Source organism: Gossypium hirsutum, chromosome A02, assembly GCF_007990345.1.
Source record: "Gossypium hirsutum isolate 1008001.06 chromosome A02, Gossypium_hirsutum_v2.1, whole genome shotgun sequence".
Classification (NCBI taxonomy): domain Eukaryota; kingdom Viridiplantae; phylum Streptophyta; class Magnoliopsida; order Malvales; family Malvaceae; genus Gossypium; species Gossypium hirsutum.
In genome coordinates, this window is record NC_053425.1 from 85,559,909 (window position 1) to 85,631,997 (window position 72,089).

The window sequence follows — 72,089 nt, forward strand, 5'->3', positions numbered from 1 at the left end:
GTAATAGACAAAACTAAGGGATTTCCATTCGGAGTTGGAAAGCACTTACGAAACTGAAAAAATCCTTATAAGATGATTTTGCAGAAACCAATGAATAGCCATTTATTGGGGGACTTGAATGGCTATTCAGCAATTTTTGCTGCATTAGCCTGTAATGAGTGTTCAACTGAATAAGCTTTACAGTAAACAAAACAATAGAATGGGTTCCAATGCTTTGAATAAGGCATGAATGGCTATAATGGCTATGGCATAGTCATTCTTGTGAACCAACCATAGCAGGTGACGAGCTTCTATATGACTTTCACGTGCATGCTCAAGACAGTATGGAAGGGTAGGAATGATGTTATTTTTAACAAGTCAACACCAAACCCGTAAGGTGCCTTTAAGTAGGTTCAACTATTGGTACGCCGTAATCATGGCTTCCTTTAATAACAAAGGAAACATGAGATTTCTTGAAGAAGAAATCAGGGAAGATACAAGAGCCAACTACAGTCCATTCAAGTGCCTGAAGAAGATATTGGTTGGAACCTCTATATGTACGTGGTTAAAGGGAATGGATCTGAATCTTTGGAGGAGCAACGATAGTTAAAAACTGGGGTGGAAATTTCTTTATCACTTGCAGACACCTAATGATTCTTTTGGAGGCTTCAACACTCCTTGAGGAACAATAGATCAAACTTTACAGATTGATAAACAAAGAAAAGGGCTGGACCAAAATCATTCTTGGCAAATTACAAGTGAATTAGGAATTTTTTTCTGACACACTACTGACAAACAAAGTCAAACTAATTCAAGGTAATAACGAAATTCTGGAACGGAGAAAAGAGACCAATGTGCTTCGAATATTGTACTCTTTTGATAGTAGTCCAAATATGCTTATTTATTTCAATGCTCCTTATACAACAACAGTACCCCCCCCCAAAAAAAAAAAATCGTCACCATTTTCTAGGTACTTAATGGCGGGGCGGTCATATGGATTCAGGATGCAATCGGAGATGGAAAGCATCTAGGAAAATGACTAATGCGACAGACTTATCAGTGTTTATTAAAATGCGATGAAGAAAATATCAGCATTTTCTAAAACATGACAGATTGAATTCAACTCGATGTATAAAGAAACCGTTGGGTAATTTAACCTTCTCAACATTTATTCACCTTTCCCTTAATCGTATTTACAATCAATACATGTATGCTAAATTGATGTTCTAGGATTGATGAATTTGAAATCTTAATTTACTAATATTGTTTCATTAACTCTCGGCTCGGTTGTTTTAACTAAGCTAGCATCATCATTCTCGCCCAGTTTCATGTTGTTTTCCTTCTCATTTCTAGACACAAAAATGGGATCACCATTTAAGTTGAGCTTGTTGATGCTGTTTACATTGTTCTTTAACCAACATGTCAAGACCTGCCAATGAACACTTTTTCTTTAAGGCAGAAAATGGTAGCCTAAAAATAAGGAAAAAGTTCAGTTCTGAGTGTACAGATTCAAACCCAAACTTGCTGAAAAGGTGACTGCTTAAATTAACCGAGTTACAATATAAATGTAAACCAGATAAAGCAAATAACATTTATTGATTTTTTCTATCCCTTTGCATTTAACACAGCATTTCTAGTGGAGCTGGTGACAAAAAGACTAGACGTACAACTCTACAAGTCCATTACAAGATGTTCGTTAAAAAAAATTATAGAAAAAGAGTACTTTGAAAACTTAAACATGTAACCGCAACTGCACAACATTTCCCAATTTTCTTTCATCTCAAATACAAAACAGGCCTAAAAGTAGCCTATTCTTTTTAAGGATGCCCCCCACCCCACCCCACCTCAAGTTATATTACATGCAATGAAACGGTAATGATGCATGTAACATCACAGCTCCATTATTTCAAAAGAATATTTACCATCATTGAAGTGCCCTTGAGATTCTACGACAGGCCCATTCAAGCACAATAACCTTACACCGTCCTCTTTGGATCACGAGCAGCTGCAAGATGGTCCTGCCAGATTGAAACCAGATACAAGATTATTGTAGGTGTAATCCACAAACAATCCTATTGGCCCGGCATATCTATTAAATGATATTCCAGGCAGGACCTCATAAATTTTGATAAGTAATGGAACTATTACTTCAAGAATATAACTCATCATGTGTAAAAGAAATTGGTACAAGACTATCTAAAAGTAATATATGCTAGAACTTAAACTCACCGAAATGAAGTCAAATGCTCTGGTATCCTCTTTCTTTGAACTGTTCATCATTGAACTAGGTGTTTGACTTGGAAAATTTGTCTGGAATATGTCTGGGAGAGGTGACCCTCCATTAGATCCATTGGAAACATTATTGAAGCCAGCATTTTGTGCATTAAGATTCCCAAAATGTTGTAAGTTGGACATTGTTGCAAGCAATTGCTGCTGAGCAAAGAAACTTCCCATAGAACCATAATTCATTGGCTGAGATAAGGCTGGGTTCAACATTAATCCAGGAGGGATGGCAAATGGCATGTTCCCTAAAGGAAACGTTGTGTTTGAATTCATCCCAGTGGCTTGGGAACCAAGAAGACCACCCAAAGCATCATTAGAAGCTTGATAGCTAGAATGAGTGTTGACATCGGCAAATATATCTTCAGGGTGTGCCTCAGAAAAGATTCCTTTCTGCTTCAAACTAGGTGGATTCTCATTCATAGACAAGCCAGCCATCAAATCATTAATATCAGTTTTTTTATTTGCGGGCTCAATTGGAGCTGCAGGATTGGTCCCAAAGATATCGATTAGTTCAGATTTTTCATTTGCAGTCACACAATTATCACTCATAGCTGACTTGTCATCTACACTCATCCCAGAGAAGAGATCATCCACATTTTCTCTTCCCTCAGTAGTGTGAAAAGAGACATCTGCAAAGGGATCATCATCATTTTTCAGTTCACTGGTGCTGAGATTAGTACCAATACCATCTCCAAGTAAGTCATCAATAAGGGGTGTTGCTGTCCGTACTGCAGTATTTTGATCATTTTGATCTTTTGTGGAACTATCTAGTCCATTGTAATCATCCGGATCACCAGTGTCGATCAGGTCAGGCATTTGAACAGGTGTGGTCTCAGCTTTCAAAAACTTTTCTGAAGTACTTGCCAAACCACCAGGTTGTTCCCCATTCAAAAGGACTAATACCTGTTTAATAAGCAAATATATATATGTCAACTGTGGCATCTATTTCATTAAATCAGTAAATCGTATCCTACCAGCTTTAAATTAGTATTCAGTGTAAATAATAACTTTTTAAAGTCATAGAGCACTATAGCATAATGTGACATAATGTGACATCAATTGAGAGCCATCTTAAAATATCTCAATCTGTAGGTTCAAGGAAAAGGTAGAGATGAAACTGTCCTCAAATAATAATGGAGAGGAAACAAAAGACTAATCAATATTTCTCTGAACTGATGTTTAAGGGGAAAAAATGAAGCAGCAACCAAAATTTAATTAATACATAATAGAAGTTTCCTAGATTTTTTAATTAATATTATTTAAAAGAAGCACCAACAAACAACACATTAGATTTGCATAAATATGCCATCAATAAATGCAATACCTTAATGAACTCAAACAGGATGGAAATTCAATTGGCCTTCCTACACTTATCATGAAACCAAAATACAAATGACATTTCAAGTGAACCTCAAAAAAAAAAAAAAAATTCCATATCGCTAAAAGCAAGTTGTTAAGCATAAGTTAGTTCAATTTTCCTTTATTTCCCATGACATTAGTTTACAGAATGAGAACTTACTGTAGTTGCTACATAAATCAAAGGGGTAAAGGAGAAAGAACCTACAAGCATGCCATCAAAAACAATGCTCTGGGCTGGCATTAAAGCATAACAAAAATGATATTTTCGTCTTTCTGATTAAAAGTAAAACAGAGGGTTGACTGAGATATTTACCTTGTTAGCCTTTTCTCTGAGGGAAGCTTGGGGAGACTCAGAACATCTCAAAACAACTTCTTTGCTCTCGGTAAAGTAAGAAGCCACAACTAAGAAATGCTCATCTTCCTTTTTCCTCAAAATGGACTCAAGCACACATACAGCTTTCATGCGAACCTGGTCACCGGTAGTTCTGGTCAAGGTTAAAAGATACCTAAAAACACAAAAATTCCAATCCATTCTCTTTTTTTTTTTTTTGGGAAAGAAGTCAATATAGAATTATCACCGATACATGGGCATGTAATAAGTACGGTGTGCCTCCATGTACAGCAAAGTGATTAAGGTGAAACTGACTTGGGTAGATAGTTTAGGTTCAAGCCAAGTTCCCCACCCCACCCCTATGGTTTCCGATAGATAGGTGCAGAGAGTTACCTGCCACATTGGAGATAGAAGCTTTGTTTCAAGGGCATGACTTAAAGCCAAAGCATCAAGCTTTGCAGCCTCCACAAGGAAAGCCTGAATGGCATCTCGAGTAGGTTGGAGACGAACGCCACCAGATGTCACAATGGTTTCCAACAATCTCTCTTCACGAGTTTTACTCTCTTTATTTGAGTTGGATTCCCCATTTGTTGTTTCAGTCTGTAATACTATTGAATCCTGGCCCCAAGGTCCACTAGCAGAATTACCGGAAACCCTTTTAGTGTCAGTATGCAATGTAACAGGTTCATACCTATCAGAATGGTCAATTTCTTTAGTCAAAGACCTTTGAAGTGTAGGGCTTTTGTAGTTCCCATTATCATTCTTTCTAAGTGAATGGCCCTGAGTGAAACTACTGATTCCCTGCTTGAGGGAAGCACTTCCAATGCCAACCACCTCACTTAGAAATGATTTCTTATCATCAGATGGCATTTCAAAGTTTGAGTTCCCAAATCCTTGTATTCGTTTGTTAAGGTCGTCTGCAGGAGGAGGCTTACTAGCATTTTTCTCCTCTGCAAATATAGCAGAAATAGCCTCATGAGCTGTGTCCCGAACAGCCTTATTGAGTGCATCCCCCTTCAAAGGATTCGGTTGCCCTCTGTAATGGAATAACTCACGCACCACTGCAGAGTTCCGCTGCATTTCTCTCCTAAACTCCACACCAGACTTTCCCACAGCATATTTTATTAGCCGCAAAGCCTGTAAAAGTCCCACTACAAATTGAGTATCAACATGTTTTGATATTTCATAATAATAGAAACACATGGTAACTTAGACTCTTTACATGTAAAAACTTCTTCGCCTTCGGAGAATATTAGGCTCCTCTCCTTGTTTTGTTAATAGCCTTTTGCTTTAGTTGCATTTATATACAAACACAAGTCATGCTTTGATACAGATATTTAACTACAAAAAAACTCAGTTAAAGTTCTCCGATCGTTACTTCACTGCTTACTTCACTGCTTGATTGCATGACTAAATTGAGTTCAAAACTTTAACTTTGTAACTTTCCCAGGAAAATTTCCCCAGAGAAACGACAACTTGATTACAATTGACTAGATTTAACCAAATTGAAACAAAATTGAGAGCAAATTGAAACGGAATTACCTTTTGTTTGACGATGGGGCTTTTATGATCGAGTCGTTTCAGTATAAATTCAGAGACCTCTTTAACGATACTAACATGAGACGATCTCAAGAGCTCGCAGATCTCTTCTAGCTTATAAACGGGAGTTACTTTGTCTTCATCCGAGGTTGCTCCATCAATCATCCGCGATCTCCAGTACGACTCCACCGCTCGCCTGCTTGAATCCATTACAAAAAATTGAAGGGGAAAAAGGGGTAAAACCCTCAAATTCTTTGATTGAATCGAGAGGTTTAAGGTGGATCTATTTGGTATTGGTTGGATGAAGAAAGGGGCGTTGAAAAGAAGGGAAATCGTTGAATTTCGATGAATAGGGATTGAATTAGGGCAAAGACAGATTTTGGATTTGTGAACGAAGGCTTACACCGTGGTGCTAGGCTCACAGACCCGTCAGGTTGTTAAATTTGTCTGTCCCTTGCGCATGGTTGCCAGAACAGGTGTTAAATGTTTGGGACCGTGGTCAAGGTAACGCTGTCAATTCCGGCTGTTTTGTTGATAAATTTACAAAATTTATTATACTAAAAAGTCGCATTTAAAAATTTTTTTTTGCATTTTCCACTTAAAAATAATTAATTAATTCCCTTACCTTAAAAAAAAATCCACCTATTAAAAAATTCACCATTAAACAATCACATAAAATATTCAAAGTAAAATTAATTTTTATTTGGAAAAAAAATATAAAATCTATCATGTTAAAAGTATCATAGAGGTTCTCGTACTAAGAGTTAGATTACATTTTGCTCCATTTAAAAAAAAAGTAAATTAATCATTTTACATTAGATCAAAGAGCAAAATGACCATTTTATTAAATTTTTTACCTATTTCTAACGTTAAGTGATGAAGTGGCTAACAAAGCAACCAAACAGCAACTCATGATCTATCACGTATACCTCATGCTGATGTGCATTTTACTATATTAAAAAATAATTTTAAAAAATATAAAATTCCTAAAACTAAATAAATTTCTAAAACTTAATAGAAAGTTATTAAGAATTTAATTCTTAAAAATTCCAAGAAAATTTTTTATAATTATTTAAGAAATCACTCTAGAATGAATATGGACAAACTCTTGTCCAAATTCATTTGGGTCTAAACCACTATGTGTCCAAGTCATTCCAGTTGTTTTTAATAATTTTTAATTTTTTAAATATTTTTATAACTTATTATAATTCTTAATAATTTTTAAAATTTTTAAATTTTGGAAATTTTTATAATTATTTGGAAAACCATGTCAATAATTCATCTTCAAAGGTGTTTTTTTAAATAATTATAAAAAATTTATTTATCTTTTAAGATTTTTAAATTTTGTTTAAATATTTCCACGTCCACATGAGGTTTATGTGACACACCACGTTTGCAATTAATAGTAGAAATAGATGAAATTGTTAACAAAATGAATAGTTTGTTATTTGATCTAAGGCTAAGAGATTAGAAAAGATAGAAAATCTACAAGAGAGTCATGACAATAATGAGATCTATAAGAACGCAGTTAAAATTCTTAAGACTTACTGTTTGGAGGAGGATGAAGAGACACTACCTCCTGGTGATGGTATTCAGCAAAATTTCCAATTTGGAGGGAATGGGATTAAGGTTCCATATGGAGGATTTAGCTTTAATTGAAGGTTTGTATCTTTTTCCAAATTTATTCACTTTTTCATTGAAGTTAACTATTTAACTTTATCGATCTAGTTTACTGAAATTGCAAGTCTTCATAGCTTGGTTAAATAAATCAAGCAGTTGTTAACTGGGGTGTTATGATTGTTGTTTGGGTTGAAGTTTTTGGTTGGGGCACCTCATGTTTGAGGAAACCACCATTTCTTATCTTATTGAAACTTTCTATCTTCCATTTTCTCTCTAAAGAATCAATGAAGCCCTTATTGAAAAGTGAGAGATTGAGGGTGGAAATTGTTGGAGTATGCCAAAATACCAATCATATAATGATTGTAATAACATATATTTACTTAGTTTATTAATAAAGACATTGTCATTATTGTTTTTAGTCTTTATTTTTGTGTTAAATAAACTATATAATGATAAAGTCCTAAGAATGATCATTTATAAATGTCTTTAGTCAAATATTATTGTGGGCTTGGACAATAATAATACATTGAGACTAATATGTGATTGATTGATAGCAAGTGTTGTTATGGATATGCAATATCAAGTCAACAAATAAGTATATGTAAGAGAATAATATACTGGAATAACCCACCAGGAGAATGCTTCTTGGATTGTTATGTAGTAATCACGACACTTCTCATGGTGATAATTGTATGTATGATCCTTAAGACTTGAAATCATCATTGTTTCAACATCATGAGTTGTATGCTTTCAGACAATCAAACTCTGAGATCATCATCATTAAACCACCTAATCCTAGTTAAACTAAGAGATTTTTTTCTATTGAAATAGACTTCTACAATTAAAAAAGGTTTCACCTCCTCTCCCTATAAATGATGGCATTGGTAAGGCTAAAAACAAAACTTTGAGATATTGATTCTACTCGAAAATAGTGAGAATTTATTTTCTAAAATAAATTTTACCTTTCAGAATAACAATTCAACCAATCTCTATTGAGAGAGAATTTTTCTTTCCCACTGAAAGTAAAGTAAATAATTTTTGGTTTTGTGTTTTATTCAAATACGTTTGAGCCCACAGTTGAAGCAGTTTATAGTACGAAAATAACGAAGAAGGCCATTCAGTTGAAAGCAGAGAACAATAATGATCCATCTAGTAAAAAACACAGGTGTGTTTTCAATAAAAGGGTTTATTGTTATAAATATCACATACCAGCTATATTACACCCCTCACTCATTCTAGTTTCCAGACTCGAGCTATAAGATGCTACAACAATTAACAGAACAATTCGCATGTAATCACTAAAACAACAAAACAATTGATAATCTATGTTTACCATGATTAACAACCAAATTCGAGTCTTAATCAAACTTACAAAAGCTCTTAAGTTGACCCAAGTTCAAATAAGGACTAAATTGCAAACTTTTAAACATCAAGGAAAATTTCACAAAACATGGTCACATAGTCGTGTGCATGGGTCATGTTACAAACTAAAATTGTGTAAAATTGGAGTCTCACAGTCGTGTATCCAGGCTGTGTAATTCACTAAAGCCGTGTGGACCTAAATGCAAAAACTTACAAACATTCACACGATCGTGTAGTTGGGTCGTGTGAGAGATTAAAATCGTGTGGAAAATAAAATGACCATATCTATAGTACCATTTGAGTTCGTGACCAGCCCGTATAACAAACTGAAATCGTGTTTACTAAAACCTTTCAATTTATAAAGAGCACATGACCGTGTCACTTGCTCAAGTCTGAGACACGACCTTGTGTTGGCCTGTGTATGCAATATATGCCTTACTACGCAAACTATCAAACCGAAGCTTTTCCTAAGTCATGAATATGCATATAACCATTCTTTAAACCTGCCTAAAATACACAATAACCATGCCAAAACATAATATTTCATATTTCTAACCAATATGCCTTAAGGCACCATTACAAACATGAATCAATACCAAAGTACATCCCATTTTCATGCCAAATTAGAACATAACCATGCATATGTCTAATATGAAATCTGTGACAGCCCAAAATTGACCCTAGTCGGGAAGTGGTTTCGGGACCACAAAACCGAGTCATAAAATAATTGATTTCCATATTCTATGCTTATTATGTGTGTACATGAGTATGTGGAAGTTTCATTCTCCAATTTTGCAAATTGCATGAGAAATTATTAAATAGGGATTGATATGAGACATGGTGAAAATATGATAGGCTAATTTAAAATGGTCTATTAATGCATGTTGTGAAAATGATGGGTTTGCATGTCAAATTACCCAAAATTTGGGCTAGTGGTTGGCCATGCTATGGGTGGAAACATGTTGGGAACATGTTGGCCTAGTGAGGTATGTAGGAAAAAAATAAAATAAGGGGCATGGGCATAAAATAATGAAAAGGAGTATGATGAATACAAAAAAAAATGTGTGTAGTTGTTCCCCCCCATTGCCGTGAGCTAAAGAAAAGAAAGGAGAAAATTTTTTGTTCATCCTTTCTCATCTTCATTTAGCCGAAACTAGAAAGAAAAAACAAAGAAAAAAAATGCTCATCCTTTGGTTCATCCTTGGCCAAAAATTTAAGGAGGAAGGAAGAAGAAAGGTTGAAGAGGTTCGGCCATGCATGTAGCTAGGCTAAGGTATGTTTGATGATGTTCCATGAGATGCATGCATGTTTTAGTTGTTAGCTTGAGTTCTACCTAGCCCATGGTCTAAATCTTGCTATGTGATGGAAATGACACTCGGCCATGGATGCATCATTCTTGGTTGATGTTTGATGTTGTGGTGATGAGGCATGAGGATGAGTTAAGATTCGGCCTAGGTGGAGTTTGTGTTAATGCCATTGCATGCTAAATATGAAGCTTGTTAATGATGCATGTGATGGTGGCTTGATGATTCTTGAACCTCCTTTTTAGCATTTTTGAGTGAGCACATATGTGCATTGGTTGCTAAATGGAGAAGAATCGGCTAGCAAGTTGTGTGCTAAGGCCGAATATAACTTTTGCATGTTAATGAGCAATGCATGTGTTAAATTGATGGAAAGGGAGAGGATGCTTTACTAGTGTGTATATGTGTGTATTAGCCAAGTTTTGAACTTGAAACAAAAGGGTGTTTAGTCAATACAAGTGACCATACTTGTAGAATGTATTAAGTGTTGAAATCGGCCCCAAAATAGACATGCATATTCGGCCAAGGGGGAAAAAATTAGCTAAAATGTTGAGTTTGATTCATGATTCCGTACATATGTGACTTTAATGTCTAATGTATAAATATGGGCTAAGTGCCTTGTGTTCCTCTTTTCGATGCTCAAATGATTAAATCAATTTATTTGTTTAATTAAGCTCAAGAGCAAAGGGGAACTAAATCCGATAAAGGGAAGGAAAAGTGGTCGAATAGCTATCGGAATCGTTCGACAACACCCGAGGTAAGTTCTTGAGTAAGAGAGCTTAAATTATGATGTGATTAGATCATGTTTTAAGCAAATTAAAATCATGCTCTTTGTGTGGCTATTGAGCCGAATTTGCAAGAATGATAAATGTCTTGTGTTTGAGTTTTGCTAACGAAAATGAAATACGAATGGGCCATGATTTATTGTTAAATGTGCATGGTTATTTGAATGATGTCCGGGCTAAGTCCCGAAGGCTTGTGCTAAGTGACAATATCCGGACTAAGATCCGAAGGCATTTGTGCGAGATACTAATTCCGGGCTAAGCCCGAAGGCATTTGTGCGAGATACTAATTCCGGGCTAAGCCCGAAGGCATTTGTGCGAGATACTAATTCCGGGCTAAGCCCGAAGGCATTTGTGCGAGTTACTAAATCCGGGTTAAGTCCCGAAGGCATTTGTGTGAATTACTATAACCGGGCTATGTCCCGAAGGCATTTGAACGAGGAGCTATATCCGGTTAAATTCCGAAGGTACGTGATTTGGGAATGAATGAACTTGCTGTAAAATTCCAGTTAATACTCTCGAAACATCCCAACATTGAGGTATGTTTCGTATGTGCTTGAATTTAGTTGAGCCCTTACAAATAAGTATTCGCTCAGTTGATAAACGAGCTACCGGCCTTTGGCTGAGTTGATCTTTTGTGTATGTACATAAGGGTTGATAATGTGAAGCAAGTACGATATCGTAAATTTGTGCATATGAAATTATCCGTTTAGCTATATGAATGCTATACTTTTGTTGTGCTGGAATTCCTTGCTCAAAACTTACTAAGCATAAATTGCTTACTCCGTTTCATTGCTCCTCTGTTTTATAGATTTGGTTCTCCAACTATCGGACTCGGGATCTTGAGGTCAATGTCGCCCACACTATCAAAGCCCCCTTTTGGTACAATTTTGGTTGAACTTCGAAATGGCATGTATAGGACTACCCGTTTGTTGTGGGTCGTGGACCCTTTGGACATGTATAAATTTTGGATAGCCATGCGAAAATGGCTTATATGTGTTTGAGTATATTGTTATAATCATTTGGTGTGGATATGCTTGACAAGGATTGGCCATGGGAATGGTTAATCACTTTCATAAATTGTGCTATTTATGCAAAAAGGGCTAGTTGAATCATGGAAACCATGAAATAGGTAAAGTCTACCTTAAAGGCAGATGCTGACAGCAGCAGTGAGGTAGATTTGGAAAATCACTAAAAATAGCAGGAATGGAATTAAATAGTGAATAAATTATGTAAACAAACCTTGATGAATCTATTTTCATAGGAAAGTAACGAAACAATCATACGGACAGTATGTTAAGAGATATTCAGGTTCTCGTGAGACAGGGCCAGAACGGTTTCTGGATTTCCTGTTCCGACTTTGGAAATTCATTATAAATTAACCAGAGATAATTAGGAGTCGTACCATATATGGATAGATTCCTCTCTGAGTCTAGTCTCTATAGAAACAAACGACATCAGTATTGAAGTCCTGTACAGGGAGATATCCAAGTCGTAATGCGCAAAGGTCAGGGTAGTCGATCCCTGTAACATGGGAGACTTTGACTAATAAACTGTACTAATTGGCCCGACCAAAAATTCTAGAAAAAAATATGTAGATGGGCATATGAGTCTAGTTTCAGGGAAAATCACGAAACTGATTTTTGAGTTGTGAAACTCAATATATGATTTTTAAAGGGACTAGTATGCAGATTGGCAGTGTCTGAGAAATATTTTTATAAGGGGTTTAAAGTCTGTTAACACCTCGTGTTCGACTCCGGTGTCGGTCTCGGGTTCGGGGTGTTACAAAATCAAAATACCAGTTTCTATCATCTTAAATTTGACCATATCATTTAACAACAAGCATAAACCCACATATCATACTTATAACGTCCAATCCAATCATCAAAATGTTATACCATAGCCACCAACAAAATCTCACATTTTCAATCATTTCATATCATCATCAAACCAACCAAAACTTCATAATAATATATCACCTTTCACGTACTTAACAATTACATTCAAAATTACAAATAAGATGTCATATACACATGTCAACAAGCATACATAATTTATATAATACCATTAAACACTTAGCTTTCAATCCAAAATACATAGATACAATTCAACTCCTATTTATATGCCACATAACTGAATTAAAAAATTAAAAATCTACAAAGATGGGGGCTGGATAGTGTGATCTTTGGGATGATCCAATTATCGAATTTTGCAAAATGTCAACTATAGAAAATAGAAAACGAAACGGAGTAAGCTTTAAATAAGCTTAGCAAGTTCATAGGTTTGAAACATTATAACTTACCTTAATTCCCACAAATACAAAATAACACAATTAATTGTATTTTTTTCTGTTACACAAGTTTTCACATCCGGTTCTCATTAAAGAACCGAAATTAAAGAAGAGACAAGGGGAAATTAAATAAAAACAGAAGTTGGCGGGCTCTACGAGGAAATTTTGGAAATTTTGTGGCTATTGGAAAATTAGTTGAGTTTCCAATCTAGTTTGGTTAAGATGGAACCAACTAGTTCCATAGTGGGACACACAATAATTGTTGATGGATGACTATTTGAGCTATGAAGACCGTGTAAGAGGACTTATAAATTTAGGTGAGAAATGATATTCCTGCTAAAGGAATTCTTCTCAAATCTGTTTACAAAATTTCTTCTCATTTGCATTGTTTTCATTGATTGTTCTAAAGAAGTGGAAAACATAGGAGGAGAGCTCTGCATGAAGTAGTAGTCGTGAGATTTGAAGTCTTGAAGTAGAGAATCTGAGAAACTGGTAAGCTTTCTTATATTTATGTACTCGTGGATTTGAAGAAGGGTGAGAGTAAGGATTCCTAATAAGTTTATGTAAAAAGGGTTATCGGTTTTAAGGTTTGGATGCCTTTGATTTAATTGATATATAGTTCTCATGCTTAATTGCCAGGATGATGGAGGCTATAGCATTGGGAAAAGCTAATCTGATGAGGATGAAGGAGTTTAGGTTGGTTTCTATGCTCTCCCCCTAAGTGATCGTTGATAATGCACTGTTTGAATAGTCTGTGTTTGAGTTTGTTCTAAGTTTGTCTGAAACTGTTGTTATGTATAAAAATGTTAAACAAGCATGTTAAGCATGAATAGTGTCGTGTAAGTGAGTACATTAGATGTTAAATGCATATGAATTCACTAAGAACTCAATGGCATACTATATGATAAAGTAATAAGTTTAATGACTTGAATGATATACATGTTTATCGTATGTAGAGAAAGGAGGGAATTACATTGGTGAGTTAGTTTAAGATAGGAAAGATTGGTGTGATGGAGGAATGGGTGGACTGAAATGGGGATTCAAAGGAGTATAACAGCATCATGGAATGATATCTACTAGGTCACTAGAGCGACATCGTGACGACAATCTATCGACTATATAGAGCGATATCGTGAGGGTAGTTATTGACAGATCTTCTGAACAACACCGTGAAAACAATATATAGGTCATTTGGGGCAACACCCCGAAAGAGGTTTATTGATTCTTAAGAATCAAAAGACCGTGGTTAAGCCATGGCATGATCCAATGGCGAATAGGCACAACTCATGTTAATAACAGAATCCAGCAGGATAGAGAATAAAAAGCCTATTAAGGCATAAAAAGGAGATATTTGTTTAACTCGTGCGATGAGTAGGTTGATAGAATAATCAGGGTGTATTGAAAGTGTAAATAAGCGTGTTAAACAGAAGAGTTCATCAAATAGCGAAAGTGGTGGAATTTGATAAAGACGTTTTAAACGCCAAATATGGTGAAAGAAGGGGTATTTCCCCCGAAGATACTTGGGAACCAGTATCCACTAGAGAAGTTGTGGAATAATTGGCTAAGGATCCCTTTGAGGCGGTGATTGCCCAAACAGTCTGATCGACAAAGTCTGTCAAAGATCTCTAGAAAAAAGGATGTTTGGATTAGGACTATGTAGCGTAGGAAAGTCTACATAGACTATCAAAGGAGGAAGTCCGCTGAGAACTACCTTAGGTGGAAAGCCGTCGGGAAAAAGTGGAAGAGATAAAAGTCCATTAGGCTATATAGCACGGGGGAAGACCATGTGGGACTACTAAATGTGGAAACCGCTAAGGGATACTTAGATAGGAGATAGTCTGTTAGGAACTATCTATTAATTGGGGTATCTTAAAAGATTGGACTAAGGAGAATAAGTCATTTGGGGTTATATTGTAGGTATGAGTCCGCTAGGAAAAAGGGGTGTTTATTCAATCAACCAAGTATCACATTCAATGTTGGAAACGTTTTGAAAATGGTTTTCTTGCACAGTGGAAAATTAAAATTTTGAAAATTGGCCCAATTTGTGAAATTTATAATAATAAACCTTAACCGAATTCGTACATGTATGTTTGGATAAGTGAATCATTGTTTTTCTGGCTTTCAACCAAATAATCTTCCCCACTATTCTCGTACCACGAACTTCTTCGAGTGTGGGCTCAAATCAATTGAATCAAAACACAGAACTAGAAAAAGTTTTCCTTTTGAGGTGAAAATGAAAATTATCTCTTTTTTAATAGAAACCAGTAAAATTGTTATTCTGAAAAATATGTTTATAAGTTGAGAATAAATCCTCTCTATTTTTTTGGCAAAATAACAATCTCTCAAAAGTTGTCTTAATAGCTCTATCGATGCCATGTATTTATATGAAAAGAAGGTAGAACCCTTGTATAGTTGCAGAGGTTTATTTTAAATAAAAAAAAACAATATCCTACTTAGAGTAGTAGAGAGGTGAACAACTCACCCTTGCATTTCTACTATGGTTGTTGCCCTTTCATGTTATATGAGGGTTTTAGGCCTCTATTACACCGGGTCTAATTACGAGTATTTCTTGGGCCTTTTTGACCAGTACTCTGTAATGTGATCTAACTCGATTCTTTTTTTCTATTTCCCAAAATAAACTTTAATATTTGCATATTAAATAATTTTCTCACCCCAGTTTTACCCTAGTAAAATTTTGATAATTTTACTCCCGGTAAAATTTTGATGATTTTACCCCTAGTAAAATTTTGAGAAAATTTGTTTAATATGTCACAACTCAACATGTTCACTATGACCAAATGATTTATTTTCATTTTCGGACTTCAAAATAGTCCAGAAACATAAACTCACTCTTCCATAATTTTTTTAAGTAATCCTATATAGGATTGCAAATTCCCATTTTTGGAAACATACATTCATTTCCAAATGATTCCATTTCTCCATTTCGGAGAAAACCATAATCATTCCTGAACGTTTCTCATTTCTCTTTTTCTATTCAATCCGTTCATTTCTATTCAAACACGCAATTAATTTTTAGTTTTAACAAGCTAGCGGAGGGATCGATTAGACATATGTAGTTGAGGTTCAAATGATTTATAATTAAGTTTCAGCTTTTTACCTATTAATTATAAACTCATTTAGTCACGAATTCATTCCAATATAGTATCGTGACTGAGCTCTCCTCAATGACATACTATTACGAAAGCAACTATTTAGTGCTTATCCAATGACCTTATCATAAGTGTGTTACCCTCAAAGGATATCCTTGATCTTTTTAGGATAATATATGTTCTCCCAATATGATCGTATTTTATCTTATGCTAACCATTACATCTTCCTTCATGAAAGTCAATCACTATCAAATAGTGATCAAATCATCCATCACAAAGACAGACGACTCGTGGCCACGTTTACTTTTCATCAACCATGTAATGTCAAAAAGAGGATATCATTTACCAATGTTTTGGGCTATAAATTCCACTATTGTGAATAACACTACATACTACAAAAGTCATACACCCAATGCACCAACTTTTGTTTCCTTATCTATTTGAGCTTAGGCTTTTACTTATATCAAAATGTATGAGTCACACATACATAGTCTTCTATCCACTCATGATTTGGGTATGTCACGCTATGAATGTCACAAGTGAAAAAAAGTCCATAAACGGATTCAAGATCTATTCTACTTGGGTCTTGTTTAATGTACTGTCATTTTAGTTAGTCATATCCATGTCTCTATCATTTGGGACTCATCCTTTCTGACGCTCAAGACAAGGCATCTCCCTATTTGGACTTGATATACAACATATTAGTTTTTTTAATCAATTTGCTCATTTTTTATTAGACTAATGATATGTTTAGGTTCATCTACTAAAGCAAGCTGTCTTTTTGCACTATGATCGGACCACGTAATACCGCTTAGTATTAGTTAAACATTTACACAACCAATAGGCAACATTTGCTTCTATTTTTCTTTGTGTCCAAAAACCATTTTAGGATAATAATACAAAGTAATTTAATTCGTGAATAAATTTATTCATCAACCTGTTCAAAAAAATTACAAGTGTACTAAGACGAGAATGCTACACTTAGAGCACCAGATCCAACAGTCTCACACTTGCCCTAGTGAAGTAGATGAGTCATGTTTCTCATTCCTATGCCCTTCTAAATTTTTCCCAAAGAGCTCTTTAGCTAGAAGAGTCTTGGCAAAATAAATCCCCAAGGTTTGTCCTCAAATGCGATCTTTGACTACATCCACTATTCTGTCAAACACTACCGTCTCCCTTAATGTGTTTTATCCTTATGTGGTTTCTTTTAGGTTTAGCAATGTTTGCACTGTTATAGTGCCATAGATTTTCCATACCTCATATTTAATCCTCCATAGCGAATTTAGCAGTGTAAGCTTGCTTGGCACTTATTCACACTATGGACCTATCATTTAGGACAAAAGCACATTATGATGTTGATTTCCTCGAATTTTGACATGTTTGGAAGTCAAAATCAGTATATCATATAGAAGTAAGTGATAACATGTGGAAAGAGTTATATTCATGCCTTTAGACCTAGCTAATTTCTTGTACTTAGGTACATTTCGTTGCATTTTAGGATATTTCATTCGTATTTTCATCATTTTATTAGGAGCTTGGATTGTGTTTAAATATTAGGTACCTTTAATTGCTTGTGGTAAGGTTGTGTCTGGTGGTTTGGCAGGTGCAGGTTGAAGAACGAGAAATAAAGAAGTGAAGGTTTGCTGGGACAAAAGGTCAGACATTTTGTTAGCACGAATGATGTAGCAATTCCCAAAAGACCGAGTCAACACTCAACGCATACCAGTTTTAGCCCAACTGTACTTGTACTAGAAAAATCTACCTAAAAAAGAGGAGAAAATAATCTTGGGATTTTGGTTTTTATCTTAGAAAAGAGAGAATTTAAAAAGAGGAGAAGATAATCTTAGGTTTTTGAAAAAAGAACTTAAAAAGAGGAGAAGATAAACATAGGTTGTTGGATTTACCCTAGGAAAAAGCTATAAAAGCCAAATGAGGAAACCACAAACGAAGAAAAAGAGTGGAGATCCATAAGCAAAACTAGAGGGTAGTGGTTGAGTAGAGATTGAAAGAGGAAGACGAAGGCAGTCTCTCTTAGCCACCACAAGACACTATGCCGCTTGACTGTGAATTGGGCACGCGAAAGTTGTTTTCCCGTTGTTCTTTTATTATTTCTTAACTATTTCTCCGTGAATTGATTTGATGAAAATAATGTTGAATGATATTTTGGTTTTGAATTTTATTTGCCAACCCATGAGCTAAATCTCATAGGGTTAGGATTACATGATGAACCCTTTATTTTCTTTAATGGTTGAAGCATATATCTGAATTAATTTACTATTTCATTCAATTTTTTTTTATTTCTAAATTGTATGCCTGTAATCCCTAGACATAGACGACTATGCAGCATGCCCATAAACTAATTTAATTCTTAAAAGGTTGGATTAGTTGGACCAAAATTGAATAATATGAGTAAGTACTCGACATATACTTGTAGTAGACTCTAGACATAGAGCAACGTTCATATAGAAGGAAACAGTGCAGGGTACCATATTAAGGGTCTATAGACATGGGTAAGGTAACTTAAGGTTTTTGCTCTTGAAAGAAGTAGATCACTTTAAAACTCTTTTGAGCAATAGATTTATTACTATTTTGTTGAGGCATTTTTTTCAAGAAGGGAAGATTCTTAGTAATTCCAACCTTCCATATCAACATCGTATATCCCTTATCCCTTGTCATAGTATCTTTCCCATCTCATTCTTAGTTGTTTATTTGTTCAGTTACATATTATTCATATAATCATTTTCGTAATTGCCATTGCAGTTTTATTCTTGCATTGCCATAGCATTTCCAAGTATTCATTAATTCCACATATTGCATACATCATTTTTCCTTTTAATTGCCACTGAATACTTACCAGAGCATTACCATAGCATTAATTGCGTTTTATTATAATAACTTGACCATTTTTGTACCTCAATCCGATCCTTGTGGGAACAATACTCACTTATCACCTATTACTTGATTCGATGTGTATACTTGCACCAATCACATATCATTTCACACGTGAAAAGTTTTTGGCGTTATTGTCAAGGATCGACAATTTGGTATAATTTGGTTTGGTTATTTTTCTTAATTCCATTAATTTTATTATCTTAGTTTAATTTAGCTTCTACTTGTTTGCCAACAGTGTATGGGAAGAGGCATTCCTACTAACAAAGAGTATCCTTTTGACCCAGAGACCAAAAGAACTTTGTGAAGAAGGCGAAAAGAACTGAGAAAAATGGCTAGAAACAAGAATAATCCCGGTCTCAATGATAACCCAAATGGTCCTGGTCTTAATAATAATCTAAATGGTCAGGATGTTAATCCTCCTATTCATCAAGTAATAGATGACTGAGACAGACCTATTTGAGAGCATGTTGTTCCAATTTTGGATGATTTTAATCTAGGGATAGTGAGACTACAAACACAAGCTAAGTAATTTAAGTTAAATCTAGTAATGTTTCAGTTGTTGCAAACAGTAGGACAATTTGGTGGACTACCCACTAAAGATCCAAGATTGCATTTATGACTTTTTTAGATGTTTGTGACTCGTTTAGGGAACAGGGTGTGCCTGAAGATGCCATGAGACTTAAACTATTTCTATATTCTTTAAGAGATTGTATGAGAGCATGACTGAATGCTTTACCATTGGGGATAGTGATATCATGGAATGATCTTTGCCAGAGGTTTTTGGTATGGTATAATCTGCCAAATATAAATATCAAGCTTAGAAATGACATCACATCCTTTCAAAAATTGGAGGATGATATGAAGCTTGGGAACGATTTAAAGATTTAATTCAAAAATGTCTGATGTATGGATTTCATCATTTGCCTCAAATGGAAATATTCTATAATGGGTTGAATGCACATACAAGGATGGTAGTTGATGCATCTACCAATGGTACATTGTTAGATAAATCTTACAACGAAGCATATGATATTTCAGAAAAGATTGCCAACAATGACTATCAGTACCCTACCACAAGAGTTGAAATGTACATAAGAGCTAATGGTACCTTGGAGCTCGACGCAATTACTTTGTTGACAACTCAAGAATCTTCTTTAGCTAATATGATCAAAACAATGAAGAAGCTCATTGTAACTTAGGATATGAACTCAACCAAACTATTATGCGTTTTTTGTGGCGAAAATCATGTGTTTGATGAATGCCGATCAAACCCAGCATCTATGTACTACATGAGAAATTTTAACCGAAATAATAACCCCTATTCCAACACTTAAAATCCAAAGTGGAACCAGCATTCAAATTTTAGTTGGAATAATTAAGGTACGAGTTCACACAATGTTCCAAGACAAAAATATCCAAATGCATCGCCCAGTTATAATCATCCTATGTCGATGCAAAATGCTCAACAAGGTCAGATATCATCTTCTAATTCTATTGAATCTTTATTGGAGGAGTATATGGCCAAAAATGATGTTGTGATTCAGAGTTAGGCTGCGTTGCTCTGAGCTCTTGAAAATTAACTGGGGTAAATAGCGAACGCTCTAAATTCAAGGCCACAAGGAGCATTTCCAAGTGATACTAAAAATTTGAGAACCAATGCAAGGAGTAGTGCAAGGCCATCACTCTTAGAATTGGGACACAGTTGGATGAAGTTGTTCAAGATGCCACAGTAGAGGAAGACAAATCCAACCGCAATCAGGAAAAGATGTAACACCCCTAACCCATATCCGATGTTGGAATAGGGTTACAGAGTATTACCGGACTTAAACAATCATAGATTTCAAAATCAATTATCATTCAAATCAAAAACCATTCAAATACTTTCATACAGTCCCTAATACGAGCCCTCGAGGCCCCAAATGAACATTAAAAGTGGTCCAAGACTAAACTGAGTACTCAATAAAATTTTTAGAAAAATACTGAAATTTTGAGGCTTTATGATCGGTATTGCTCTATCTTTTTTTTTTTGCATTCTATTCTATTATGTTTGGTAAAAAAATTCAACGGTAAAATCCATATAATGCTAGTATTCTGTTTCTACTGGTTGTTGCTCTGCTTTATATATATGAACATTATATTGCTTCTATCACAATTTATTCCAAGACGTATGAGCTGTGTTTTTCTTTTGGATTTTCTCTAGGATATCATCAAGATCTTTATCATTAAATATGAGTTGTTGCATTATTAGAAATCCAGTATAGCTTCACATCTTGGATTTCATTATCTCGATTTTCTTATCATTCTTATTGTTTTTATCAAACATGGCTCATCTGTAAAAGATATTTATTGGCTAGAGATAATTATATCTATTACGGTTATAATTTCTAGTTTGATCACATGAGCATGGTGATATTGATCTCAGGTTTTTCTAGTTTTCGTGAAAGGGTTGACATCAACTAAAGTATAGACGGTAGAAGATCAAGCTCAAATTTGTATAATGGTTTTCTTTTCTTAGGTAAGCTTGATTAAGGTCAATGAGTTAAATCGATATGTTATGTTTTGTTTGAGCTAATGTAGTTTGTAAAGATCTTTGGCTAGCATGTTGAGGAAATTATGAAAGATTGTATGTTTGAGTTGTTCTAGCAACAAGAAGTGATTACTTTGAAATGTTATTATTTGATAGTTAAGATCAGGTTATTCAGTTGAAAAATAAATTGAGTTATATTCATTTAAGTTTACCCTCAAGTTTGGAAATAAATTTTGTGCATTCACGGGTAAATAGATGGACAGACTGAATGAAGAATTCATATTCTAGAAAACATGATACAGAAATATATCTATTAGATTAGTTCTAGTCGAAAGACGTTATTATGAGTTAAAGTTATTCTGATTGACAAAGTTATCACACTTGTAAAGTTTGAATGGTCTGATACATGTTAATAAAGTTATAAACAATTGAAATCATTGTTAATTGAAGCACTAGTTCTGGTTCAACCTAAATCGGGTAAAGAATTCATGATTTTCAATAATGCTCATTAAACGGATTGGGATGTGTTTTAGTACAAGAATGGAAATTGATAATTTATGATTGTAGACAGTTAAAACCACATTAAAAGAATTATCTAAAATGCGACTTTGATTTGGCCACTATTGTGTTTACATTGAAAATTTAGTGACACCATTGTTCAATAAAAAATGTCATGTATTTACTGATCACAAGAGTTTAAAGTATCTGATGCCACTGGTAGATCTGAATTTGAGACTACGTAGATGGCTCGAGCTATTGAAAGATTATGAGTTAGTTATTGATTAACATTTTTAAAAAGCAAATATAGTTGCGGATGCTTGAGTAGAAAATCTTTGTTTACTTTGCTAGCGATGGTTACACGATTGACCTTATCTGATGATAGTTTGATCTTAGCTGAGTTAAAAGATAAACCGATGTTTCTTCAGCAAATCTGCAAGGCTCAGAAATGTGATAATGAATTGCAAGCTAAATGAGTACAATGTGAGTCGACTTCTGATTCAGAATTCCAGGTCAGATTTGATGACTATTTATTATTTCGAGGTAGAGTTTGTGTACTGAAGAATCCAAAGCTTAAATAGAAAATTTTGCACAAAGCTCACAATGATAGCTTGTCTATTCATCCGGAGATTGATAAGTACAGTTATTTGAGATAGATGTATGTGTAACACCCCTTACCTATACCCGAGGCCGGGATAGGGTATGAGGCATTACCGGACATACATTCAAATGTTCATGCAAAATCGGGCTATACAATTTCTTTCAATTTAAAAGTAGTTGAAACATATGCAAAATGTCCTTTGTATAGACCTACGAGGTCCAAAATATACATTGGAAATAGTTTGGGACCAACCTGAAAACTTTAGAAAAACTTGGGAAATTTTCTTTAATACGGAGTCACACGCTCGTGTAAAAAGGGGACCCGCCCGTGTGCGCTTGACATGCCCGTGTCCTCAGGCTGTGTAACTCTCTGACTATGATGTCATCACCAAAATAAGGTCACATTGCCGTGTCACACACCTGTGTGGCCAGGCCGTGTGGCCAAATAAAATTAAATGACTTTTCATAAAATAATGCAGACTTCACACGGCCAGAGTACACGACCATGTGGTTAGGCCGTGTCTCTCACACGGCCAAGACACATGCCCGTGTCTTAGCTTGTAACACCCCCTAACCCTAAACCGTTGCTGGAACAGGGTTATGAGGCATTACCGAATAATTGGATAATTTACGATTAATATTTAAATAATTATCGGACATATTATAATATAATCATAAGTTCATATAAAACTTTTGCTAATTGACTCTCTCTTTTTCTTTTTTCTTTTTTTAGAAAAATTCAATATAACCCCTTTATAAATATTTAACCTTCCCTGCAAATTCAAATCGCAACCAATTCAAAACCAATATCACAATCCATACAATTTCATACTTAAATACACCTAAACATAGCTTAACATCAACTCAGTAATTTACTAAGTAAACATTCACATATATTGTTTAATTAAATAAACTTCATTCATTCTATTTCAACTTGTTCCCATCTATACCAAATATGTTATGATAATTCTATTTCCATTTCATTAAACCAAGTATCAAAAGATCATGTTAGTATTAATTATACCAAATTTATCATATAAATTTTCATACCATTTCATTGTTTAAACACCAAAATATCAAATATCATTCTTTACAACAAAATCATATAGCATTTTAAAATATTTAAAATAACACCTATGTACATGCCACTTTTACTAAAAGAAGAATACATCACCGAGTTTATGCTAGAGTCGGGATCGTCTGGATGCTGAACCGAGACTCTGAATACCTATTAACCTGCATACAGAAGCAACCGTACGCTGAATATTTCATACTCAGTGGTATTACCATAATTCAAATTATAAACATAATAATCATATAAATTAATTCATATAACTTTAATATTTACTAAACCAATTTAAACATAAATTTGTCATTCTTAATATATTCATACAATTTAATTTAGCTATTCGTCAATTAAAATCATATACATTCATGTTGAGCCATTATCAAATTCATGAACCATTGGTTCATACTTTTCATTCTTATACTCACATTCAAATCACATTTTCAATTCATGTTCTACTTTTACATTTCTTTCAGTGGCTCAACCAATTCATTTTATTCCACTTAACTATTCTTTTAATTACCCCTATTAACAGACTCGGACTTTGACGGATACACGGATCCAACCAAACACACCAATTTGGCACCCAGTGCCTTATCGGATAGTTCGAAGCAAAGTTGACATCCAGTGTCTCATCGGCCTAGCCGAAGTAAAGTGGCACCTAGTACCTCATCAAATCTATCCGAAGTAACAGTATGACAGCCAGTGTCTCATCGACTTGAAGTCGAAGTATCCCTGAACACTTCCAATCCTATGGCATGCCAACTATATCCGACTCAGCCCGACTGGTTAATAGGGTTTCTGATCACATATAAATCTCAATTCAATTCAGTTGCAATTTTTCACATTTTCAATTCAATCATTTTCCACTTTTCAATCAAATTTTCAATTCACATATTCATAGTTCAATACACTTTCTCAATTTAATATGCATTTCAATTATTCACGTATAATCACAATTTAATTTAATTTCATACATTTTAATTCTAATGCTTACCATGCATATTAACTTAAAATTCAACAATTAATAATAATTAAATTCGAATTATAGTAATACTAACACGTATTTCTCATTCAATTCAATTTTCTAAATTCAATTCAATAAAATTACTTACCTCAATATTTACTTACTATAAAATAAATAAATTTAAAATTAGTACTTAATAATAAATAACTTGAATTATAGTAATACAAACCTGGATTTCGCGATTACTCCTCGATAACTTTCTCCTTTCCTTTTCGTGCCAATTCTTCGGGTTCTTTGTTAGCTACGAAAATAATAATAATTTACACTATTAATTTCAGCATTAATTAAAAATAATAATAACTGAATTTCTATCCATTTTATACCCTAATTCCAATTTAATCCTAATTAACTCATCTACTTTTCTAACTCAATTCATACTTTATTTCTATTCAATTTCCTTCCATATTCTACTTAACTATCTACTGTTCATAATAAAATCTTAATTTAAAACTTCTTTCAATTTATTCCCTACAACACAAAACTTATAGCCTAATTTATAATTTAATCCTTTAATCAATTCTAACTTAAATTCATTCAATTAAATCCCTAATTCATTATTTTGTTCAACATAAACTATGTTCAAAAACCTAAGAACTTTCAAAACTTCAACTTAATTTCAACAAAACTTTGTTCTAAAGCTTTTAAAACATCAAAATTAAGAGAAAAGGACTTAATTGACTTACTTTTTAAAGCTTCAAACATTAAAACCCTAATTTTTCCTTTTTCTTTCTTTCCTTCCCCTGTTCGAATGTTCTCTGTTTCTTTTACTTTGTTTCTTTTTATTTTACTTTTATTTATTATTTTATTATATTAACTTAATAAATATTATTATTTCTTAAATAATAAATAAATAAATAAATATATTACAATTGTATGTATATGATTTATTACACTTATATTTTACTATCACCTTACATTTGTCAATTTATTAATTTATTCATTAATATAATAATAGAGTATCAATTAATTAAATAATAATAAATATAATAAATATCTATTTAATACACAAATACATATATTACAAATGTATACTTGTAAATATTTTTACATTTGTATATTATCATGACCATCCATTTGTCTTTCTTTTATTTATTTATCATACAAAAATCTTATAATATAATTAATATAAATTATAATTTATTTTAATAACAAATATAAATACTACAATTGTACACATATATTTTTGTACATTTGTACAATATCAATACCATACAATTGTCATACTTTCAATTTATTTACTAATAAAAATCTCTTAATATAATTATTTAATTAGTAATTATCTTTTACTTAATTTTCAATTAAATAAATAAATATAATACAAATGTATATATTCACATTATTACAAATGTTATTATCTAATTTGTTCATTACACAAAAAATCTCACAATTTAATTATTTTATCTAATAAATATCTTTTACTAATTAAATAAAATATCACAAATATATATGTTTCTATTAATACACTTGTATTAAATTACTACCATACATTTGTCTTTATTTAACTTATTTCATAATATAATAATAATAATAATAATAATAATAACAACAACAATAATAATAATTTAATATTAAACCTTAATAATTTTTTAATTAAATATTATGTAATATCTTCAATTCAATCAACTCATGCCGCTTCATATTTAAGAATTGGCTTAATTTCCATTTTGATCCTTTATACTTTCTTTTAATCTATAATTCAATTTTTACCTTTTATTCAATTTAGTTCTTTTTACTAATTACTCTAAATTAAGCTACATTCACCTAATTAAAACTTAATTAGACACACCACTAGGCTCATAAATATTTTTAATAATTATTTTCGAACTCATTTCACTAAGATGAAGGCCCTATAACTCACTTTTCCAGTGCCTGTGAATTTTGGGTCATTACATAGCCCGTGTGTTTACTACTGGGAATTCTGACTTGTAAAATTTAGATGCAAGGGACACACGGTAAAACAACATTTTCGTGGGGCAGACTGTGTATCACACACGGTCTAGAGACACGCCCATATGTCTGCTCGTGTGGACAACTTCTAGGCTATTTTCCAAGCCATTTGTCACCCTTAAAAACGTACTCACTTATACATGTTCTCAGCATACAACAAAACACATTTAATTACTCCAATATCCAAATCCATGATTAAAATCTATGCCCCTAATGCTATTTAGCACCATTTCAAATATACAAGCTTCTTTCAATGTTTTCATACCAATATGCAACCATTAGGTTTATAACCCCTTTTTCCAACTTTACCCATTACTAATTTGTTATGGTCATTATATATATATATGTATATTATGGTTCATTTATAAATCAACGTACCATCATTCACATCCTTCATTCTCAGACATCCACATCGACATAGACACATTGCATGCATACATGATTAATAAGGGTTACAACCCAATAGCAAAATATGAGCCATATTTCATGGCCATATACAAAATGATTCATCAACCATCATGAGCCATTGCACTTGGCTAATTTAAATGACACATATAACCAAAAGATAAGTTACCCTATACATGCCATTATATCAAAATGAATAGTTTTTTTATACCTAAAACGAGATTACCGATAGTGTGATCAAACTCCCACTGTCCTCCAAACTTCATGAGTCCAAAAGCCCTATAAGACAAGGAAAGGTAAAAAGGGGTAAGCATTACATGCTTAGTAAGTTCGTGTAACAGAAAGTAAACTTACCGGTCATTTCAAACACATAATCACAATAAGTCATGTTATCCTTCAATTATAAGAAAATTTCCCTAAACACATACACTCAATGAACAAATTAGTCACATAAATTTCAAGATGCATAGATGAGCTCATCACATCATATACATATTCAAATTCATGTTTCTCATGTCATTTACAGATATTTTATTCGGTGAATCATTGAATTCTCGATGAATATTTCATCATTTAGTACTCTCTAGGTGTACTATTTTATTAATCGTCAATTCATACCCTGTAGTACCCTATCCGGTACACTCTCAAGCCACATCTCTTACAGTAGAATTACTAGTCCAGGCTAAATTCTAGCTGTACCATGTACTCTAAGGGGTTTGTCAGATTACCAATCTAGGCTGAATCCTTTATATGATAAAGAATTCCTTACAGAGTCTAATCTGAATTACTAGTCCAGGCTAAATCCAGTCAATTAGGATTACTAGTCCAGGTTAAATCCTAATTGAAACGTATACTCGATAGGCTCGTTTCAAGATTACCCGTTCAGGCTAAATCCTTTCTGCAACACATGCAGGATCCCATTTCTTGTGAGAAGTGACCTATCCATCAGAATTCCATATTCAAACGGATTCTAACCCATTTTCAATCAATTTCAGAATTATGAGCATTTTCATACAATTCATTATTTATGCATTTCACATTCAATTTAACATAACAATTAAAGTCAACATGCATAAACATCCAATTAGGTTACACGAAATTACCTGAATGATGTCTCGGGTTTGGATTCTGACTATTCTAAAACTTTTTGTTTTCCACGGTCTACTTTCAGAATTGGTCTTTCCGAGTCTATATAAACAAATTAAATTATTAATTCATCACATTCTTCAATTTCAGCCCGAAAACTTACTCTATGGTAAAATTACCTTTTTACCCCTAATTTTGCACATTTTTACATTTTAGTCCCTAGGTTCGTATAATGAAATACATACATTCCCTTGATTTCCCAATCCTAGTCGAATTATATTCTAGCTTATAACAGCCCCTATTTTCCTTTCTTTCACTTTACCCATTTTCAGATCTTTTACAACTTGGTCTCTTTTTAGGTGTTTTCATGGAAAACCACATAACAAAAGATGTTTATCATACATCAAACTTACATGTTCCTCCATTAAACACCAAAATAAAAACATGTCACATATGGGTAAGTTTTTGAACATGAACCCTCGCTTAAAATAAGGGTAGAAAAGGCTAGAACATGCTTCAAGGATCTCAAAAATATAAAGAACATAAAAAACGGGGCTAGGGAGCACTTACTATCAAGCTTGAAAGTTGAAGAAAACCCTAGCTATGGTCCTTAGAATTTTCTGCACTACTTTGAAGAAGATGGACAAGATTTTCATTTCTTTTTCCCTTTTATTTCTTTTATTTACCAAAAGACATAAATGCCCTTAAGGCATGCATGCCCATTATTGTCCAAATTTTTAGAACTTGGTCAAATTACTATTTGAGGACCTCTAATTTATAATCCAACTCAATTTCATGCTAAAAGCTTCTAGAACTCAAGTTTTGTATATTTTGCAATTTGGTCTCTAATGTCAAATTGAGCATCTTAGGCATAGAATTTCTCCATGAAATTTTTACACAAGCATGCATTCTCATCCTAGACCTCATAATAATCATGAAATAATTTTTTTTCAAATATGTGGTTTCAAAACCACTGTTCTGACTAGGCCCTAAATCGGGATGTTACAGTATAAGTGGTCGGGTATGAAACATGACATTTCTGATTTTGCGTCCAAATGTTTGATTTGTTAATAGGTCAAAACCGAACATCAAGTATCTTCAGGACTATTATGGACAATGATGATGCCGGAGTGGAAATGGGATGGAGTTACGATGGACTTCGTATCGGGGTTACCCTATCTCCAAAAAAGAAAGATGCTACCTGAGTTGTTGATTGTTTGACGAAATTTGCATATTTTATTCTAGTACATATAGATTTCTCACATGACATATTAGTTGAGTTATATTTTCTGAGGTTGTCAGATTACACAGAGTGCCAGTCTTTATTATTTCAGATAGAGATCTGAGGGTTATATCGCGATTCTAGAGAAAGCTACAGGAAGCTCTGAGTGCGAGGTTGTATTTTTGCACTGCATTTCACCCTTAAACTAATTGTCAGTCTAAGAGAGAGATTCAGATTCTCAATGACATGCTTCGTTGCTGTATTTTAGAGTTTGAAGGTAAATGGGAAAAAATATTTATTGTTAGTCGATTTTGCGTATAATAATAGTTTTCAGTCGAGCATAATGATATTACCGTATGAAGTTTTATATGGATGTAAGTGTTGAACTCTGTTATACTGAATGAAGCTCAGTGAGAAATAGATAAACAGGATTGAGTTGATTTGTGATACTGAGGAAAAAGTGAAAGTGATCCGTGAAAGTTGAAAGTAGCTTCATATCAACAAAAAAATGCATGCAGATTTGAAATATAAAGATATTGGATTTTAGATCGAGGGTGGAGTGTCTCTAAAAGTATCTCTTTCAAAGAGAATTCTTTGATGTATTTGCAAAGGGAAGTTGACTCTGCGATTTATCGGGCCATATTAGATCATCGAGAGAATACTGTCAGTGGCATACTGACTAGATCTACTGTCAGAACTTGAAAAGATCCATAATGTGTTTCATGCATCTATGTTAAGACGATATAGATCAGATCTGTCGCACATAATTTCTCTGGCAGAGATTGAAATCCAGCCCGACATGTCGTATAGCGAAGAACTAATCAGAATTTTGGCTTGAGAGATTAAAAAGTTAAAAAACAAAAGCATAGCTCTAGTGAAGGTTCTTTGGCAACGTCACGGCATTGAAGAGGCTACGTGAGAACCCGAAGAAGCTATGAGAAAATAGTACCCTAAACTATTTTCTGTTAAGTTTTTCGAGGATGAAAATTCTTAAGGGGGAGAGTTGTAATAGCCCGTTTTTAGTGAAAATCAAAACAGTGGTTTTGGGACCACAAATACAAGGTTATAAAATTTATTTTAATATTATTTTGTGATTTACAACATAATAATATTATAGTAGAAAAATTTCGTTAAGAAATTTTACCGTTTGCATGTTCAATTTGATAAAAAAGACTAAATCGCATAAAGTGCAAAAGTTGTGTTCTATTAGCTAAAGGTATTAAATAGCTATAGATATTTAATGTGGAAGTCTTTATTTGGTAATTAGCCCATTAAAGAGATAGTGGAATATGATGGCTTGGCATTTTGTGTAATAAATAATGTGTATAAAGGTTAAAATTGTAAATTAGTTAAAAATGACAAAATAAATTAAATAAAAGAAAACAAACTATCATATTTTTATTTTTCATTCTCAAATGATTGCAAAGAAGAGAAGCCATGGGAGAAGCTTCAAAATTTCAGCTAGTGCATGGTAGGCACTTTTAGCTCATTTTTAATTATTTTTATGTTTTTGATATTGTTGCAACTAGGTCCACCTAGCTCGTACCTTCGATTTTGAAACTGTTAAAGATTTTAAATGTTTCTATTGATGAATCTTGTGATTTTTGATGTGAGATGGTGAATTTGGAATGTTGATTTATATTTAAAAGTATTTTGTTAAGTGATTTTGATAAATTTTTTGATTAGGGGCTAATTTGTTAAATTAATAAAAGTACAAGGATTTAATGTGAAATTGTTGCATAAATGGGCTGTTTTGGATACCATGAACATTAGACTAAGCTCAATTCTGGTTAAAAATGGTTAATTTGCATGTTTTGGGCTTAGGGACTAAATTGAATAAAAGTATAACTTTGGGGGAAATTTTGTAAAAATATCAATAATGACCAAATTGTATTAAGTTAATTTTATTGTCTAAATTAATATATTGAATGAAATTATTAATTTAGATCAAGATCAGGTAGAAGATCGAGGAAAATGAACAATTATAAAAATGCACCTAAACTTTGGTATTTCTGCAATTTAGCTAGGTAAGTTCGTATGAACTATTATATTTATATTTTTGATTAAATTGAATGTTATTATATGAAATTTTATTGAAAATTTATCGATATATATATTATTATACAATTTGGCTTATAATCAAACGAGGGAAATTCAACGACGATGACGACTATCGAGTCCCGTTTGAACCTTAGAAATATTTAGGATACAAATGACATGTCATTAGGGGTTACCATATTTTGGGTGTTGGTCCAGTACGTTCTACCGGTGGCTAAATTTTCTGACATGTGTTGTGGTTACTTGTCAGCTTGTGTGAGCAGCACCGTATAGTTACGTCTTGACCGTCACCTTGTGTGAGTAGACCCAGTGATGGCTCGAGAGTGAGCATTTATATGAGATATGAGATAGAGAAGATTTCAACCATGTATTGACACTTAGTGTATATGATACCCGAGTATTTGATAGTATTCCAAATGGTTCAACGAGCACAGTTCAGTTATGAGGCTATATGATTCGATACGAACTAGTACAGGTATGTACACGAAGTATGTGGAAATGGTATATATATTTATGATATATGAATACATGGTAAACTTGGTTGATGATAATATGTTAGGCTTTTGGACTAAATTTAGTTGTGATATGCTTCATTTTACTCACTTAAATTGTGGTTCAACTGATATGAGAAAAGGGTAAAGATCGATAAATTCTTTGATTAGAATTGCTATGAAAGCATGGAAAAGTATGAGTTATTGGATGATTGAAATATATTTAGCCATATATTTGATATATGAATGCACATAAGTAATGTAAACTTATGTTATAATGTTTTGTAATAATTTGCTAGTTCATGTGATTTTTAAAATTTAAAAGCTAATGTTGTTTAGGCTAAAGCGAAGACATGTTGAAATGACCTAAATGGATTATGCTTATAAATTGAAGTTATAAGCTTTATTTCTTTGAATTACAAACTTACTAAGCATTTTATGCTTACTTTGTGTTAATTTCTTTTTATGCTTAGATATCGAAAGTTCTTGCGGGTTGGAAGTTGGTGGAGATTTCATCACACTATCTATCGGCTATTTTGGTATTTGTGGTTTTATAATTTTGGTTATAATGGCATGTATAGGTTATTTTGGCTAATGGTAGCCTATGTGTTTTGTCATGTATTTAGCCATGTGATTTGGCTTATTTTGGTAAATGCTTTGACAGGTGAATATGTGTAAAAGGCCTTTTGATATGTGGTTTATAATTGATATGTGAATGTTTTTATGTGAATTGATATTTAAGGTAGTAAATGGTTGAAAATGAGAATGTATTAGTATGCTAAGTGTTAATCAAGATAGTGCATATATGAAATTGACCTTATAGGTGAATTCTTGAAAGTGATATTGGTATGTTTTTAAATGGCAAAGTGTGATGTTTATGAGAATTATGGTTATTGGTATTGGTATGGCATGTTTTGGACTTAGTTGAGATCGGTTTGAATGCCTATTGATGATAAAGTCATATACTATTTGGTATGTGTAGGTTGGTACCATTTTGGGTGAGAATTAAGGCTTGGAAAATGGTTTATTTTTGTTCATACAGGCAAAGACACGAGCGTGTGTCTCAGCCGTGTATGACACACGGCCAGGCGACACGATCGTGTGTCCCCTGATACTTCTTTAGAAAGCAAGTCAGTGAGTTACATGGGATTGGACAGAGGCTGGGAAACAGCCATGTGATCCCATTTTGAATCTCCACACGACTTGAGACACGGGCGTATCCCTTGGCCGTGTGAGACACACAGCTTGGCCACAAGGGCATGTGTCCCCTGCACATTGAAAATTTTCAATATTTATTTAAAAATTTTCTTGAGTACTCGGTTTAGTCCTAGACCACTTTTAATGTTCATTTGGGGCTTCGAAGGCTTGTATTAGGGACTGTATGAAAGTATTTGAATGGTTTTTTATTTGAATGATTATTGATTTTGAAATGTATGATTGTTTAAGTTATAAGTCTGGTAATACCCCATAACCCTATTCCAGCATCGAATACGGGTTAAGGGTATTATAAAAAATCTTAGAACTTACTGAACGTCATACAACATCTAAAAAGATAAGTAGAAAATTTTTACGGCAAAATTAGATCATGTTGCCAAAAAGAATGCCACATTAAAAGAATATTAGCAACCTGAAGGACGACCACCTCTATCTTTTCCTCAGCGATTTCATAATTCTAAGTAGGATGTTCAGTTCAAAACGTTTTAGGATGTATTGAAGCAACTCCATATTAACATACCACTGGTAGAAGCTTTGGAGAAAATGCCTAACTAAGTGAAATTTATGAAAGATATATTGTCGAAGAAGCACAAATTAGGAGAATTTGAGACTATTACTTTCACTGAAGGGTGCACAGCAATGTTGATAAATAAGTTGCCTCTAAAGTTGAAAGACCCAGGGAGTTTCACTATCACTTGCTTCATTGGAAATCATTATGTTGGTAAGGTGTTATGTGATTTAGGAGTGAGTATAAATCTAACACCTCTGTCTATTTTTAGAAAGCTAGGAATTGGGAAGGCAAGACCCACAACAGTCACATTGCAACTAGCCGATTGATCCTATTCCCATCTGGAAGGTAAAATTGAAGACGTACTAGTAAAGGTAGATAAATTTATCTTTCTTGTAGATTTCCTTATTCTAGAATGTGAAGCTGACCATGATGTGCTAATTATTCTTGGAAGATCTTTTCTTACTACTGGCAAGACTTTAATTGATGTACAAGAAAGTGAATTGACCTTGAGGATGAATCCTCACTAGTTATCTCAGCAACTTCTGCTGGTCTTGCTCTAGATCGCTCCAAATTATCAATACTTGCACCTATAGACTTTGATGTGGTGACAATTTTCTCAATATAATCTTCTTTTTCTTTCTCATTTTTAGCAACTTCTTCTTCTTCAACAACAACTTCCTTTTCTACAGTAGCAACTTCCTTCTCAACAACAGTGTCCTCTTGATCAGTAAAAATACCATCCTTAAACAAGCTATCAATCTTTCGCAGGCATTCTTCAATATCCTTGGATTCCTCTTCTTGCTTATTATCAAATACCCGCACAATGGATAGCAAGTCCACCGATCTATCTCGGTCTTCTAAGTCGTCATCCGGGGAAGAGAGGTCATAATTTCGAATGATTAGTGGAAACACTAGGAATTCTGGTAGTGGGGATGGGCTCAGTTGGCCTAATGTGGCTACATTAGAACTGTTCCAGGCTCTGGTATAAGCATAAAATAAATTCTGGGATTTCTCCATATCTTCAATTGTAGTGACAAGCCTGATCTGCTTGTTGTTGATGGAATTGATCATTTTTTTGACATCCTTCAGTTTGCGCTATAATGATGTCTCTACATGCAGGTTTGCTCCTTTGCTTTCGGATTTGGCTTTTCCTTTTCTTTTCTTGCTGGTTTCCACCTCCTTCAGTATCAGCGTATCCTTGCTATGAGTCATTCTTTCTACATAGGCTTTATTGATTGGGCCTTTATTTTCCAAGACTTCCTCACCAGCACATGGCACAATTCCTCTTTACTGGCATAATAACATCACCAGTGATGGGAAAACCAAAATTCCCATTTGCCGTACAGCGCAGCCAGCAATTTCTTGGTGAAGTATTGCATCTACATCAAATTTTCTGCCCTTAATGATAGAATGTATCAGACACTTTCTGTCGAGGGTGAATGTGGTGCTGTGAGTGGAGGACTTAAGCTTGCAGTTGACAAAACGAAACCAAATTTTTCCTTGCAGTGCATCGTATAGTTCTTTTGATGGGAACCCATCCACACTACTCCCTTGACACATAAGTCTTTCACCAGTAGGTCTTATTTTTCATCTGTGATGTCCTCGATGAACTTTGAGTGTTAGTCAACATCGACCTTGGTGTTGTACAACTCGTTGAATTTTTCAGCTTCCCATGGTATTAATCATTATTGAACAAAAATGAACTTTAACTCATGATCGTATAGATTAGCATAAAACTCAAGTACCAGTGAAGGCGAGTAGCTTTTAGGATGGGTGCAAAAAGTTTCCTAATTTAACTTTGAGATAGTTTTAGAGACTTGCTTACCCAAGTCTTGTTGTGGAGAAAGGGAAATGCCCTGTTCAGGATGAAAGTTTGACTTCAATATGTTGTCGCGAAATTGTTCCTTTGCCGCTTTATTCAAAAAAGTTACTAGCTCTTTTGTTTGCACTAGCCAAGAGGATTCTAATTCGCAGAGGACGTATGTTCTCTAGCAGATTTGGTGGCTTTCTTGACCAAGCCTCTTGTTTTCTCCATTTTTTGTTAAGGAAAAATGGTTTAAAGTTTAAAATATATGATCATGAGAGGAGAAAAGAAATAAAAATGATTGCTTGAATGTGCTGTAGTCGGTACAGTGGGGGAGAATTTATAGTGAGTGAAAGAGGAAGATGGAAAGGCGTGTTGTTTTATGGAGAGATATAAGGCTGGCGGGAAGAGTTGTCTTGTGTCCGCTCAAAAGGATCCAATGGTTGAGTGATTTTGGTTCCAGCGCAGCAAAGCTGCTAATAGCGGTTAACATGGCGTAGCCACTAATATCAGAATACGTGGCAAAGCCACCAGAATAGTACTTCCTCCAAATTAGAATCCCAACCCCAATGCAGTATGTCATGTCATAATATTTCGTGTATGCAAGGTTTGATACTCAGATACGGTCATGCATATCAATTAACCTACCTCTAAGGTATAACAGTCATTTCCACCCATTAGGGGTAAAATAGTAATTTTTACTCCTTAGGGGTATTTTGGTGATTTTACCCTCTGGGGTTTTGGTACAGATAATTGACCTCTTGGAAGGTCCACAATCACCTCGAGCGACTTAAGTAACCTAAATGGACCTAACAGTGTAAATGGGCCTAAGACCCATTATTCGGCCCACGTGAGCCCACACGCTAGTATGGCCCATTAAGCCCAAATTTAGCTACGACTGTGTGACCGACATAGCCCAGTCCAAAATTTATCACTTACCGTGGATTTAATCTATTTGGGTCCACGAGCCCGTTGGGCCCTCCCGGCCCATTTTGGCCCAACGAAGCCCTTAACGACCTATGCCATGCACATGACATGACAAGCCCAACTACTTCCCACCTATTAGTTAGATTTACACAAGTGAGCCCACAGGGCCCATCGAGGCCTAGAATAGCCCTAGTACACGAGAACGCTCGTGGCGGCCTTTACAGTTTATCGCCCATGGTTTGTGGGCTCGGTTTACCCACAAGCAGTCGCACGCTCATGAGGCCTCAAATGCCGAAGTTTCAACTATTTGACTTTTACAGATTTCTAACAAAAAAGGGCGTGAATATACACCTGTTTATGAGAACGCGCCGAAGTCCACGGCCACCAACTTTGGCACATCCTACATTGAGTCTTAATCACTTCCCCCTTCACCAAATCATCTGGTTCGCTCTATTTAAAGCCAGCTTCTCACCAATGCTCATGTTAGCTTCCCGATGTGGGATTACTTTCAACCATTAGGAAAATTCCTTATTTTTCTTTATGACCACTTCAACCACAGAGTTCCAGTCCAACTCCACCTCCTACACAGCTCAAATAGCAAAATAAATACTCTATTGCGCATTGATCGCAGTGATTCGTAACAAGTAATAAATATTTATAATGAAGATCAAACCTAGACTAACTATTATCACGACGAAAAGGAAAGCGCACCTATCGAACAATCGTATAGTAATGGCAAGACCAGGATATCGTACCCAAGGGAACCAAAAGTATTAGTAATAACTATCTTTTTATTATCTAACCTAGAAATAAAAAGGGTTTGTTTATTAAACTAATTATTTAAACTAATTAACTAATTTAATTAAAGAAAAGAGAGAATTTGGAAAAAGACTTGAAGAGAAGCAATTAATAAAGACGACACCAAGGAGGAATCCACCTAGATTTCACTTGTTATTTGACTCTAAACCGGATGATTTATTCACTTGACTTGATCCGTGAGACTCCCTAACCTATGTTATTATCCCTATTCAAGACTAATAACATCTAACCCCTAGATTGAATAACCGAGACTTTTCTCTAATTAACACTCTAGGGTTGCATTAACTCGATCTATGGACTCCCATATTAGGTTTCACCCTAATCTGGCAAAATCTCGTAACCCTATTTCTAGGCGCCCGATCAACTCCGCTTAATTATCATACAGTTCAGATAATAATAACATGATCTATCATAGGTTTTATCCCCCTTAGGTATCTAAGGGGTTTAGTTCATAATAAAATAAGAGTACATCTCAAAAGTATGAAAATAACAAAACATAAAGAAAACTCTAAAACCCCTAAAGGAATTCTGAGAGAGATCTTCAGTCTTAGAGTAGCTCCGGCTTTTGAGATGGATTGTCTTGCTTCCTTCAAGTAATTCCTAGCGTGTGGTTCTGTATTCTAGATAAGTTCTAGAAAGAGCGGCCTTTTAGGTCATACTTACGGTGTTTATATAGGCTTTGGGTTGGCTTTCTTCCTCCCTAAGTATCCTTTTTCGTGTAAATACAGCTCTTTGAAAAAGGGACATGCCCGTGTGCCAGGGCCGTGTGACGTGATTACCAGGTCGTGTTCGATCTGTTGAATTGCACACGGCCGTTTGGGCTCAATGGCTAGGCCGTGTGAATCATGAAAACCTTGGTTGACACCCCCGAAGGCCACGGGCGTGTGAGATGCCCGTGTGGCAAGGCTTAGGCTGTGTGGTCTTCTCGATTTGGTCTGTTTTATCCCTTTTTAGCTCGTTTTTGGCTCCTTTTGACTCTTGGTGCTCTCCTGAGTACAAAACGTGAAATAACCGGATTAAGAGCACTAAAATCCACAAATCTAGTAATAAACATTGATAAATATGCTAAGTATTTGGGGTATAGATATGTATAATTTGGCGTTTATCACACATCCCAGGACTAGAACATCAGACCTCACAGTTACACAACATGCCACAATGCCACTCCACCACAAGCTCTTTCTGTGTCACAAAATATCCTCAATTAATTATAAGATCTATAGGCCAAAGTCCAGGTTCCTTTAAAAGAAAAACCAAAATAAATTGTAAGAGCCAAGACTTGAACCCAGGCTCCCTTGCAACCTTAAGGATGCCACAACAACTAGACCACATGCTTCCTTGTGTCATTTACTTAACATAATAATTTAAAAGGACATCATCCAAGCATTCAGGGTTTTATTCACTTAAAACCAAATTTTTTGCTATAGCCCAGGTTTGAACCCAAGATTTCTCAGACACTTCATAGAGCACTTAACCACTGAAGCAGATACACAGTTGTGTCATTTCCTTGCATAATTAACTACTTATATACAACCTCCCTACGGACCCATACTCAAGGCCCAAGACTTATAAGCCCAAATTCGGGGCGTTACAACTCTACCCCCTTTAAGAAATTTCGGCCTCGATATTTACCTGTTCAGAATAAGTGAGGGTATTACTGGCGCATCGCCTCCTTAGGCTCCCACGTGGCTTCTTTTAAACCGTGATTATGCCAAAGAACTTTGACCAGTGGAGTAGATTTCTTTCTTAATACCTTAACATCACGATCCAATATCTACACCAGTTTCTCCTTGATAGTCAAATCAGGTCCAACCTCGATTTCCTCAACTGATATAATGTGCGAGGGATCAGAACGATACCTTCTCAGCATTAAAACATGAAACACGTCATCAATCCTATCCAACTTCGGAGGCAACTCAAGTTCATACACGACTGGTCCCACCCACTTAAGTATTTGGTAAGGTCCAATAAACCTAGGGCTAAGCTTGCCTTTCTGCCCAAACCTCAAAATTTTCTTTCATGGTGAGACCTTGAGAAATACATAATCCCCCACAGCGTACTCGATCTCTTTACGCTTCAAGTGTTTATAAGACTTCTTCCTATTAGATGCTTCCTTTAACCGGTCTCGAATCAATTTCACCTTATCTTCTGTATCAGAAATTAATTCTGGCCCCAGAACTCGCCGCTCACCCAGCTCAGTCCAACAGGTAGGAGTGCGACACCTACGACCATACAACGCCTCGAACGGTGCCATTCAAATACTGGACTGGTAGCTGTTGTTATAAGAAAACTCTGCCAATGGAAAATAATCCTCCCAGCTGCCTCTAAAATCAATTACACAACCTCTTAACATGTCTTCCAATATCTGAATCACCCTCTCTAAATGCCCATTCGTCTGAGGGTCGAACGTAGTACTGAAATCCAGCCTTGTACCCAAAGCCTCGTGTAATTTTTTCCAGAACCGAGATGTGAATCTAGGATCTCTGTCAGATATGATAGAAACTGGTACATCATGAAGTCTCACAATTTAAGCCACATACAACTTGGCCAATTTCTGTAACGAATAATCCGTGCGGACCGGTATAAAATGGGCAGATTTAGTCAATCGGTCCACAATCACCCATATCGAATCCTTCTTAGTCGGTGTCAAGGGTAACCCACTCACAAAATCCATGGTTACCCTATTCCACTTCCACAGTGGAATTTTAACTGTTTGTAGTAATCCAGAAGGTAATTGATGCTCAGCCTTAACTTGCTGGCATGTCAGACACTTACTCACATACTTAGTAACTTCGCGTTTCAACCCTAGCCACCAGTACAGCTCACGAAGATCTCGATATAACTTGTTTCTTCTAGGATGCATAGTATATGGACTACTGTACGCCTCTTGCAGTATAGGCTGCCTGAGATCAGAATCCCTCGGTATACATACTTTTCCACGGAAGCATAATACTCCTTTATCATTTAGCCCAAAATTCGTGGACTCACCATTCTCAACTTGTCAAAAATGAGAAGCTAGCGACTCATCTAGCAACTGTTTCTCCTTAATTTGTCAATTCAAGTCGGTCTCACTTACATTTCAGCTAAAAAGCTACCATATCGAACAAGCTGAGATGAGCAAACATTGCTCTCAAATCAAATACAACCCTACGACTCAGTGCGTCAGCTACCACATTAGCTTTACCAGGGTGATACTCAATTGAACAATCGTAGTACTTAAGCAACTCTATCCAACTTCGTTGCCTAAGATTCAACTCTTTTTGAGTAAGAAGATATTTGAGGCTTTTATGATCTGTGTAAATAATCGTCTTTTCACCGTATAAGTAATGTCTCCAAATCTTCAGTGCAAACACCATCGCAGTTAATTCCAAGTCATGAGTCGCGTAATTTGTCTCGTGAGGCTTGAGCTGACGAGATGCATAAGCAACCACCTTACCCTCTTGCATCAACACACAACCCAAGCCAATTTATGACGCATCACTATAAACAGTAAATTTCTTCCCAGACTCTGGCTGTATCAAAATAGAGGCCTTAGTCAAAACATCTTTCAGTTTCTCAAAACTCTCTTATTGCTTATCAGTCCAATTAAACGGTACCCCTCTACGCAGTAACTTAGTAGAGGTGCAGCAATCAATGAAAATCCTTCAACAAAACGTCTGTAATACCTAGCCAGACCCAGAAAGCTTCTAATTTCAGATACCGTTTTTGGTGGTTTCCAATCCACTACAGCTTCAATTTTCCAAAGATCCACCCTAATTCCCTCTGCCGACACTATATGTCCCAGAAATGTCACTTCCTGTAGCCAGAATTCACACTTGTTGAACTTTACATAAAGCTGCTTTTCCTTCAAAACTTGCAAAACAATACGAAGATGTGCATCATGATCCTCCTCAGTTCTCGAATACACCAAGATGTCTTCTACAAACACAACTACGAATCGATCCAAATAAGATTGGAATACTAGGTTCATTAGATCCATGAAAGCAGCTGGTGTATTCGTCAACCCAAACGGCATCACTAGGAACTCGTAATGACCATAACGAGTTCTAAACGTAGTCTTATACATGTCACCTCCTTAGCCTTTAGCTAATGATACCCAGACCGAAGATCTATCTTAAAGAAAACCGTAGCTCCTCGTAGTTGGTCAAACAAATCATCAATCCTCGGTAAAGGGTACTTATTCTTGATAGTCAGCTTGTTCAATTGATGATAGTCAATGCACATGTGCATGGATCCATCCTTCTTCTTCACAAACAACACCGGTGCTCCCCACGGAGACACACTCGGTCAAATGAATCCTCGATCCAACACTTCTTATATTTGAGACTTTAGCTCCACCAGCTCTTTCGGTGCTATTCTATAAGGGACAATGGACACCGGAGCTGATCCAAGTAGAAGTTCAATACCGAATTCAACCTCATGATCTGGAGGCAATCCCAGAAGCTCTTCAAGAAATACATCTAAAAACTCTTTGACAGTTCTGACATCTCCCACAGAAGGACCTTTAGAATCAGAAATACTAATATATGCTAGGAACGCCTCGCAACCTTTGCGAACCAGCTTCTCAGCCCTTAACACAGAAATCACATCAGACAAATAATCTCTTCGCTCCTCTATCACTGTTACCTCCTCATCCTCTATAGTCTTCAATATCATATGCTTAGTAGCACAATGCAATTTTGCACAGTGTTTCACTAGCCAATCCATGCCTAATATAATTCAAATTTCCCAAACGGAAATTTTATCAAATTTGCTGGAAATACCACCCCTTGGACTTCTAAGGGCACATCTCTGAACAACTTACTCATCCCAACCGATTGTCCCAGTGGACTCTACACAGTCATTTCACTAACTGTATTTTCAGATTGAATACCCAACGTCTCAGGCACAATGCACGTAACATACGAGTGTGTAGACCCAATATTAATTAAAGCAGTGTATGGTAAATTATAAATTAAGAATGTACCAGTTATGACGTTAGGGGCATCCGCATCCTCTCGGGGACGAGCAACATAGACAAAGGCTGGTTGTCTCACCTCAGCCTAGTGCTTTACGACCTTAACCAAACCCGTTTCCACCTCTGGCCTGACCTCGGCCTCTTGCTAGCTGCTGACCACCTCTCACAGGCTGAACACGGCCAGTCCTGCAACTTGCATCTGAGTAAACCCCTGAGTACAGTTCTTAACCTGATGATCCATAGACCCACATCTAAAGCATGCCCCAGTTCGTTTCCAATACTCACCCTGGTGAGCTCTCCCACAATCGGTGCAAGGCTGCGATCTTGCAACAATTCCAGGAACTGCTCAGGTTGGCCCATCAAACCTGGTCCTCTTTACAGGCCTTCCAGAAGAACCCGAGGGTCGAAAATCACTTTTATTTCTGCCCCTATCTTTCTCACAGTTCTGGCACTCAGAGCGCTTCACTTCCTCAGCAATTTTTTCTTTTTCCACAAGGGCAGCAAAGTTTCGCTCCCTCTACGGGGCTATCAGCACATGTAACTCGTCTCGGAGGCAATCCTCAAACCGCACACAACGTTCATATTTAGTTACGACTATCCCGCGTGCATACCAACTCAATCGCAAAAACTCTGCATCGTACTCTGCCACGATTTTATTCCCTTGAGTTAAATTCAAAAATTTTTTCCTTCGGGTGTTTACATAACTTGTGCCCACATACTTCCCTGAAAAGGTTACTTTGAAAAAATCCCATGTCAAATGGTCAGCTTGCGTACCTTTTCTCACAGTGAGCCACCACTGGTAGGCCTCATCACGCAGTAAAGACACTGCCCCTTTTAATTGTTGCTCTAAAGTACAGTCAAGGTCATCCATTACTCGCTCGGTAGCCTCTAACCAATATTCTGCCACATTCAGGGCTACACCCAAAATAGCCCTGAAGATTTCCGCTCCATTAGATCAAAGTCGCTTCGAAATTGACCCCTCAGCCTATAGATCTAGTGCTTGCTCCAGTAACCCTTGCAATAACTCTTAGCATTGCTTGAGATAAAACATCATCCCTAGCTATTCGGTCATGAGACCCTGGCTCAGTTATTGGCGAGGCTAGTGCCTCATTAGCCGGCATGTGGCCCAATGCTGAAGACCCAACTCTAGCACTTTCTAGGTCTATACCGTGGCCTCGTGTACCCCTTCTATGAGTACCTCTTGTGCTCATATTGATAGTGAATTATTTGTTTTAAAGTCATATGAATTAGTTTATAATTTCAATAATTATTAACAATGTGTTATAAACATTAGCAATTAGAGTTTGTTTTCGTAGAACAGAAATTTCTACAGTTGTCAGTCTTCTATAATCTCAGTCTACTCTAACTACAGAGTTTCAGTGTAATTCTACTACCTATGGTAGTCTTCAGTAATAAATTTCAGTTCATAACAATAGTCAGTGTAAAAAAAAACTTACGGATTTGGTGACGGAGACTCAGTGTGCCACATTACCAACCACAACATTTAACATTCAAATCCACAAAAACCATTCCACTGCTGGGTTTTGTAACGTGGCTCTGATACCACTAAATGAACACCCTAAACCCAGCCTAGACACTACGGCCGAATCTGGTGTGTTGTATCAAAGCATCATTCAAAAATTGAGTTTTCAGTAAAAGTTTATTTCTAAAAAGTAAAACCTTTTGTACGGGGTTAGCAAATCATCTCGTCACATACGTTTGCTCAAAATATTTGCCTTTGGGATATTAATTCAACTTAAATCGCGAAAGCTCTTTTGAAAACTTTGTTGTTTAAAGCTCGTGTTCTTTAAAAAATTGTAATTAGTTTGAAAACTCGAGTTTTCCTAGACTAGCAGTTTAATATTAGAAATAAAAAGCCCATTAAAAGTTAAAAACCCCCAAATGACCTTATTACATAACTAAAACCCAATTATGAAAGCTTAAATAAATTGAGTTAGTAACAATCAATCCGCGGACGTGTAGTTACCACTGAGTCCCTCGCGGCTCCAAATTGTCTAAGGCTGGGGATTACCTACACAGTTAAAAGAAGGGTGAGATTACGAAAACTCAGTGTGGAATACCCTATTGGTCAACAGTAACAGTGTATACAGTAACGGTCTGGGCCTGAGCCCTATTCATTAACAGTACAGTCTGGGCTTAAGCCCTATGCAGTAACAGTATGGGCCTATGCCCAAAATAGTATAATCACAATGCAGGTATGCAACCTAACCCAATCTACCCTGCTCACCACCCGTACCAACCAACTCACCATGTGGGGATTAAATCGACCCACCTAACCAACTCACCAATATCGCAGCGTAGCTGCTAATAATAACGCAGCAAAGCTACTAATAGTAACACAGCAAAGCTGCTAATAGCGGTAAACATGGCGTAGCTGCTAATATCAGAATATGTGGCAAAGCCACCAGAACATTATTTCCTCCAAATTAGAATCCCAACCCCAATGCAGTATGTCATGTCATAATATTTCATGTATGCAAGGTTTGATACTTAGATACGGTCATGCATATATTGTACACTCATCAATTAACCTACCTCTAAGGTATAACAGTCATTTCCACCCATTAGAGGTAGAATAGTAATTTTTACCCCTTAGGGGAATTTTGGTCATTTTACCCTCTAGGGTCTCGGTATAGATAATTGACCTCTTGGAAGGTCTACAGTCGCCTTGAGTGACTTAAGTAACCTAAACAGACCTAACGGTGTAAATGGTCCTAAGACCCATTATTTGGCCCAAGTGGGTCTACACGCTCGTGTGGCCCACTTAGCCCAAATTTAGCTGTGACTATGTAACCTATATAGCCCAGTCCAAAATTTATCACTTACCGTGGATTTAATCTGTGTGGGGCTGACGAGCCCGTTGGGCCCAACGAAGCCCTTAACGGCCTATGCCATGCACATGACACGACAAGCCCAACTACTTCCCACCTATCAGTTAGATTTACACAAGTGGGCTCACGGGGCTCATCGGGCCCATTCGGCCTGTCAAGGCCAAGAGCAGCCCCAGTACATGAGAATGCTCGTGGCGGCTTTTACAGTCTATCGCCCATGGTTTGTGGGTTCGATTTACCCCACGAGCGGTCGCACTCTCGTGAGGCATCAAATGTCGAAGTTTTAACTTTTTAGCTTTTGTTGATTTCTAACAAAGAAGGGCGTGAATACACACCTATTTATCAAAACGCGCCGAAATCCACGATCACCAACTTTGGCACATCCTGCATTGATTCTTAATCACTTCCCCTCTCACTAACTCATCTAGTTCGCTCTATTTAAAGCTAGCTTCTCACCAATGCTCATATTAGCTTCCCGATGTGGGATTACTTTCAACCATTAGGAAAATACCTTATTTTTCTTTATGAAAACTTCAACCACAGAGTTCCAGTCCAACTCCACCTCCTACACAGATCAAACAGCAAAATAAATACTCCATTGTGCATCCTAGGACTTGAACCTCAGACCTCATAGTTACACAACACGCCACATTGCCACTAAACCACAGGCATTTCTGTGTCACAAAATATCCTGAATTAATTATAAGGTCTATAGACCAAAGTCCAGGTTCCTTTAAAAGAAAAACCAAAATAAATTACAAGAGCCAAGACTTGAACCCAGGCTCCCTTGCAATCTTAATGACGCCACAACCACTAGACCACATGCTTCCTTGTGTCATTTACTTAACACAATAATTTAAAAGGCCACTATACAAGAATCCAGGGTTTTATTCACTTAAAACCAAAATTTTTGCTAAAGCCCAGGTTTGAACCCAAGATTTCTTAGACACTTCGCAGAGCACTTAACCATTGAAGCAGATACACAGTTGTGTCATTTCCTTGTACGATTAACTACTTATATACAACCTCCCTACGGACCCATACTCAAGGCCCAATACTTCTAGGCCCAAATTTAGGGCGTTACAGGGGCTTTTGTTTTCTTTACTTTATGGATTTTAAACTGCTAGTTTTAAGAATCCTTGGTTTTAAAAGAAACAAATGTTTTATTAAGAAATAGACGATTACTTAAACTGTTTTAAAAGCTTCCACAACGGATAATGTTTTGAAATCACTAACCAAATGAGTAACACGTTGTTAGCTTACGAAAAGTATTTAAACGGATAATAGTTTTATCGAGATGGCATGATTTTCAAGCACCCTATCATGTGACATCGCTAGATTCGACCATAACATGTAGGCCGAGTTTGGGGTGTTACATTTAGTGGTATCAGATTCAGGTTGCAAAACTCGGCTTTAGATTATGGGTTATCAAAATTTAGTATTTGAAGGATTGATTTTCAAAATGATTTAAAATGTTTCTACTGAGTACGTGGTACATTGAGTCTCCGGCGCCTATCCTGTAAGTATTTGAAACTAATTTGAGCTTAAATTGAAAATGCTATGATATTCTGAAACTACTGCAGGTAATAAACTATGAAAATACTCTAGTTTGTTTATACTGAAAACTGTAGTTAAACTGAAACTATAGTAAACTGCTAGAGACTACGCCATACGAAAACAAACTCTGAACTACTGAAACTGTTTCCATAAAACATCTGCTAATAACTATTGAACTATAACTGATTCGTAAAGCTTTTAATACAGATAAACGTGACTAGACAATAAGCGTACGAGGTACTCGCGGACAGGGTACTAGAGGCCGACGTAGAGGCCATAGAGGGGCTCGAGCTGAGTCTTCTTCACTGGGTAGTATGCCAAATCTGGACACTAACGAGACACCGATGTCACCTGTCACTGAGACTGGGTCACAGACCATGTGGCTAGGGACGACGCATTGTCCCAAACCATGTTAAGAATTTTGGAGAGGGTTGTTGGGCCTAATACTGGATCTGGGGGCCGAGGGTCGGTTATGGAATAAATCCGATCCAATGGAGCTGAGCTCTTCATGAGTGTTACTGGAGTTTCCCCTAATATAGTCGAGTACTAGATTGAGGCCCCCGAGCAGAAATTAATGGGTGTCATCTCACTGCTGTGAGATAAGGCTTACCAGTGGTGGCTGGCTATTAAAGAGGGCACTCAGCCTGAACTTCTGACCTGGGAGTTCTTTAAGACGACCTTCTAGGGGAAATATGTGAGAGTCAGTTATGTGGACGCTCGTAGGAGGGAGCTTCTGAATCTTACTCAGGAGGATCAATCAGTGGCCGAGTATGAGGCTGAGTTCTTGAGATTGAGCCTTATGCGCATGGTATGGTGGCATCAGAGTATGAGCAATGTGTTTACTTTGAGGATGGTCTCAGAGATAACTTGAAGGTTCTAATAGCTCCGTAGAAGGAGCGAGATTTTTTTTCCCTGGTCAAGAAGGCGAAGATCACTGAGGAAGTTAAGCGTGTTGAGCACCAAAATCGAGATAGAGAAAGAGGTAAGAACAAGAGGGATTTAGAGCCCTCGAGTTCTGTACAGAGGCCTGAGAAAAAGGCCAGAGCTGATGGGCCAATTATAGCTGGGCCTCCTGTTACTGCTACTGGACTGTGACCATGTGTTAATTGTGGTAGTCGCCATCAGGGCGAGTGTTGAAAGAGGGTTGGGGTGTGCCTAAGATGTGGATTATTGGATCACCTTATTAGGAAGTGTCTGTTGAGGGCCAATTAGATGCAAGCTCTGGGTACTGGTACTGCACAGCCATAGAGGGTAGTCTAGCAGCCACCGATAGGCCATGGTCATGCTAGGGGGTAAGGGCATGGGCTGTGGATAGAGAGCACCGGGCAGAGGTGCTAGGCAGACTAAGACGAGGCAGCCTGCTCTTGTATACGTTGTATGTCACTGAGAGGACAGAGATGCTCTGGACATCATCATGGATACGTTTTTTATTTATGATATGCTTTACACTGCATTGATAAATATAGGATCTACACATTCCTATGTATCCAACATTGTGTCTGAAACCTTGGGGATTCCAGTTGAGAGTACCTCAAGTGAGGTGGTCGTATTGAGCCTACTGGGGTAATTGGTTAGAGTTAGCAAATTGTATAGGGATGTTCCTTTAGAGGTTCAAGGGACGGTATTTCTGGCTGACTTGATAGAGCTTCTATTTGGGGAGTTCGATATGATCTTGGGGATGGACTGGTTGGTCAAGCATCATGTCAGCTTGGACTGTGCGACTAAGAGGGTCGTATTGAGAACTAAGGAGGGTAATGAGGTAGTCGTGATTGAGGAGTATCGAAACTACTTGGCTTACATGATCTCTACACTAGTAGTTGAGAAATTAGTTCGCAAGGGATGTGAGACGTACTTGGCCTACGTAAATGTTTCTGCTTCTAGGGACTCTACTGTAAAGGATACCCGTACTATAAGGGATTTTTCAGATGTTTTTCCTGAGGAGCTACTGGGTTTACTTCTGAATCGTGAAGTGGAGTTTGGGATAGAGCTCCATCCTGGTACAGCTCCTGTGTCCATCGCTCCCTAACAAATGGCACCGAAGGAGCTTATGGAGCTTAAAGCTCAGATTTAGGAGTTATTGGATTGTGGGTTCATCCGCCCTAGTGTATCTCTACGGGGAGCACCAGTACTGTTTGTAAAGAAGAAGGATGGATCCATGCGGATGTGTATCGACTACCGTCAGCTGAACAAGCTGACCATTAAGAACAAGTATCCACTTCTAAGGATTGATAATCTGTTCGACTAGTTCTTCTCCAAGATTGATTTGCGATCTGGGTATCATCAGTTGAGGGTTAAGGAAGCTGAAGCATATAAGACGGCATTTAGGACTCGTTATGGCCACTACGAGTTCCTGGTGATGCCTCTTGGACTGACTAATATACCGGCAGCTTTCATGGACCTGATGAACCAAGTATTCCAGCCTTATTTGAATCGGTTTGTGGTGGTGTTGATTGATTACATACTGGTTTACTCAAGGACTGAGGATGAGCATGACGAGCACCTTAGGTTGTTCTTTAGACCTTAAAGGGGAAGCAACTCTATGCTATATTTAGCAAGTGTGAGTTATGGTTATGTACGGTAACATTTTTAGGTCATATGGTGTCTGCTGAGGGGATTCATGTTGACCCTCAAAAGATTGAGGCTGTGTTGGAGTAGAAACAACCTAGGAATGTATCAGAGATCTGCAGTTTTCTAGGGCTGGCGGGTTATTATCGGCAATTTGTGGAAGGTTTCTCATTGATGGCAGCACCCTTAACTAAGCTGCTACGTAAGGGTGTACTGTTTGATTGGACTGATGTGCAGCAAGAGAGCTTTGAGATACTCAAGACTGTATTAACTGAGGCCCTTGTTTTGTTAAGCCAGAACCTAGAAAGGAGTTCACGGTTTATAGTGATGCGTCACATGTCAATTTGGGATATGTGTTAATGTAGGATGGTAAGGTGGTAGCATATGCGTCTTGTCAGCTTAAGAAACATGAGATAATTATCCGACGCATGACTTGGAATTGGCCACCGTGGTATTTGCACTAAAAATTTAGAGGCATTATATGTACGGTGAGAAGTGTATCATCTACACTGATCAAAAAAGCCTCAAGTACCTCATTACTCAAAAGGAGTTAAATCTTAGGCAGCGTAGATGGATTGAGCTACTTAAGGACTACAAGTGCACAATTGAGTACCATACTGGTATGACTGATTTGAGGGTGATGTTTGCTTGCCTAAGCTTATTTGATGATGGTAGCTTATTAGCCAAGCTTCAGGTTAAGCCAACCTGGATTGAACATATTAAGGGTAAGTAGTTGGAGGACGAGTCTTTAGGTTTTCGATTTTGATAGATTAAGTGTGGTAGTACTATAGAGTTTGGATTGAATAGTGATGGGGTACTCTATTTCTGTGGGAGAATCTGTGTTCCGAATAATACTGATCTGAGATAGTCTATATTGAGGGAGGAGCATAGTAGCCCTTATGCTATGCATCCTGGCAGAAATAAGATGTATTGAGACCTCCGTGAGTTATATTGGTGGCTAGGGTTGAAACGTGAGGTTACTGATTTTGTAGTGAGATGTTTGACATGCCAGCAGGTTAAGGCTGAGCATTAGTTGCCTTCAGGTTTGCTGCAGCCGATTAAGATTCTGTTATGGTAATGAGAACAAGTAACGATGGATTTTTTTAGTGGGTTGCCTTTAACACCCACTAAGAAGGATTCGGTGTGGGTCATCATGGATCTATTGACCAGTTCAGTGTACTTCGTATTGGTTAGGACAGATTATTCTCTGCAGAAGCTTGTGAAGCTTTATATTTCTGAGATACTGAGACTACATGGGGTACCGATTTCGATTATCTTTAATAGGGATCCTCGTTACACGTCTTGATTTTGGAGAAAGTTGCATGAGGCTTTGGGTTCAAGGTTGGACTTCAGTACTATGTTCCATCCTCAGACTGATGGTTAGTCTGAGAGGGTGATTCAGATACTGGAGGATATGTTGAGGAGCTGTGTTATTGGTTTTTGAGGCAGTTGGGAGGACTATCTGCCACTAGCAGAGTTTGTTTACAATAACAGTTTCCACTCCAGCATTCAGATGGCACCTTACGAGGCTCTGTATAGACATAAGTGTCACACTCCCCTATGTTGGACTGAGTTGGGTGAACGACATGTTCTGGGTTCCGAGTTGGTCTCTAAGACAAAGGATAAAAGTAGATTGATTCAGGATCACTTGAAAGCGGCTTCTGACAGGCAGAAATCTTATTCAGATTTGAAGAGATATGAAATTGAGTATTCTGTAGGGGACTTAATATTTCTCAAGGTCTTGCCATGTAAGAAGGTTCTGAGATTTGGTTGTAAAGGCAAGTTGAGCCCTAGGTTTATTGGGCCTTATCGAATTCTGAAGTGAGTGGGATCAGTCCCTTATTAGTTGGACCTACCTCTAGAGCTAGACTGCATTCATGATGTGTTTCACGTCTCAATGTTGAGGCGCTACCGATCTGATCCTACTTATATTGTCCCTATTAAGGAGATTGAGGTTAGGCCAGACTTGACCTTTGAGGAGGAGCTGATTCAGATTTTAGATCATGATGTTAAGGTTATGAGAAGGAAATCTATTCCACCGGTGAAGGTTCTATGGCGTAATCATAGCACTGAGGAGGCCACGTGGGAGCTTGAGGATGCGATGCATCAGTAGTATCGTTATCTATTCTGATAAGGTAAATTTCGAGGATGAAATTTTCTTTTAGGGGGAAGAGTTGTAACGCCCCAAAATTTAAATTTTTTTTCGAATGTGTGACACAAATGTGTATCTGCTTCAGTGGTTAAGTGTTCTGGGTGTGTGCGGGAGATCCCAAGTTCAAGCCATTACTTGGGAAAATTTTGGCATTTTTATGAATAAAGCCTTATCTTTGGTCAATAGGCTTTTATTTAATTGTTGATAAGCTTATAACAGAATGACCCTGCTGCTTTGGTGGTTAAGTGGAATGTTAATATGCTGAAGGTCTTGTGTTTGAATCCCTGTGTGTGCATTAGCGTATATTTTTACTCTGTGAACTGTAGGAGTTTCGGTTTGGCTGAAATTCTATAGTGGTTGTGAGTAGTGGGGATGTGGGGAGAAAAATAAAGGATTGGGGAGTTATCGAGTTATCCTGTTGTTTTTTGGTACATTTGGCTTTCTTTCCTCATTCTCCTAAGTTTTCTAACGAATTTTTCCCTCTTCCTTCTTAATATCATTTGATCACATATACTTAACATATCACATATGAATATATCATAATAACCTACTTAATCATACCAAAATAAGCCATTACTAGCCATTCCAATGGCTAGGTTACAAAACATCATTTTCATGCCACTAATGGCCAAGTTGTCCTATACATGCCATTATACCAAAATAATTTTACTATGTATACCCAAAATAAGCTAGTCGATAGTGCGATGATGCTCCAATGATTTTCCAACCTTCACAAGCTTCCGAGCACTATAAAGCAGGGAAAATAAAACGGAGTAAGCATTACATGCTTAGTAAGTTCGTATAACGGAAACTAAACTTACCAATCCCATTATTTAAATCTAAGCATACAATATCACGTTTTCCATCCATTAGCAATATTACCTAACACATGCATTCAATCAAACATGTTAGTCACCAAAAATCCTCATAACAATCAAGTAAACATAGATGAGCTCAACATGCAATACTCTTTTGAGACATTATCATTTCATCTCAAAATTCTCATGCCATGTCAAGAGTTTTATATCCGTTGAATCATAGAAATTCTGATGGATGTTCAAGGGGTACACTCGAGGTGTACGATTCAATAACCCGTCAATTCTTATTCAAGGGTACCCATTCGGGCACTTAATCAAGGAACACACTCTCGAGCCACATATCGTATAACAGGATTACCAGTCTAGGCTAAATCCTTTATATAATGTATACTCAAAATAGGTCAATTAGGATTACTAGTCCAGGCTAAACCCTAATCATAATGGATACTCAAGAGGTACTATTATATCCGTATTACACTTCCAGGTTAAATCCTTTATATAACAAGGTCAATAGGATTACTCGTCTGAGCTAAATCTCGTCCACAACAAATGCAGGACCTTATTCATTTCGGGAAAGCGCATATATTCATCGAAATTCAATATTCAATCGGACTTAACCCTTTTTCACCATATTAAGCATGTATTAATTTTCTCATTATAGCGTTCAAGTAATGTACATCAATATAAGCCACATTTCATACAACGCAACATTCAATTAAACATATTTACAAGCCCGATTAAGTTACACGAACTTACCTCGACACTTGTTCGCGTATAAAATCTACTAATTCGAAACCTTTTCATTTCCTCAGTCTAACCTCGACTTTGTGTTGTTTAGATCTATATAAATAGATTTAATCATCAATTTCACATATTTCATATTTATTTGGACTTAATTTATGTCCTAGGCAAAATAGTAATTTTGCCCCTAACTTTTCCATAATTCCAATTTCGTCCCTAGGCTCAAAAAATGAAACTTGCGCAATTTACTCCTATTCCAAGCCTAACCAAAATACCATTACAAAATTTATAGCACATGTATTCATAAAAATTCAGAATTTTTCTTCAATTTCACAAGTTTACATTTTAGTCCCTAAATCATGTTTTCATAAAAAATCACTTTGTAAAAGTTATTTACCTATCAACAACCTTTCATTTTCTACCATAAATTTCTAATTTTTAGCATATACATCCATGACCCATTTTCTATACTTTGATAACTTTTCAAATTAATCCCCCAAATAGATAGTTTAAGTTATCCCGATTTCAAAAATATCAAAATTACTAAAAACGGGACAAGAAAACTTACCCAATTAAGCCTTGAAAGTTTCTTCTCTCTCTCTCCTAGTGTTTCCATATAATTTTGGGGTTGAGTATGACAAAATAAGATGATATTTCTTTTTATTATCTTTTAATTAATTATTTAAATTTCCAATTTAGTCCCTACTCTTTTCTAATTCCCATGGATGAGTCACCAAAAATCTACATACTTTTCTTTAATGGTCTAATTCCATATAAGGACCTCTAGATTTGAATTCCATAGCTATTTAATCCTTATAGCTACTAGAGTTCAACTTTCATATTTTATGTGATTTAGTCCTTCTCGTAGTTAAACACTTAATCAATAAAATTTTCGTATCAAAATTTTCACACGACATGTCTATCATAATACGGACCATCTAATAAAATAAAAATAAAATTTATTTTTGGGTCGGATTTGTGGTCCCGAAACCACTGTTTCGATTTCACTAAAAAGTGGGTTGTTACATTTAGTGAAATAAATAGTAGTTTTCTGTTCATTAACTTTATGTCCCGAAGCCTTACCAAAAGTACATAGAGCTTCCTTGATTTTGTGCGCTTGATCAACCTCAGCTTCAGCAAATAGGAATAAGTCGTCTGGAAAGAAATGTGTGAGATGGACAGACCATCCTTACCCAGTACAGTAGGTTTCCAAGATTTTCTTGCGGCTTCTCTATGAATTAATTGGCCTAATCTCTTCTTGCAGAGTATGAAGATGTACGGAGATAAAGGGCATACTTGCCTAATAGCCCTCTTAGGAATAAAGCTAGAAGAAAGCCTACCATTCCACATAATTTGCATTGAAATTGAAGAAATACAGTCCATGATGACTTTAATCAAGGTTAAAAGAAAACCAACATCAACCAAAGTGTCTTCAATAAATTCCCAGCGAAAATTCTGTCATAAACATTTTCTAAATCCACCTTTATAGTAATCCATAATTTCTTGCTTTTCTTAGTCTGCATGGAATGTATAATTTCCTGGGCAATGATAATATTGTCCACAATCTGTCTTCTTGCCATGAAAGTCACTTGATTTTGAGCAATGAGGGACGGAAAAATATGTCTGAACTAATTGGAAATTATTTTGGTGACAACCTTATACAAGACTTTGCAAAGACTTATTGGCTAGAAATGGGAGAAAGAAGTAGGATTCTTAATCTTCGATATGAGAACCAAGAGTGTGCTACTAACAGAAGAGATGGGAATCTTACTGAAAAAATCATGAACCCAAGAATAAACATCCGATCCTACCATATCACACTGAATTTGGTAGAAAAATGCATGAAAAACATTAAGGCCAGAAGCTTTTAAAGGACCCATGCTAAACAAAGCACCTCTAAGTTCCTCTACATTAATAGTCAAGGTTAAAGAGTCCATAGTGCTAGAGTCAACATATGAAAAGTGACTACGTAAAAGGAAAGCAACACATGACAAGTCATCCAATGAAAATAAAAAGAGAAGAAACGAACTGCTTCATCATGCTAGCTCTCATTATCATAACAACAATTATCCCAAATTTTCAAGATAGAAATTTTATTAGAATTCTGCCTTATAAGAGCTTTATTATGGAAAAGCTTCATATTATGATCCCCAAAATCGACCCAATCCATCATCGATTTTTGTTTCTAGAGTAATTCTTCTTCATCAAGAATCTTTTCATAATCTAAACGTAACTTTGATTCAAGATTCAGAAGGTACCTGGAACATCAACGATCTAAAGAGCTTGAACTTTACCAATATGGTGGGTAATCGACCGTTTCCGTCTAATAATGTGGCAAAAAACCTCAAAATTCCACTTTTTAAGGTTTGTGGTAAGAGAAGTGAGATTACTAGTAATATCAATATCATATCTCAAAATATCATAGACGAAATTGTTAAAATCTGGATAGAAATCCAAGATGCAAGAAATCGAAAAGGTGTCAGATGAACAACTTAACTGGGGCCAGAAAAAGATGAGTAGATAGGTCTACGATCAGATTTGAGACGAGGAAAATAGAAGATAGAAGCAACTAAATAAAGTTGACACCATTCACTATTACCAATTTCTCAGTCTAATCTTTCAAAGATAGACCTTCTTTTCCACGTGAATTGTGGACTTTTAAACACAAGATCCCCATTACTAAGGAAAAATTTTGAAATAATTTGCACCCATAAAAAATAGGACGAGAGACAACAATAAATTGAAGTCCCCCAAAAAAACGCACGGCTAGGAAATGGACTGAGCAATATGATCCAAACGATCCCATAAAGTCTTACATTTTTTTGTCCGGATAACCATAAACAAAGGTCACTAAAAAACTTCTAGATCCCCTTGTTTCCTCAAACAACAGAGTAAATTGTGGATCATTAAGAATAATTTGGATCTGAAAAGTATTTATCCAAATGACACATAAACCCCCAGCATAACCTTTAGCTTCAATTCTTTGAGAACAATCCAAACCAATTTTAGAAATGTTTCTATCAGCCTTCAAACCACTAACTTGAGTTTTAAGAAATGCCTCAACATCAATATTAAATTCCACAATGTAATCTCTAACCACCATAACAAACTTAGGTGATGCACACCCTTGACAGTTCTATACAAATATATGTGGTCCTGACAAATCATAAAGAGAATGACAAACATTAGTAGACCCACCTTAAACACCTAAGTAGTCATTTAATTAGAACCTGGAGATACCCCTTGAAAGTTATTTTCCTCCGAAATCAAGCCTTCTGAATCGATCCTATCAATGAATGTTGTCATAGCTTCAGCAAAAAAATCATGACTGATTGCCTTCACCTTGAGTTTGCTACTTTTACCTTGAAGATTGTGAGACCCATTCTTAAAATGTTTAAGGTTTCCAATTTTTGAAGAAGAAGAGGAGATAGCCGAATTCATATCAACAGAATGAGAATTGGGATCTAGAATTTCAAGAAATTTAATCACTGAATGAAATTATGGATTCAAGGTTGTCACATCAAATTTTTCTACTAAATTACATGAAGTGCCTTGGGTTAACAAATTTAATTCCCTATTGGAATTACCATGCAAAATGCAAACAGGGGTTTCTTTAGAATTAATGTCACCCTCTATGCACAAATAAGGAGCTAGGTTTGATTTGGTAGAAAGGAGAGTGTCAGCCCGAAAGGAATTTTTGGAACAATTAGGCCTAGAATGTAACGGCCCCACGCCCGAGACCATCACCGGAGTCGAGCTTGAGGGGTTACCGAACATAATTTATCAATTTAAGAACTTCAAATCATTTGTTACTACATTCACAGCTTTCTAGCTACTCGTGTCACAGTTACAAGAAAAATCATATCTCGAGTTAAGAAACTCAAAATCAAGATCCGTAAATTTTCCCTGAATCTAGACTCATATATCTATTTACTAATTTTTTACTAGAACTTTTTATTGGGCAAATTAGTACAGTTTATTAATTAAAGTATCCCCTGTTTCAGGGTTTGACTGTTCTGACCTCTGTGTATTACGAATCAGATATATCTCTATACAAAATTTCAATGACTATGAGGTTTGTTTCTATTAAACCTAGACTCAATAAGGAATCTGTAAATATAAATAAAAAATTCTAATTGTTTTAGTAAAATTTATTATGAATTTTTAAAGTCAGAACAAGGGATCCAGAAATCACTCTAGACCTGTTTCGAAAAAGTTTAAATATCTCATAAAATATAATTTATATTCCTATTTTGTTCAATCCATATGAAAATAGACTCATTAAGCTTCAATTTCATAACTTATTCATCATTTAGTTCTATTTATACTATTTTTAGTGATTTTTCAAATTCATATCATTACTGCAGCAATATTCTGTTTTAAGGCAAGTTTCATCTTTCCATGAATTTTTATGAACTAGATAACCTGTTAAACTTCCATGATATCAAACATGATCTAAATTAGCCATCACCATGACTTATGAATATCAAACATTTTCTCAACCAAACATGGCCATATCATAAAATTATTTACACAAAATAGGTATATTGCTATACATGCCATACTTAAGTAGTTGTACAAGCCATTTACCAAGATAAAAGTCCTTTGGATAGTGTGATCGAACTTTCGACCTGTCCCGATTCCTGAGCTGGCTTGTTCAAAACTACAGTGAATGAAAAGGAAGGAGTAAGCATAAATTCTTAGTAAGTTCATATGTAAATAACAAGTAACATAACAATACAAATATACCAAACAACTTTAGCATGGTACCACCAAAACATATATCACATCTTTAAACATCATTCATCATCTTACCACCTTATCGTTGTTGTATCTATTTTCAACCCGAGGGTTAAGAACATACCTGTCCAAAGTGTCCATTTCACAACACTTACCCAAAACGTCACTTATATCTTAAGTGCTCTTCCATTAAACTAGAAATTTCACCCGTTGAACACATCGGAATATAACTCGGATACATGGATAATTTGCACATAAGTGCCACATATGTAATCAAGAAATCATGTAACCCGCCCCTATGTGAACTCGAACTCAACTCAACGAGCTCGGGCATTCGCATCCATAAATGAACTCGGACTCAACTCAATGAGTTCGGATGCCTAGTTACATCTCACGAACTCGGACTCAACTCAACGAGTTCGGACATTTGCATCCATAAGTGAACTCGGACTCAACTCAACGAGTTCGGATGCTCAACCATCCTAGTGACATGTCACTTGTATCCTAATCTATTCCTAAGGTTCAAACGGGCTTTTTCCCTCGATCTCACATTTGCCGTCTTCCATGGAATATCGGAGCCGATACTCGGTAGCAATTCATATTTATCAAGTAGTAAACATAATTTGCATATTACTCAACATTAACCACAAAGCATAATATTTCACGATAAAAAAATCAGCATATCATATAATTAACATCAATAACTTAAAAATAACAATTATGCTACATTATTTACACATGAACTTACCTTGGTACCAAAATATAAAGATTTTGCAATTTAGTCCACAATCTTTTCTTTTCCTCGATCACGACTTGAATCTCGTTTTTCTTGATCTATAATACCAAATTAATCTTATTTAATACATGCATTTATCAAAATAGAATTTAATACGAACTTTAAAAAAAATTACACTTTTGCCCCTAAACGTTTGCGTAATTACACTTTTGCCCCTAGGCTCGGGAATTAAACTTTATTCCTTATTATTATGTTTTATAACATGCTGATCACTTTTCCCTTCTATGGCAACATCAAATTCTCTCTCTAACATATACTTGTGACTATTAGGTATTTTTGCCGATTAAGCCCTTTTACTCGTTTTCACTAAAAACCGAGTAGCACAAGTTGTCTAACATAATTTAAAACCCCATATTCTATCATAAAACATCAAAATACACAAATTTCACCTATGGGTATTTTTCCAAATATAAACCCTAGGTTGAATTATTGCTAGCATAAGCTTAATCGAGCTTCCGAGATTCCAAAAACGTAAAGAACATTAAAAACGGGGCTTGGAATCACTTACTATGGAGCTTGGAAGCTTGAAACAAACCCTAGCTATGGAGAACCCTTGAAATTTCGGCCTAATGAAGAAGATGGACAAAAATTGGCTTTTAATTTTGTTTTTAATTCATTTTAATAACTAAATGACCAAAATACCCTTACTACTAAACTTTCCAAAAATTCCTTCCATGTCCTAATTTTGTCCATGAACTTAAAATTGGTCAAATTTCTATTTAAGACCTCCTTATTAATATTCCAAAACAATTTCATACTAAAAACTTCTAGAATGCAAGTTTTGCAACTTATTCGATTTAGTCCCTACTTTCAATTTAAGCACTTTAGGCATAGAATTTCATCACGAAATTTTCACACAATCATGCAATCATATCATAAACATCAAAATCATTGTAAAATAATTATTTCTATCTCGGATTTGTGGTCACGAACCCACTATTCCGATTAAGCCCTAATTCAGGATATTACATAGAACCCATCCTAAAAATCCCATAACCCCTTGTCTTTGAGATCCAACAGAAACCTTGGCACTTTCCTTGGAAGCCCCATTAACTGTTTTGGAGGAACTAGCAATGTTCAGGTCTACCAGGGCCAACACATTATCTGTTTTTTCTGATCCAGCCTCTGACCCGTAGTAGCTTCTTCTACAAGCAATATGGAACCCAAAAATCTTGAATCTATTAATGACTATCCTTGGTGTAACATCCCGAAATAAGGCCTAAACAGAATAGTGGTTGTGAAACCACAAATCTGAGGTCAAAAAAAATTATTTCGATTAAGTTTTAAGGTTTATTCATTGATTGAATAATTGTGTGAAAATTTCGTGAAGAAATTTTATGTATAAGTGCCTAATTTGATAATTAGGACTAAATTGTAAAATTAGCAAAATGTGTGTTCTAGATAATAAATGGGATTTAATTGAAATGGGTTCTTAAAGTGGAGGTCCTTATTTATAATTAGACCATTATATTTTAGTTTGGACAAAAATAGGCAAGAATAGGACAAATTTGAAAAAAAAGCCTTTAAGGTCATTTTGGTCATTTAGTAATTAAAAGAATTAAAAAGGGAAAATAAAGCCAAAATTGGTCCATCTTCTTCATGGAGGCCGAATATAGCATTGGGAAAGCCATGATTAGGGTTTCCAAGCTTTCCAAGCTCAATAGTAAGTCCGTTCTAGCCTCGTTTTTAATGTTCTTTACGTTTTTGAAGTCCCGCTAACTTGATTTAGCTTATTCTAGCAATAATTCATGCTAGGGTTCATATTTGGAAAAATACCTATAGGTTAAATTGTTTATTTTTATGTTTTATGGTATAATATGAAGCTTGAAATTATGTGAACCAACTTTTGCTAAGCGATTTTAAGTGAAAACGAGTAAAACATAATCGGTAAAAATACCTAATGTTCATAAGTACATGATAGAGTGGGAATTTGATGTTGCCATAGAAGGGAAAAATTTTCATCATGTCATAATACATAAGAACAATGGATAAAGTATAATTTCCGAGCCTAGGGGCAAAATCATAATTCTGCAAAGGTTTAGGGGCAAAATTGTAATTTTTCCAAAGTTTGAGTTAGGGAATGTTTTGAATAGTACATTAATTAAATAAGTGAAATATGATGTTTTAGATCCTGGAAAGTGAGATTTGGACTTAGAACGGGAGAAAAACTAAAAATTGGGAAAGTTGGTAAAATGGTCGTTTTAGTATCAAGGAAGTTCATATGTTTAATAAGCATTTAATTATGCATATTTGAATGATAAATTGATGTTTTGGCCATAAATACTTTAGTATTGAGTTTTAGATATAAAGATTAATGTTCGATAATAATTCGATATTGGAAAGAGAACTTGTATAATTTATATGTAAGACCATATTTTGTATTATGGCTTTGTATGGTAACAAGAAAGTATTGACTAGCATAGTTTGATGAGAATAAGTTAAGTTGATGATATAATGAGATTGAGAATGTAAGTATGTAAGTTGAGTAGCATTTTATTATTATGCAATTGTTGTTATTAGTATTGTTATTATTGAGTTATGCGACTAAGCTTGAGAATTTGAGCAAGTATGTTTGAGCTATGACTTGTCAAGGCATTGATATCTCAAAGTCCATGGTTGTACCATGGCAATTTAGGAAGAATTGACGAAAAAGTCCATATTCAAAACATGGAATTTAAGGAGGAATTGACGGTTAAGGATACCATGTAAGACCATGTCAAGACATGGCATTGGTAAGTCAAGGATCCCGTGTAAGACCATGTTAAGACATGGTATCGGCATTGATTAAGGACTCCATGTAAGACCACATAAAGATGTGGCATTGGCACTAAGACAAGGATACCATGTAAGACCATGTTTGGAACATGGCATTTGGTAAGACAAGGATGCCATGTAAGACCATGTTTAGAACATGGCATTTGGTAAGATAAGGATATCATGTAAGACCATGCCAAGGCATGGCATTGATAAGTTCTATAAGGCAAGGAAATCATGTAAGACAATGTCAATACATGGCATTGATGAGTTACTATAAGGCAAAGGTCCCATGTAAGACCATGCCAAGGCATGGCATTGGTGAGTTCATAAGGCAAGGATACCATGTAAGACCATGTCAAGACATGGCAATGGTGAGTTCAAAAAGAAAAAGGTTCCCGAGTAATCCAAAGAGTAAGTCAAAGAAATGGCAAGGTGAGAACATGAAGAAAGAGTACAGGTATGCATTTAAGGCTTATTTAATATTGAGATTGTAAGTAATTGAGATTATCAAGTATTAAGTAAATGATGAGTTTTCATTTATGTTTGTGACACTTTATGACATGATTGGCTATATGCCTATATTATGAATAAGTACTCATGTGTTAAGTGAGATGTTGCAGGTATGTAAGCAAGCTATTAAGTAAGGTGCCTTTTGTATTCTGAGCCTTTGGTAAGGTTACCGATGAGTAAGATGGGAAAGTAAGAACTAAACATTATTTAAGCAAATTATGACAGCATAGTAGTAAGCTAAATTGATTACTAATGCTCATTATTTTACATGTGAACTTACTAAGCTTTATAAGCTAACTTCTTTCACTTTCCCATGTTTCAAAGTACTTAAAAGCAAGCTTGGGTTGGAGGTCATCAGAGATCACTTCACACTAGCGACTATCAAGTTACCAAATGAGTATCTTCGTTTACAAACGTTCTAGTTTATGGCATGTATAGGGACTTAGCCATTTTGTGTGTATGTCCTTATGATATGGCTAAAGAATGGTATGTAAATATTTGATAATGGTTAGCTATTGAAATGGCTAATGAAGAACATGTTTCGGTGTTATGTATGCCTAAATGTTAGTTAATACAAAGAAATCATGAAAAAGTGAAATTAGCATTAAAATAGTATTGAACAGCAGCAGTGATGTGATCTTGAAAAATCACCAAGAATAGTAGAAATGGAATTAGGTGATGAATGAGATATAGAATTAAATAATATTGATTCTATTTTCATATGAAAGAAACAGAGTAAGCAAAAGAAGTGTATATTAAGTGATATTTGAATTTTAGTGAGACAGGGGCAGAGCAATTTCTGAATCCCCTATTCCGATTTTATAAATTCATTAAAAATTGTACAAAAAGAATTAGGAGTTACAGTTTATATTTCTAGATTTCTTAGTGAACCTACTTTCAAGAGAAACAAATAGCATGGTTATTTGAATTCTGTACAGGGAGAAAATTGATTTGTAGTGAGAGGTTAGAGTAGTCGAACAGTGCAATAGGGGAAACTTTAACTAATAAACTGTACTAATTGGATAGACCAAAAATTCTGGGAAAAAATTAGTAAGAAGATATATGAGTCTAGTTTTAGCGAAAATTAACGAATTTAAATTTTTAGTTTTGTGACTCGAGTTATGATTTATTTAGTGACTATGATGCACGTGGGCAGTTTTATAAGGAATAATGAAATAAATTGTTTTGATTTGTCTAAGTATTCGGAAAATTTTTAATGTTCCCAGTTTGGTCCCAAACCATTTCAATTGCATGTTTTAGGGTCTCAAGGGCCCTTTTTACGGACATATTGGGTGAATGTAAGTAAATTAATTTTAAAAGAAAATTTTATGCCCCAAATGAGTAAGTTAAGTCAGGTAACGCCTCGTGCTTGACTCCTGCGACGGTCTCGGGTAAGGGGTGTTACATTTATTGGTATCAGAGCAAAGGTTTAATTGGTTCTTAGAATATTCAGTATGAGTAAGACTCTAGCTGTACATGCCATATTGAACTATGATAGTGTGACGACTCCCGACCTAGATATAAAATGTTTTGTCAGATAGATGCGCACTGCAACCGAGCTAAGTTTGATAGTACAAACAGTATGTTTATGATAAGTTGAGGCTCATAAAATGTAAGAATAATGGTTCATGATGTTTATGTGATAATGAATAAATTGTGAATAAAAATTGTTCGGGTAATATGAAAGATGAGATAAGATGAAATGAAAGTTTATATTGAGATAAGTGTTCATGTTAAACTGGCATTTGTATGATGCTATATGTATAACTAGAGAAGTTAAGTGAATGCTATGAATAATTTTACTCGAGATTTATGAATGCATGTATAAGTGCACTAATTTGCATAAGATGATCATGAAGTGATTGTATTATGAACGTGCATGTTAAATTGCTTGAAGCAAATTGTATAATTGTGATAATATTTTAATATGATGAGTGTTAAGTTATATGCATGAGTATGTATGAGGTAAGTTAGAGGTGTTACAACCTCACCCCCCTTATCAACAAGGTAATTCAGAATGAGATTTCATGAAATTCATATTGAATAGGCTAAAGTGGAAAACTAAAAAGTTTAGTGACAGATTTATTTATGATGTAATCAAAGTCGAGAATGATTTAGCAAATGAACACAGTTGCAGAAAGGATGCCAAGTTAATAATAAAATCATCCGGATAATTGAAATGTCACAGCAAAAGAAAGGTCAAGCTCAGCTATTGCACTCATTCAAGTATGATGTGTAAGGTATATGATTGCTAGATTTTCTTCCGAATAAATTCCAACTGTGAATGGGATAATGTGAATTCAGTAATGACAGAATTAGACAGAGGAATAATAATTGAGCCGTATTAATAGTTGAATGTAGAGTTTATAGTTGAGAAATTATAGAAAAATCTTTTCTGACTATTATATGTGTACATTTACTTTTAGAGATATATATAAATATATGCAAGATCATAGATGCAATTCTTACAGTATTAGAATGTTAGTTAAATTTATAGACAAATGAAAGCATTATAGTTTGTTTGAGTTGTGATTGATATTGCTCTATCTATTCTAGTTTTCTACTTCAGCGCGCAGATGGAAGGTTGACAGTAAGATCTGTATGATGTTAGTGATCTGTATTGTTAACTATTGCTTAATGAAAGCAGAGGAAAATTTTATGGCTTCTGTCATTGTTGTTCCCAATGCTTGTGAGTATTATCCTTTCCTTTTGGAAATTTTCCGAGATGCTATTGAAAACTTAACTATTCTACATGAGATGTGGCTACCAAGAATTTTGTGTAGCTCCATGTTCTGAGATTTTATTATCTCTGTTTTATTAATAAATTATTGTTCAAAGTATCAACCATGAGACATTAGCAGAAAATGCTCTATTGATGAAAATGGTTTCTTCTTATTATGAGTATGTTTATGATGATTACGAGTTTGGCCCTGATAATGAAAGTACAGAGGTATAGTTATCAGAGGTATAAAGATTCTGCTTTTGCACTGGTTGTTATTGAAATTTGTGTTTAAATCTCTTGATGATCAAGATGTTTTATTTTCACTTGGGACATTATTTACTAAAGTAATTGAGAAGTCAGTCTTATTATGGTATTATGATTTTTGAATAGTATGAGTATTGTGGCCTCAGTGTAGTTCAGTTCAGACATGTGTATTGATTTTCATTTTTTGCATAATCTTGATATATATATCAATGAGCTAAAGACCGAATGCTATGTTCTTTCGATCTACGTAGTAATAATGATTTGTGATCAGCACTTTGAAGAAATCACGACAGAATGTATGTTTAAGATATCATGACAGCATAGAGAAGAACAGTTTTTGAAAAGTTATTGTCTTTTAGTTGAGACTGATTCAGTTGAGTAGTTGATTGAGTTATATGTATGTTTGAATTATTCATGGCTTCAGAGGTAAATGCTGATTTTTCATGTATAAATAGATAAATCACCCGAGTAAATAGTACATATTCTAGAGGTTATGGTACAGAGTTGTATACGCATATCAGAATGGTTGCATCAGAGTTATATTTCTGCAAATCCAAGTTGACTGATTGTTAAATTTTTCATTATATGAAGTTTAGTTTGGCTTGAATTCATGCTAATAAAGTATAAACAATTGAAGATATTGACAATTGAAGTATCCATTATGATTCAGCTTGGTTTGAATAAAGAGTTTATGGTTGCTAGAAATGTGTTAATGAGAAATCAAGAGATTTTCCAACAGTTATGATGCCTAGCACAGTGATAATTATTTGATTATTTGAGAAGTACAGAGATGGATGATAACTTGATTTAGTTATACTAGTAAAAGTGTGAAATGTTATGTACCAGACTTTGAATCCGATACCTGATCTTTTAGATAGTTAAAGTTGATTTTCAAGTATCCTAGAAGCTATTACAGTTAGTATTGATGTTTGTGTGAAAATGTGAGGGTATTTCGAAGAATTGTGCAACAGAATTAACATTATCACTGAAAGGTTAAATGAGCTATGGTTGATTGCTCGAAGAAGTTTGTGTATTCTTCTTAGTATGAATGAGTTTTTCTACTGAAGGATTATTTGAGTTATTCATTTTGAGGTTGTCAATTCATTCAGAGTGTAAATTTTAGTTGTTATGGTTGGAAATCCAGGGTTGCACCTTGACTTCAGAAGAAAGCTACAGTAAGTTTTAACCATGAGATTGCTAAATGTTACTGCATGTCACCTTTGTACTGATAGTTGAATTGAGGAAGAGAAATTCGCAGAATTAAATTGAGCAGAAAGGATTAGAGGAAAGTGAAAATTAATTACAGAAATCAGAGACAGATTATCAAAAATTGTATACAGAATCGAAAGGTAAGAATATTGACACTCAAAAGAGAAACAAATAATTTTTTTTTGAAAGTAGCTTAGTTGCAGAGAATTTCCATTTTGGTAAGAAAAGAAGAGTTAGTTGCATTTCATCAGAGAGTATGAGGTTAATGATAAAATAAGGTCAGTTACTTATTAGTAGGTATTTCAGTTTAGAGCGTTAGTTTAAGAAGTAAAATGTTGGTATGCCAAGGCTGAATGAGAATTTGAAAGTGTTGCCGGAAATCAATTTTGAATCCATTTGTAGGTACGATTTTCGGGGACGAAAATCGCTAAAGGGGGGAAGAAATGTAACATCCTAAAATAGGGCCTAAACGAAATAGTGGTTGTGAAACCACGAATCTGAGGTCAAATTTTTTTTATTTTGATTAAGTTTTTAGGTTTATTCATTGATTGAATAATTGTGTGAAAATTTCGTGAAGAAAATTTATGTATAAGTGCCTAATTTGATAATTAGGACTAAATTGTAAAATTAGCAAAATGTGTGCTCTAGATAATAAAGGGGATTTAATTGAAATGGGTTCTTAAAGTGGAGGTCCTTATTTAGTAATTAGACCATTATATTTCAGTTTGGACAAAAATGGGCAAGAATAGGACAAATTTGCAAGAAAAGCCTTTATGGGCATTTTGGTTATTTAGTAATTAAAAGAATTAAAAAGGGAAAATAAAGCCAAAATTGGTCCATCTTCTTCATGGAGGCCGAATATAGCATGGGAGAAGCCATGGTTAGGGTTTCCAAGTTTTCCAAGCTCAATAGTAAGTCTGTTCTAGCCTCGTTTTTAATGTTCTTTACGTTTTTGAAGTCTCGTTAACTTGATTTAGCTTATTCTAGCAATAATTCATGCTAGGGTTCATATTTGGAAAAATACCCATAGGTTAAATGTGTTTATTTTAATGTTTTATGGTAGAATATGAAGTTTGAAATTATGTTAAACAACTTTTGCTAAGCGATTTTAAGTGAAAACGAGTAAAACAACATAATCGGTAAAAATACTTAATATTCATAAGTACATGAAGGGAAAAATGTTCAACGTGTCATAAAAATAAGAAAAATGGATAAAGTTTAATTTCCGAGTTTAGGGGAAAATCGTAATTCTGTAAAGGTTTAGGGGCAAAATTGTAATTTTACCAGAGTTTGAGTTAGGGAATGTTTTGAATAGTACATTAATTAAATAAGTGAAATATGATTTTTTAGATCTCGAAAACTGAGATTTGGACCCAAAACGGGAGAAAAACTGAAAATCGGGAAAGTTGGTAAAATGATCGTTTCGGTATCGAGGTAAGTTCATATGTTTAATAAGCATTTAATTATGCATATTTGAATGATAAATTGATATTTTGGCCATAAATACTTTAGTATTGAGTTTCAGATATAATGATTAATGTTCGATAATAATTCGATATTGGAAAGAGAACTTGAATAATTTATATGTAAGACCATATTTTGTATTATGGCTTTGTATGATAATAAGAAAGTATTGACTAGCATGGTTTGATGAGAATAAGTTAAGTTGATGATATGATGAGATTGAGAATGTAAGTATGTAAGTTGAGAAACATTTTATTGTTATGCAATTACTGTTATTAGTATTGTTATTATTGAGTTATGCGACTAAGCTTGAGAATTTGAGCAAGTATGTTTGAGCTATGACTTAACAAGGCATTGATATCTCAAAGTCCATGGTTGTACCATGGCAATTTAGGAAGAATTGATGGAAAAGTCCATGTTCAAAACATGGAATTTAAGGAGGAATTGACGGTTAAGGATACCATGTAAGACCATGTCAAGACATGACATTGGTAAGGCATGGATCCCGTGTAAGACCATGTCAAGACATGGCATTGGCATTGATTAAGGACTCCATGTAAGACCACATCAAGATGTGGCATTGGCACTAAGACAAGGATACCATGTAAGAACATGTTTGGAACATGGCATTTGGTAAGACAAGGATACCATGTAAGACCATGTTTGGAACATGGCATTTGGTAAGATAAGGATATCATGTAAGACCATGCCAAGGCATGGCATTGATAAGTTCTATAAGGCAAGAAAATCATGTAAGGCCATGTCAATACATGGCATTGATGAGTTACTATAAGGCAAAGGTCCCATGTAAGACCATGCCAAGGCATGGCATTGGTGAGTTCATAAGGCAAGGATACCATGTAAGACCATGTCAAGACATGGCAATGGTGAGTTCAAAAAGAAAAAGGTTCCCGAGTAATCCAAAGAGTAAGTCAAAGAAACGGCAAGGTGAGAACATGAAGAAAGAGTACAGGTATGCATTTAAGGCTTATTTAATATTGAGATTGTAAGTAATTGAGATTATCAAGTATTAAGTAAATGATGAGTTTTCATTTATGTTTGTGACACTTTATGACATGATTGGCTATATGCCTATATTATGAATGAGTACTCATGTGTTAAGTGAGATGTTGCAGGTATGTAAGCAAGCTATTAAGTAAGGTGCCTTTTGTATTCTGAGCCTTTGGTAAGGTTACCGATGAGTAAGATGGGAAAGTAAGAACTAAACATTATTTAAGTAAATTATGTCAGCATAGTAGTAAGCTAAATTGATTGCTAATGCTTATTATTTTACATGTGAACTTACTAAGCCTTATAAGCTTACTTCTTTCACTTTCCCATGTTTTAGAGTACTTAAAAGCAAGCTCGGGTTGGAAGTCGTCAAAGATCGCTTCACACTATGGACTATCAAGTTACTAAATAGGTATCTTCGTTTACAAACGTTCTAGTTTATGGCATGTATTGAGACTTAGCCATTTTGTGTGTATGTCCTTATGATATGGCTAAAGAATGGTATGTAAATAATTGATAATGATAAGCTATTGAAATGGCTAATGAAGAACATGTTTCGGTGTTATATATGCCTAAATGGTAGTTAATACAAAGAAATCATGAAAAAAATAAAATTAGCATTAAAACAGTATTGAACAGCAGCAGTGACGTGATCTTGAAAAATCACCAAGAATAGTAGAAACGAAATTAGGTGATGAATGAGATATAGAATTAAAGATTGTTGAGTCTATTTTCATATGAAAGAAACAGAGTAAGCAAAAGAAGTGTATATTAAGGGATATTTTAATTTTAGTGAGACAGGGTTAGAGCAATTTCTGAATCCCCTGTTCTAACTTTATAAATTTACTAAAAATTGTACAAAACGAATTAGGAGTTATAGTTTATATTTCTAGATTCCTTGGTGAATATACTTTCAAGAGAAAGAAATATCATGGTTATTTGAATTCTTTACATGGAGAAAATTGATTCGAAGTGAGGAGAGGTCAGAGTAGTTGAATAGTGCAACAGGGGAAATTTTAACTAATAAACTGTACTAATTGGCTAGACCAAAGATTCTGGAAAAAAATTAGTAGAAAGATATATGAGTCTAGTTTCACGAAAAATTAACAAATTTAAAGTTTGAGTTTTGTGACTCGAGTTATGATTTATTTAGTGACAATGACGCATGTGGGCAGTTTTATAAGGAATAATGAAATAAATTGTTTTGATTTGTCTAAGTATTCGAAAAATTTTAAATGTTCCCAGTTTGGTCCCAAACCGTTTCAATTGCATGTTTGAGGGTCTCGAGGACCCTTTTTACAAACATATTGAATGAATGTAAATTAATTAATTTTAAAAGAAAATTTTATGCCCCAAATGAGTAAGTTAGGTCAGGTAACGCCTCGGGCTCAACTCCGGCGACGGTCTCGGGTAAGGGGTGTTGCACTTGGGACTTGACCCTTCTTCACTTAAGGGGTTGTTATAAATTACAACCCCTTTACCTTTAAACTTTGTTGAATCAATAGGATTAGATTTGCTATTAATGGCTTGGTTTCGATCCCTCAAATTATAAAGAATGTTAAAATGAGATTCCACCGATCCCATTACTTTCCTTTTTGCTAGTTCGAACGTTGATTTCTGGCCAAGTATGCTATTCCATCGATTAACCACCATCTATGGCCCAAACATATCCGAGTCTTTCCTATTCTCATCCAAGATCAGATTTTTTTGGTTCATTTCCCCTAACTCTGGAACACGATTGGAAATAGAAGAGCAAGTATATTTAAGGTGACCAAAATGTCTAGAAGAAAAACAAATATTGGGAAGAGAATGGTACTCAATATGTTGGATGCAAACATCAACTTTGATTTTAGAAACCAAAGGCTTGTTAAGGTTAAGAAAAAAATGTAACATGAACAAAACGACCCGTTTGTGCATTACCAATGTTAACATCAAGTTTTATGACATGACCAATCGTCTCCTTGATGCTCTTTAAAATCCATCACCATAAGATGATCTTGTAACACCCCTCGCCCGTAACCCTCACGGGAACAGGGTTCGAGGTGTTACCCGACTTAAACTCAGTTAATCACACGAAAACCGTGCTGAAAAATTTCAATCAATTTAAAACTTTTCTTTTCACATGCAATCTATCCCATATATGAGCTTACGAGGTCCAAAACATTAAAACCCTATACATGCCATAGACTCGAAATACTAGGATTTACTTACACCAATAACGTGAGCTCGACAGTGTGATAATATCTCCGACGAACTCCAACCCGAGCAAGTAACTGAAGTCAACAATCTATAAAACAGAGAAATGTAACAACAAAGTAAGTTTTCATAAGCTTAGTAAGTCTTAAGCAACGCAAACAAATAAACGTAATTATACTTCGATTATTTAATTTCTTAAGAGGCCAAATTCTAGGGATATTGCCATCTGGCCGAATATACACAAGCACATAATGCACGTTTAGCATTCTTATCACACTTAATCTGAATTCATATAACATATTTTTATCAAATACCCTCACATACTTTCACACCCTGACCAGGTGTATCATGATCATAGGTATAGTTTTAACATTTATTCACGTACGTATCACATTACTCCCTCATGATTCACTTCAAATCAAACTCACATATGAGTACATACTACGTACCTGGCCCACTTTACGTATTAAATGTATTCATTTGACAATCTAGCACGAGGTACCTTAGTCATAGGCTTTTCTCAAATCACCGGCATTTCGCCTGCTAGGCTCGAGGCCCGATATCATTTCACTGGCTTTATAGCCTGCTAGGCTCGAAAGCCCGAATAGTATCTTACCGACATTATAGTCTGCTAAGCTCAAAGGCCCGAATAATCAAACCAACAAGTTCCATATAACATATTCATACCAATTGAGTACTAACATCATTCGAACGTATATATAATTATACATCTCAAACACTTTTCTTCCATCTCATTTTCACACTTAACATTTGATAGCTTATGCATAACATTTCACTCACAGTCATTTCAAACTTATCATTCGATTATAAAAGCACATTGCATATTTACCAACATGTTATACTTGTCATTAGGCCACATAAGCATGATACAATACACTATCATTTCATCTTGAACATTCGGCTAAACCCTTATCTTACAAGGAACACCGAATTCACATAACATATCATTTCACCGGCATTACGCCTGCTAGGCACGAAGGCCCGAATACACATCATCGGCACGAAACCTGCTAGGCACGAAGGCCCGAATACACATCACCGGCATAAAGCCTGCTAGGCACGAAGGCCCGAGTACACATCACCGGCACGAAGGCCCGAATACACATCACCGGCACGAAGCCTGCTAGGCACGAAGGCCCAAATACACATCACTGACACGAAGCCTGCTAGGCACGAAGGCGCAAATATAATACCAGCACTAGGCTTGCGGGATTTATCCCGGATATAATACCAGCACGAAGCCTGTGGGATTTAACCCGGATATTTTACCAGCACGAAGCCTGCAGGTCTTTAAGCCCGGAGACACATCAAATATCATGCATATTTAATTATATATTAACGCATCTCATTCAACATATCACATTTCCATTTCACCATTCAAACTTTACCCATAGTGACCATTCGACTATAAGTCATATGCATAAATTATTTATCGCGCAACTTAGTTCAAGAAGAACCAAAAGGTCACGATTCATCTAATATATACATATTGCTCACTAATTCGCACACAACCTTTCAAATTAGCAATTATAAGATGGTTCCGCACATAGCCCATCCTTATCGATAATTTACGATGGTTTTACCCTTACTCACATATATGTCATAGGCATTTTTACCTATGCTTCTCAATTCACATTCATGATTCAATTCCAATCGATTTAACATGCCTAAGTACATATCGCATACCTGAATAATTTACTTTACGG

At 35.4% G+C, this 72,089-nt stretch overlaps 2 protein-coding genes and 1 pseudogene across 3 annotated transcripts; 1 reads left to right on the forward strand and 2 right to left on the reverse strand.

The window, feature by feature from the left end:
• Positions 1-1,127: 1,127 nt before the first annotated feature.
• On the reverse strand, positions 1,128-6,012 carry LOC107951927 (protein MODIFIED TRANSPORT TO THE VACUOLE 1). Of its 2 annotated transcripts, XR_001698679.2 has the most exons (6): positions 5,495-5,983; positions 4,346-5,089; positions 3,935-4,090; positions 2,209-3,165; positions 1,902-1,997; positions 1,128-1,408 (listed from the first exon to the last, which is right to left on the reverse strand). XR_001698679.2 is itself a non-coding variant. In XM_016887111.2 (5 exons), the coding sequence occupies exons 1-5, from the start codon at positions 5,699-5,701 to the stop codon at positions 1,956-1,958; spliced, it is 2,106 nt and encodes a 701-aa protein (XP_016742600.1). In that variant the 5' UTR covers positions 5,702-6,012; the 3' UTR covers positions 1,548-1,955. The 2 variants fall into 2 exon arrangements, 1 of the variants encoding a protein (XP_016742600.1); XM_016887111.2 differs by lacking the exon at positions 1,128-1,408 and having other exon boundaries at positions 1,548-1,997; positions 5,495-6,012.
• A 13,649-nt stretch (positions 6,013-19,661) lies between these two features.
• On the reverse strand, positions 19,662-19,761 carry LOC121216384 (uncharacterized; annotated as a pseudogene).
• A 24,457-nt stretch (positions 19,762-44,218) lies between these two features.
• Positions 44,219-48,941, forward strand: LOC107952429 (uncharacterized). The gene is made up of 5 exons (XM_016887682.1): positions 44,219-44,224; positions 47,103-47,225; positions 47,309-47,508; positions 48,011-48,425; positions 48,702-48,941. The coding sequence occupies exons 1-5, from the start codon at positions 44,219-44,221 to the stop codon at positions 48,939-48,941; spliced, it is 984 nt and encodes a 327-aa protein (XP_016743171.1).
• Positions 48,942-72,089: the final 23,148 nt, after the last annotated feature.

Bases quoted from the DNA above. Each gene is read 5' to 3' on its own strand.
- LOC107951927 (XM_016887111.2), bottom strand. From the start codon at position 5,701: ATGGATTCAAGCAGGCGAGCGGTGGAGTCGTACTGGAGATCGCGGATG. The intron at 3,166-3,934 runs GTAAATATCTCA...CTTATTAAACAG, and splicing joins TCAGAGAAAAGGCTAACAAG to GTATTAGTCCTTTTGAATGG. The intron at 1,998-2,208 runs GTGAGTTTAAGT...TCAATCTGGCAG, and splicing joins GAGCATTTGACTTCATTTCG to GACCATCTTGCAGCTGCTCG.
- LOC107952429 (XM_016887682.1), top strand. The intron at 47,226-47,308 runs GTATGGTGGCAT...ATAGCTCCGTAG, and splicing joins GATTGAGCCTTATGCGCATG to AAGGAGCGAGATTTTTTTTC. The intron at 47,509-48,010 runs GTGACCATGTGT...CAAATTGTATAG, and splicing joins CCTGTTACTGCTACTGGACT to GGATGTTCCTTTAGAGGTTC.